The sequence below is a fragment of the Phaseolus vulgaris genome, chromosome 1, assembly GCF_000499845.2.
Source record: "Phaseolus vulgaris cultivar G19833 chromosome 1, P. vulgaris v2.0, whole genome shotgun sequence".
In the NCBI taxonomy this organism is placed as follows: Eukaryota; Viridiplantae; Streptophyta; class Magnoliopsida; order Fabales; family Fabaceae; genus Phaseolus; species Phaseolus vulgaris.
This window is the reverse complement of record NC_023759.2, coordinates 23,122,632-23,193,446: the sequence shown is the minus strand read 5'-3', so window position 1 is coordinate 23,193,446 and position 70,815 is coordinate 23,122,632. Positions and strand designations below refer to the sequence as shown.

The following is a 70,815-nucleotide window of genomic DNA, read 5'->3' as shown; positions in this document are numbered from 1 at the left end:
TGTCAAGATGTCCCTTTCAGCTGGTGCCATGCTATGGTGAGCTTTCTTCTCAAGTGGGCTCAGTTCTTTGCAATGTCGTAACTCAGACTTAAAAATACGCATCTAAGACTTGAAAGATACTATTTTCATCTAATGATTTCAATTTACTTTCTGAATGCCGGACTCTCTTCTACTATTGATGTCAAATTTCACACTGAGAGTGCAATAAAAGGATGTGAAAGAAAGATGTTAACCAAACACTTTTCTTAGAGAATCTAAGTTGTTACTATGTTATTTATCGTGAACTAACATCATTCTGCTGTATATTTTACAGTCTTGAGCTCTGGTACAACACCATACTGGTTCTTTTGACCGGTAACATGAAAAATGCAGAGGTTGCAATTGATGCTCTATCCATATGGTAATGCACTAGAACATTTTTTATGTATCAAAATTCAAATATTGTGTTTCTACCTTATATTGTTGGGGGTATTAGCTTCATGGAAAAAAATTTCTCTTTCCTGCTACTAATGATGAAATTTGATTGTTTACAGTCTCAACATCAATGGATGGGAAATGATGATAGCACTCGGTTTCATGGCTGCAGCAAGGTAATGGCGTTGTTCTCCTTTCTAACGTTGATGTTGCAGTTGTAATCAACCTCGACCTTCCATTTTATTTTATTTTTCATCTGTTGTAGTTTACCCTGAAAACTTGGCTTGTAACTTTGTTTTTGCAGTGTTCGAGTAGCAAATGAACTTGGAAAAGGAAGTGCCAAAGCTGCAAAGTTCTCAATAGTTGTGTCTGTGCTCACATCATTGATCATCGGATTCTTTCTGTTTTTATTCTTCTTATTTTTCAGAGAAAGACTTGCTTACATATTCACCTCAGATAAAGACGTGGCCTTGGCTGTTGGGGATTTGTCACCTTTGTTATCAATCTCTATTTTACTAAACAGTGTTCAACCTGTACTCTCAGGTATATTTTTACACCATTTCCTCTCTCTTACTTGAACTGATTTAAGATTTGAATCCTTGTTGCTTTAAAATTACTAAAGCTAATTAATCTGTCAGTGTCAATGTGTGCGTACATACATACATATATATATATATATATACACTTCTGAAGTGAGATATGTGATTTGAACAGGAGTGGCTATAGGAGCAGGGTGGCAAAGCATTGTAGCTTATGTGAATCTGGGGTGTTATTACATCATAGGTATTCCTGTAGGTATTGTACTTGGTAATGTTCTCGACATGCAAGTCAAGGTACCTGCTCTTTCACCTATTTTTGTTGCTTTCAAACTATTAATCATGTTTATGCTGCTTGATGTATTGAACAAACTTTATCACTTTTGCAGGGAATCTGGATTGGAATGTTGTTTGGAACCTTCATTCAAACAATAGTGCTAACTGTAATCACATACAAAACTAATTGGGAGGAGCAGGTATGCATTTGGCTTAAGGCTAGTGCAGACATCTCTAAAGTACTTGCAGAAAAAGAAAATAAAGAACTTATCAAAATAAGCACTTTTCAACCTATTTAATAAGTTTTATGGTTAAATCTACAGCAGAAGATCTCTTGTGAAGAGATCTTACTGAATAAATTCTTGATTTTGTTTACCCAAATGCTTTAATTGAACATAATCATAACATTCTGTGCAGGTTACCATTGCTCAAAAGCGTATTAGCAGATGGGCGAAGGTGGACAGTGCTGATCAAGAAAATGAGACAGAGAGAAAATATGTTAGCTAATTATTTAAAGAGCCATCATTGGTGTACCATATTGTTATACAACAAGGATGTTGATAGCAATTGTATTGTTGTTAGGTAGATATTTGGAAAATATATTACCTATTTTCCTTCATTAATTGTCTGAAATCAAAACTAGTGATCCTCTTTCTCAGTTTTGCTAATTCTTTTACTAGATTTCATACTTTTGCTCCTACTCCACGTACTCTCACTGGTACTAATTATTAACATTAAATAAATTGATAAAGCAAAAAAATAAGTTTTCAAAGATCTGTTTTGCAAATTAGAAAGCAAGAACTAAAAAATGTTTCCCAAAAGTTCTTTTGCTTTCTAGGGGCCAATTTGATAAATAAATAATTTCTCCCGTGGTAATTTTACAATAATTTTTTTTATGATTAAATGTTTTTTTAGTCTATCATTTTTTGCGTTTTGGTATGTTTGGTTTGAAAAATCCCAGTCTAATATTTATATTTTTTAAAACTTCATTTTAAATTTTTAACTAAAATATTAAATAGACAATAGTATTGACTAATGTTCCATTGCAATAGTTTTAAAAATATAGATATAATATATTTTTTGAAATGTTTATTTTAATATTTTAGGCTTTAAAATATTTATTTCATTATTATTGGAAAGTTAACTTTAATTTAATAAATTTCAAATGACTTGAGACATGTACATAGAAACTTTAACCATTATACCAATCAAGTTTTGTTGTCATGTTTTGTTGTCATGTTATGATTATTATTATATTTATAAGTATAATTATCAATATTATTAAATAGTGTTAATTTTATATATATTTTTATTAATAGTATTTATAAATTAGTTATGATTATCATGATTATTATTATATACTAGCGGGAACACAGGCGCTCACGCGCCTGTGTATCCGTATTTCTTATTTTTTCATTTATATATATTTATGTTTAATATTAAAATTTGAATAAATAATATTATTATTTGCACATTTATCTTAACAATATAAATTTATAGTATATTATAAATAAAAAATAACATTATCATTATTATGTAAAATTATTATACTTTGTGTGAATTGGCTTAACCAATGCGAGTAATTGATCATCATTCTAAGTGTTTTATTCTTTACAAATTTTATTTCCTAAGAATGTCACACACATTAACCACTTTTGCAATTCAAAAATGTTCATCTTCTCCCGTATTTCCACTAATATTTTTCTTTCTCTCAATTTTGAAGAGACATTCTTCTTTCTATGCAACTGTTTGAAAAGTAACCACTTTTTCAATTCAAAACCGTCTCCAACCTCTATTTCAATTTAAAATTGTTCCTCCACATATATTACATATTTTAGAGAAAATAAGAAATGACAACAATGTCCATAATATAATCAAATATTTATATAAGGATAAAATAGGGAAAGAATTAAGAGCTTTTAAATAGGAGAATCCCTTTATATATAGGTATATATATATATATATATATGATCCTATCGCCAACTCTAACGTGGAGGAATTGCTTTGTCGCTTCCTTACCCCGCCTATGCAATTGTGCTATCTGCAAGAATGCTCTTAGAACCTTCTTCGGGAACTTCAAACGCAACCTGCAAAACACACAGACGGCGCCTCTAGCGGCCGTTTGCACTCCGACGCTCAAGTTAGGTCACAGAATCACCAAAAAAAATGTATATCTGAATCTCTCTCTGATTCTCTTTTTATTCTCTCTCTGTGTCTGTGCCTAACAGAATTCTGTTACGCTATTCTCTGCGTGTGTCAGAATTCTGTTATGCTTTTGTGCCTAAGTTATTCCCTTGCGGAGTAACTTAGCGCGTTTCTTCCATCTGGGTGAATCGCACACTCCTAGGAGAACGCCAGGTGTGGCTGGACTAGGCACACTCACCAAGCATTGCTCTCTGCATACACGATTTCCCCTTCACGATGTCATGCACGTAATGGGTTGAGAGAGTCACCAATCACTGACTGGTTTACTAACTCCCTCAGGCCACCCTCGTGCACGATTCTACCGGCGAGGAGCTCCTCTTTCTCTGAGGTATGATCATGCGAGGTCTATGCGTAACGCTCTCGCTGGGAATCTCAGTCCCAGTTTAACTGCGTGTAACACGAAACCCCGATGACCATGCACCCGATGACTGATCGATGCTCTATTGCTTCTCGCGTTCTCCCCCCGAGTGTTTATCTTGGAACTGATCTGTCGGTGGCCACTCGGTTACTGACCACCGATCACCGTTCCGGGTGATCTCCTCCCTGATTTCTCTGCCACCTGATCCACGTGTCACCCTGCGGGTGGTCCATGTGGTTATCTTCTGCTGACGTCATCGACTACCGATGACCGACCGGATCACAAGCCCCCCAGTCTCGAGCTGTGAACTCGTTCTCAGCGAAGAGACTAAGTGGTCGCGCTCTCGGCCCACGTGGCAAGTGGGGCCACATCACGTGCCACCTCACGTGTTGCCTTTTGACGTTATGACTTCCTCCCTTAATCCCACGACACGTGGACGCATCAGCGGCTAGCGTGGAGTGTCGCTAACGCTTCCCTTATTCAAATAGGCGCGCGCTTTCACTGTTTCATCATCTTCTTCAATACTCCAACTCTCAGACACTTCGAATCTCCTCTCTGCGCGCCCAACTTTCTTCGAGCTTTCTACCTCAAGACCTTTCGCGATCATCTAAAGGTATGACTTTTCTTCTTCCTTGATCCATTTAGGTTCTTTTCACCGATTGCATTCATCTCTTTCACTACCATGCATTCATCTTCTTTGTTTTTCTTCTTCTCAACCCGCGCTAGGGTTTTTTGCGTTTCTCACTTCGCTTTCTACTTCTCCCTCTTCCTCTTCTTCGCCTGGACCTTTCTTTCTTCTTCCCTTCCTCTGTTTTTCACCGAACCATTCATCATTCCCTCTTCTTCCGTTCATCTGACCTTTTGCTCTCCTCCATTGCAGTTATCTCGCAATGGCTCGCTTGAAGCAAACTGCTCGCATCGTTGCCTCATCCTATGGTGCACAACCTTCAGCAAGTGCACCAGCGTCACCTCCACCTGATGCAGCTCCCTATCAGGACTACGCCAGGGTCTACGACTGGGCTCCCCTGGCGTTGCTGGCCGAAACTTCCACTCAACTACCTAAAGGCCACCTCAAGACCCTTCTGAGCAACGACCTTGATGAGCCCTCCTGCGCCATCGACAGGGAGAACGATTTCAACGTTCGTATACGCATTCCTCCTCGAGGGATGCCAATCTGCGTAGACGATAGGGCTACCAATGGGGTGCCCTTTACCTTCATATACTCCGCCATCTTCAAAAGGTTGAAGCTGCGCTTGCCCTTCACCTTCTTTGAGAAGGAGCTGATGATGGAGCTGAACGTTGCCCCTTGCCAACTCCACCCGAATGCCTGGGCTTTCATACGGGCATTCGAGATCCTCTGCAACTACTTTGGGCATAACGCCTCAGTAGACGTCTTCCTACATTTCTTCAAGGTGAAGAACCCTGGGGATAGGTCTTGGGTCAGCCTGAATGGAGTTGCTAGACGAGTGATCTTGGGCCTGTACCAGCAATCGTTTAAGGATTGGAAGGGCAGGTTCTACATGATATCTGCTACCCAGCAAAGCCCAACGCTGCTCAAGGGGTTTCCCCTTTACTGGGTTCCTGGAGTCGAGTTTAAGAAACCCCGGGGCCTTGAAGCCATGGCTCCCTATGAGCGCGAGCTGTGTATGTTGCTCCTAGGGGCAAAATATAACTCGGCCCTTCTCATCAAACACGAGTTTGATGTTGTGTCTCTGAAGAAGTACATAGGTAGGCTCTTCTTCTTGCACCTCTTAGAATACTTGCACACTCTCATGCATACTTGCATAACATTTTATCCACTTGCATAATTATGCCATCTAACTCTTCTTTTTACCTTTGATGTAGACATGACTTCAGGGAAAGATAGGAGGAGGGCATTACTGGAGCTTGCCCGGACCAGGGGAGCCAAGGGGACTGGTTCTTCCTCCTCTACCACCGAGCCCATCGCAACTCCCCCTCTCTCGGTCGCGCCAGCTGAAGGCCCCGAGCCAGAGAAGAAAAGAAGAAGGCTAGTAAAGGCCTTTCCCGCAACTGTGGCGGTCGCTGCTGATCCTACCCCCTCAACCGAGGAGGAGAGTTCTGGCTCTCCTCTCATACATCGCAAGAGGAAACACCAAGAGGTTGGGGGGGCTTCGTCTCTTAGGCCTGAGGAAATTGAGGTGGTACAGATCGAGGAGGGTTCACCCCCACCTCCTCCTACTCAACCTGCCTCAGCACCAACTTTCTCTCCCTCCCCTCAGCGCCTACCATCTCCGACGCCTCAACCTCTATCTCCAGCATCACTTCCACCTCCACCCCCAGCGGGCCAAACTATTGGTCAATCTACTCCACCTGCTGGGAGTGATTCTGCCCACTCGGGGGGTTTCTCAAGACTTCCTGCATCACTACCACCGCCAACCTGTGCTGCTACTGCTGAAGGTGGTGAGGCCAGCTCGCAGCCAAGCAGCTCTGGCGCTAGTAATGAAAATTTCAGTCGAGTCATTGCCTTGGTTCGACATTTCATACGCAGTCGGGAGCTTCTCGAGTGGAGTGGGCAGGAGGTGGACATGCACTTGGCCAAGCAGATAGTGCTTTCCCTAGAGTTTTCCACCCAGCACCGCAAGCAACTAGTCCTATCGTAGGTCCAAGAGACCATCAAGACTGAGATCTTGATGGGGCAAGCTGTCAATTCTCTGGACAGCGAAGTGGTGGAGCTGAGGAGCAAGGTAATCAACTTGGAGGCTGAGACTTCCTCCCTACGCCAACTGAACTCACAACTAGCGGGGGATCTCAAGTCTACCAAGGAGGAGGCCTCTGAAGGGGGGAAGAAACTTGAGAAGGTAGTGGACGAGCTTTCTGCGGTGAAGGTCGAGCTTGCCAAAGCAAAGGGCAAACTGGAAGAAGCTGCCTCTTCCATTGCTTCCCTCACCATTGAGAAGAACGCCTTGGAGACTTCAAAGCAAAAGCTCGAAGCTAACAACGCCGAACTTATGAACGTGGGTGCTGACGCCCTTGCTGATGGGTTCGAGTTGGCATTCGAGCAGATTCGTTGCGTTCTTCCTGACGTGGACCACTCGCAGTTCAGCATCTACCACGAAGTGGTAGATGGCAAGCTCATTCCTCCTTCTTAAGTTTTCTTCTTGTAATTTCATATTTCTGCACAATTCCTGTACTTGAAACTTGTATAGACCTTGGTGTGAATATATACTTGCTTAAGCTATATGTTTCTTCTCTCGTATCTTCTTAAGCTTCATCTTTCTTTTTGCACACGACTAACTGTTAACTAGCTTAGGTTTAGCGCGATCTGTACTCTTTGATCTTGGCCTCTACCTTGGTCACGACTAACAACTCCCTTAGCTTTGTCTTTAACAGTTCTTGTGCATAGCTTCGTACTAGATGACTGACTAGGCATAGTCTGACTGCTTCGGCCTGTTGTGTAAGAACTTGTTTGGAAAATCTTCCTCCGACAAGGCACTATGCACTAGCATATCCACCGACAACTCATCAGTCATCGTTCTTCGGTCTTCACCTTGCTTCTCTGTCTCTCTAGCGCTAAGTGCATAGAGGATTTTGACATCGATCGTCAGAGGTGATGCCTTGTTTGGGGGAAGAAGAGTGTTTCTCGATAACCCCTCTTATCTTCCCCAAGGTCATCAACCTTGGGTGGATCGGGTCGTTCTTTCCCTGTCTCACTCCTGGGGTGAGAAGGGTTTAAACTAAGAGCTTTACTGGGCCAATATTGGTATATGCCAAGTGGGCAAGGACGTTTGTCGAAATCCTTCCTTTCCCTCTCTTGGTCTTACTAGCACCCCTGGCTTTTCAAACCCTAATCGCCTGCACTCACGCCTGGGGTGAGGAGGACTTAGATTAGCGCCCATACTCGCGCCTAGGGCGAATAAGGCCTAACCGATCACCTGCACTCGCACCTGGGGCGAGGAGGATTTTAACTTGAAAACTCTCGCACACTTGATATGCTGATAATCTTTTCATTGGGTGGCCTCGTTAAAAACCCTCCTTAGGGAAAGGAGTGCCCCCTTATCTGTTCAACTGTTTGCAGTATATACACTGAGTGTGTCTTTAGCGCGAGAATGCAACTACTTTACAACTTAACTGAAATAAAATTTCAAGTGGGTGGCGTTCCACGTTCTGGGGATTGCTCCTCCCTCCAGAGTTTCCAGCCGATAAGCTCCATTCTCCAATGCCTCAACCACTCTGTATGGACTTGTCCACTTTGGAGACAACTTGTTTTCCATCTCATTCTGATGTGCCTTTCTCATCACCAGATCACCTTCCTGGAAGCGCCTGAGCCTCACCTTGGAGTTGTGCCTCCGTTCTACTCTTCTCTTGACGGCTTCAGCACTAACTCTGGCTTCTTCTCGGACTTCGTTCAGTAGGTCGAGATTCACCTTTCGCTCTTCGTTGGATTCTTCGGCAATGAAATTCAAAAACCTGGGGGAGCTCTCCTGTATCTCCACGGGAATCATGGCATCTGTCCCGTAGACAAGGCTAAAGGGTGTCTCATGGGTGCTGGACTGTGGAGTGGTATGGTAGGACCATATGATTCTGGGGACCTCCTCTGCCCATTTTCCTTTAGCTTTCTCTAGTCTTCGCTTCAGCCCCCTAAGCGGTACTCGGTTGGCTGACTCCACCTGCCCATTGGTTTGTGGGTGTTCCACCGAGGCGAAAACCTGCTGATCCTGCCTGTTGACCGGAACGCTGGAAACTGCCTCGTCAAAGGATCGACGTGCGCACCGCTTCTCACCTCCGTTCCTCTTCGGGATCTACCTCAAGAACCTGCAAAGAAACAGCACGGCGCCGCTGCGGCCGATCGCACTCCAACGCTCAAGTCAGTGACGGTATCACCAAAAACTAAGAGAACTAGAATCGTGCAAATCCTCTCTCACAGTCAGCTCTAACTCGCAAGCGTAAAGTGTATGAACTGAACGTGCGTACCTCAGAAAGTTTGTTAAGAACTCTTATATACCTGGTGGCTTTCTCTCTCCTGGCAGTTACAGACTCGGACACGTGGCTCGCATCCAACTGTACACGTGCCATCATCTGGAGGCTCCCTGACTTGGCGCTGCTTCTACTCTCATTTTGGCTAAGTTACTTATGCATGGTACTGCCCAGTGCATAGCTAACTTAGGAGTGCGATCTCTACTGGAACTGGCGAGTTAGGGGCCTTCATACACCTTCCCTGTGGTCTCGCCGGCCGCCTTCAAAATCTGCTTCTCCTTCATCTTCGGCGATGTGCTTTCTCTGGTGATCTCCAACAACTAGGTCGCCTGAATCTACATCGGGCGACTTCATCTTCAACCTGGCGATCGCCTATTCTGGTAAGCTGGAAGTCGGAACACGCCAGCTTAACAACTGGCGACTACACGTGCCCCCCGACTTCCTTCCCTTCTGCCAACCTGGCGCCTTGTCAACACGCCTACACTGTAGCAGGATGCCACGTCATCACACCCGACCACCAGGGCGGTACACAAGCCCCCCAGTCTTAAGCGAAGACTTGTCTAGCGAAAAGACTGAAAGAGCCTTCGTTAACACCGATCTACGTGGCCTTGACGCGGAATTCCAAACGGTTGTACCTTCTGCTGCTCTGACGCCCCACCAAACCCCTCACTCATCGCTCGACACGTGGCTTCATCAACGGCTCTCTTCATTTGCCGTTTGCGCTTCCTAAACCCATTTCGAAAAACCCTTAAACCCATTTCGCTTCACTGTTCCATCACTTTCTTCGTGCTTGCAAACGCTCTAACTTCCTTCTGCGAAAACTCTCAACGCTCTTCAACGCTCGAGATCACCATCTTCCTCCATCGTCTCCCTGATCATCGAAAGGTAACTACTTTCCTTCATCTGCTGGTTTTCCTTGCATTTTCACCGATTTGCATCATCCTGTAACTGCTTGGTGCATACGCTGTGGGTTGTTTTTCCATTTCTCCTTCTGCGTAACTTAGGGCTTTGTCGATCGTCGCAACGAACCTACATTCGTTCGTTTTTTCACCTTCCTTCTATGATCGAGTCAGCCTCTGTAACCCCCTGATCATTTTTCCTTTCTTCTTCCTTTGCAGTTGCTATCATGACTCGCACAAAGATTACCCCGAACCCCCCTCCTTCAGCATGAAACCTCCCTTCACGAGCACACGACCCAACACAAGTTCGTGGCGCTTCATCCTCGCAGGCTGAGAGGCTTGCGTCTTCCCAACCTGTCCTGGCCCAGGCGACTCCATCTAACGCTGGAGGAGCCCCCGTTCCTCCGCCAGACTTCAAAACTTTATACCCCTGGGCTAACTCAACCCTTCTGAAAGAAACGTCCTCTGTGAACACCGCGGGAGCAGTCTTGCGGCTAACTAAGGGGGACGAGATCTACCAATCGTTTCACAAGGAGCACGACGAAAAGATGATGGTGCTGCCTTGCCCCGCCGACCTGCCCGTGTGTGCTGATGACAAAGTAAGCGCCGACGGGCCCTTTTGCTTTGTCTATACGACTCTGTTCAAGAAGGTTAGGCTCAGGTTCCCTTTCACCCGATTCGAGAGGGAACTTCTTACCGAGCTCAACATTGCTGCCGCCCAGCTCCACCCCAACAGCTGGGCGTTTGTTCGAGGTTTTCAAGTAATGTGCGCCCACCTGGGGTTGCCCGCGTCGGTGGACGTGTTTTTGTTCCTTTTCGAAGCCAAGCACCCAGGAGACCGCCTGTGGATCAGCTTGAACGCGATTGCTGGAAGGTCCATCTTTACCATCTTCCAGCAATCGTACAAAGACTGGAAGGGGAAGTTTGTCCAAGTACGTGCAAACGACAAGGACACCTCCCTTCTCGATGGCTTCCCCTTGTACTGGGTGGACAAGGGGAAGAAGGAATCCAAGAGTTGCTTCAGGAGGCCCAGAAGTCCTGATAGCATGGGAGCATTGGACAGAGACCTCTGTCTCTTCTGGAAGAAGGTGGCGGACGCCAACATATCATTCCTCACCACCACCTTGATATGCTTCGAATTCTACGAAGATCAGCTAGAAATTCGAATAGGTTAGGACATTAAACTCTTGTCTCGATACTGCTTCTGTTTAGCTGTTTCTGGGCGTCTTGTGCGTTATGCGCAAGACTTTGGTTTTACCTTTCCTGCATATATCATCTGCTTTGCTGTTTTATTACCTTATGCACTTATTCGTTTTCCTTGAGTTAACCCACGCATTTTCATTCCATGCAGACGACATGTTGCCCAGAAACATGCTCGCCGAACTGAAGACGCTCGCCCGAAACCACGGGTTGGCGACCGGTTCCCAAACGGTGCCCAACTCGGTGGTAGAGGCCGCCATTGTCCAAGGGCGATCACCACCGAAGGAACCCGCCCAACGCAAAAAATTGGTCCTTAAGAGACCCAAAAGGAAAGCCCCTCAAGTCATCCATGAGGAGGAAGAAGAGGATGACGAGGTCACCGAAGATGGCCTCGTTACGAAGAGGAAGAGGGTGGCACCTTCTTCACCACCTGCTCCACCCCCTCTTCCATCCTCAACACCACCATCGACACCTGCTCCTCCCCCGTCATCGCCAACACCACAGGCTCCTTCCTCACCAGTCCAAGCGGTTCCACTGGCCACTGCGCCACCTGCAGCTGAGGCCCAAGAGCCAAATTTCCTGGAGGACCCCCCAAGCGCCTCTACGCCATACGTGTCAGCCGGAGGGGGCCCCCCTTCAAACACTTCAGCTGCAGAAAATGTTCCAGTCGGGGATGAGGTTGCTCATACCTCTCCGATTCTGATTACCGAATCCCCGATTGCGTCGCCACGCCAAGAAGCCACCACTGAAGAACCTGCTAAGGAAGGTGGCGACGAGAACCCACTACAAGCCCCCCTGGCGCCTCTCCAAGCGGCAAACCTTCCCCTTGAGGTCACAAGGATGTGGGAACCTCTAACTGCCAAACTGAAAACCATAGCAGAGGATATCCCAGCGATTATAACCAGGGCTGTGGAAGGCTCAACCAGGAGGCTCCAAGACGACCTCTTCAACCTCAAAACCGAAAACAGCACTATGAAGGTTGAGGTGGAGAAGTTGTCCTTCAGCCTGACGCTCGCAGAAATCGAACACTCCCGAGTGGAGGATGCAATGAATACCGAGCTCAGGCTGGCGCGCAAGGAGGCTACTGACCTTCGCCGCAAAGTTCACGATCTTGCCCAAGAGAAGGTCGAGCTGGAAAGCAAAATCGTGCCTCTTCGCGCCAAGGCGATCGACCTAGAGGCTCTCATGAAAGCTGACGCCGCTAAGGTGCAAAAACTGGAGCAGAGGTCGATCGACCGAGAGAAACTACTTGGGCAAGTAGAAAAAGCGAGGGACGACGCCATGGCTGATCTCGTCGAGGCCAACAAAGAGAAGGGAAAGATGGCTGCTGAGTTGGCCCAGGCACAATCGGAATCCAAGAAGGTTATTGAAGACCTTCTCCAGGCTCAAGAGACCAACGAACAACTTAAAAAACAGGTTGAAGAGCTGGAACAGCAGAACAAAGAGCTGAAAGAGCAAACCGAAGACCTCAAGAAGCGGATTGAGGAACTTCAGGGGCAAATCGAAGCACTCAAGCTAAATTCTGCTCAGATTCTGGCTGCTGGATTCGAAGCTGCGCGGGAACAATTCGCTTTCCTATTCCCCGATCTCGATCTCAGCCTGGTGTCGCTGAACAACGAAGTAGTAGATGGAAAGGTCGTTCCTGCCGAAGACTAATCAACTCCATTTCATCTGCTACTTTTATGATTTCCCTTGTATATAACTTGTAATAAATTCATGCATATGTGCTTCTAACAGATACTTATCTCAATGACAAAGTTTGGATATTCCCTCTCCTGACTTCTTTGAGCGCTTTAACCCTCTTTGCATGTTTAACCTTGTCGGATTTAACTTAACGATTTTGCAAACACGACCTTTTGACTTAACTGCTTCGAACCACTTCAAACTCAAGTAATAATCACTTTAACCAACCTGTACTCTTAAGGCAACTAACCTTATTGTAAGAATACCTTCCAAGCAACGAACTGTAACTCAGTTATTGGCTCGAACACCGTCCCACTCGACCTGCTTCCTCAAACAAGTCTCTTAACATTCTCGCCGCTGTTTGAACTTTTCCCGATCGCCAAGAACTCTTGGTACCATTAGCTTTTCCTAGCCTCATGCTTTGGCAATCGTTTCTTTGCATGGGGCAGAGACGCCTTTAGGGATCTCTCTTTACCCTCCTGGACTTCAGAACAAAGACCGGCTGACTAGGCGTTCTCTTCGAACCTACCTTAGCCACCTTCCATACTTCTTCCACCCTCTGCGCCATACCTGAACTCGTTCGAGACGAGAAGGATTTTATCTTGCCTAAGCTCGCATGTAAGCGAGAAGGTCTTTTAACTCGCCTGAACTCGCTCAACGGCGAGAAGGACTTTATCTGGTGCCTCAACTTGCCCAGGGTGTACATCTCCTCCCCCCTGGATGCACTGAGGACCTTTTCTTTTTCTCGCCTGCACTCGCTCGACGGCGAGGAGGTCTTTAACTGGCCTTAGCTCGCACAACGGCGAGAAGGACTTTATCTGGTGCCTCAACTTGCCCAGGGTGTACATCTCCTCCCCCCTGGATGCACTGAGGACCTTTTCTTTTTCTCGCCTGCACTCGCTCGACGGCGAGGAGGTCTTTAACTGGCCTTAGCTCGCACAACGGCGAGAAGGACTTTATCTGGTGCCTCAACTTGCCCAGGGTGTACATCTCCTCCCCCCTGGATGCACTGAGGACCTTTCTCTTTCTCGCCTGCACTCGCTCGACGGCGAGGAGGTCTTTAACTTGCCTCTACATTGCCCCAGGGGTTCCATCTTCTCGCCCCCAGAAACATGGAGGACTTTTTACTCTTTCTCGCCTGCACTCGCTCGACGGCGAGGAGGTCTTTTACTTGCCTCAGGACGCGCGAGGGCGTTGAGGTCTTTCATCTGGTGCCTCCGATCGCCGAAAGACGATGAGGACTTTAAAACTTAACTGGTGCCTCCAATCGCCGAAAAACGATGAGGACTTAAAACTTTTTAGAAAGCATGCGATATATCTTTTCTCGCCTTAAATCACGTACAAGCGACAAGGTCTTTCTTCAAAACTCTTGGAAAAAAGAAAACATGCAATCTGAAAACGCCTTATACTTCAAAAACTCTTCTTTATTGGGTGGCCTCATTAAAAACCCTCCTTAGGGAAAAAAGAGTGCCCCCTTGAAACTGTTTTAACAGAGACATTGTAATATAACATTGTGTTTGTCTTTACTTACAAAGCTCTTAACTATAGTACAACTTCAGGTGTGTGGCGTTCCAGGTGCGAGGGGTCGCCCCTCCTTCCAACGTCTCTAAGCGGTAGGCTCCGTTCCCGAGCGCCTCGGTTATTCTGAACGGTCCAGTCCACTTGGGTGACAGTTTATTCTCCATCTCGTACTGGTGGGCCTTCCTCATCACCAAGTCGCCCTCTCTAAACTGCCTTGGCATCACCTTTGAGTTGTATCTTCGTTCAACCCTTCTCTTCACAGCTTCAGCTTTCAACCTCGCCTCTTCCCTGACCTCATCCAGCAGATCCAGGTTCAGCCTTCTTTCTTCATTCGAGTCTTCCTCTACGAAGTTCTGGAATCTCGGCGAGCTCTCCTGGATCTCCACCGGAATCATGGCATCACACCCATAGACCAAGCTGAACGGGGTCTCATGGGTTCCTGACTGCTCGGTGGTGTGGTACGCCCAGACTATACGGGGCACCTCCTCAGCCCAACTTCCCTTGGCTTTCTCAAGCCTTCTCTTCAAACCCCTCAACAACACCCGATTAGCTGACTCCACCTGGCCATTTGTCTGAGGGTGCTCGACGGATGCAAACACTTGTTGAATTCCCACCCCTTCGCAAAGCTTCTTCAACAGGTGGCTTGCAAACTGTGTCCCATTATCTGACACCAGGCGCTTAGGCACTCCAAACCGGCACACGATGTTCTTCCATACAAAACCTTCGATCTTGTGTGCGGTGATCTGGGCCACTGGTTCTGCTTCAATCCACTTGGTGAAATACTCAATCGCCACCACCAAGTACTTCATTTGCCTGATCGCCAGCGGGAAAGGTCCCAGGATGTCGATTCCCCAAGTGTGAAACGGCCAAGGGCTATAGATCGACTTCAACTCCTCAGGAGGCGCCTTATGCCAATCGGCGTGCTGCTGGCATTGTTTACAACATTGGGCATATTTCTTGCAATCTTCTCTCATGGATGGCCAGTAGTAGCCTGCTCGGAGAGTCCTCGCGGCCAGAGCTCGACCCCCGACGTGGCTTCTGCATATACCTTCGTGGAGCTCCGCCATGATTCTCGTGCACTTCTCGCCGTGTATACATTCCAGGAGCGGGTGAGTGAACCCAAACCTGTACAGATCGCCATCAATCAACGTGTACTTGCTGGAATTTTTCTTTACCTTCCTAGCTTCCGTCGGATCCAGCGGGAGGAGGCCATCTGCCAGGCACCGTTTGTATTGCGTTATCCAAGTGTCTGGCTCATGGGCGGCGCAGACCTGCATCACATCCACCTTCTCTCCTCGACATGCTCTAACTCTCGGCGATCTCAGAGTTTCTTGCGTCAAGGATTTATGGCTTCTCGCTGCTCTCTCCGTCGACTTGCTTATCTGAAGGACCAGGTGATCTGCTACAAATGCCCTTGGCGTCTTCAGAGTTTCTTGAATCACCGTCCTCTGCCTACCCCCCTTGCCTGAGCTGGCGAGCTTAGCAAGCAAGTCAGCTCGGGCATTCTGCTCTCGGGGCACATGTACTACTTCAAAAGAGGCAAAGGAACTCTTCAATTCCTGCACATACGCCAAGTAAGCCGCCATTTGTGGATCTTTAGCCTGGAACTCGCCGGTTACTTGCCCTGTGACTAGCAGCGAGTCACTCTTAGCCATCAGCACCCTAGCTCCCATCTCCTTGGCCAGCAAAATCCCGGCGATCAGCGCCTCATACTCTGCTTGATTGTTGCTGGCTTTGAAGGCAAACCTCAAAGATTGTTCAATCAGCACGCCGTTGGGTCCTTCCAATATGACTCCAGCACCGCTGCCCTGCTGGTTCGACGATCCATCCACCGAAAGTACCCAACGGAAATCGTCTCCTTCAACCCGCGTCGCCTCTGATGAGAGCTCAACCACGAAATCTGCAAAGATTTGCCCCTTGATCGGGCCTCGGGGCTCGTACTTAATATCAAACTCTGACAACTCTACCGCCCACTTCACCATCCTTCCCGCAACGTCGGGTTTCTTCAAGACCTTCTGGATGGGCAGGTCAGTCATCACCAGTATTGTGAAACTGTGGAAGTAGTGGCGCAACCTCCTCGCCGAAAACACCACAGCCAGCGCAGCCTTCTCCAGGGCCTGATATCTCGTTTCTGGGCCCTGCAACACCTTGCTCACGAAATAAATAGGCTTTTGAGCCTGATCTTGATCCTGGGCGAGCACCGCACTCACCGCCCTCTCAGTCACAGCAAAATACAACCTGAGAGGGATTCCCGCCAGCGGTTTGCACAGAACCGGCGGGCTCGCCAGATACTCCTTCAGTTTGACGAAAGCTTCCTCGCACTCTTTCGTCCAAACAAACTTATTATTGCGCCGCAGACATTGAAAATAGGGATGCCCCTTTTCTCCGCTAGCTGACACGAAGCGAGATAGGGCTGCCATCCGACCTGTTAGCTGCTGGACCTCTTTCACCGTAGCCGGGCTTCTCATCGCCAAGATGGCGGCACACTTGTCTGGGTTGGCTTCTATTCCTCTTTCAGTCAAGAGAAAACCCAAAAACTTTCCAGCCTCCACGCCGAAAATGCATTTCTCCGGGTTGAGCTTTAACTTGAACTTGGCGATCGTCGTGAACAATTCTTCCAAGTCTGCAACGTGCTTGCTCTTTTCCTGCGAGGTCACAACCATGTCATCGACGTAGGCTTGCACGTTCCTTCCCAGCATTGGTGCAAGTACTCGATCCATCAGCCTCTGGTATGTGGCCCCCGCGTTCTTCAGCCCAAACGGCATCACCTTATAGCAGTAGCACGACCTCTCCGTCATGAAGGTTGTTTTTTCTTCATCCATGGGATGCATCTTGATCTGATTATAGCCCGAGAAGGCATCCAGGAAACTCAGCAGCTTGCACCCTGCAGCACTATCAACCAGGGCATCAATGCTTGGTAAAGGATACGAATCCTTCGGGCAAGCTTTGTTCAGATCGGTGAAATCGACGCACATGCGCCATTTCCCGTTACTCTTCTTCACCAGTACGACATTTGCCAACCATTCAGGGTACTGGACTTCCCTGATGTGGCCTGCAGCGAGGAGTTTCTGTGTTTCGTCCCTGATCGCCTGCCTCCTCTCCTCGTTGAATTTTCTTCTCCTTTGTCGCACCGGTCTCACCATGTTGTCCATCGCCAGATGATGGCACAAGAAGTCGGGATCAATCCCGGGCATGTCCGAAGCGGACCAAGCAAATGCGTCCAGATGCCGCTCAATCACCTTGGCGATCTGGTCCTGGAGATCGACCTCCAGAGATCTTCCCAGCTTGAAGACCTTTCCTCCGATCTCCTTTTCGAGCCACTGCTCGACAGGTTTAGGCCTGGATTCTCTGGCGATCACCGCCCTGGCGATTCCCTGTTCCCTTGCTTCCTCGGGGCGATTCCGCGCCTCTTCCTCCTCCAGGCCAGCATTCCTCTCCCCCAGCTCAGCATCCACCATTTCCACGTCTCTTCCGGCAGCCTCCTCTGTTACCGTCGATCTGGGCTTCACACCGGGAGGCGGGGTGGTTGTTACATAGCTCACTGATCTTTTGTTTTTCAGGCTATTCTCATAGCACCTTTTAGCTTCTTTCTGATCAGACTTAATCGTGATCACCAACCCTTCCATGGACGGCAGCTTTACCTTCATGTGCCGAGTCGACGGAATGGCACCTATCCTGTTAAGAGTGGGCCTTCCCAACAGGATGTTATATGCTGAAGGGGCGTTTACGATGAGGTACTTGATTTTCTCCGTCCTCGACCCAGCCTCATCTGTAAACGTGGTTCTCAGCTCAATGTACCCCCTGACCTCCACCTGGTCACCAGCGAACCCATATAAGCACCCTCCATAGGGCCTTAGCTGGTCAAGGGGCAATTCCAGCTGCGTGAAAGTCGGCCAGAACATCACGTCTGCCGAGCTTCCTTGGTCCACCAGAACTCTGTGGACCTTCCTTCCCGCGGTAACCAACGAAATAACTATGGGATCGTTGTCATGAGGCACAACGTCCCGAAGATCCTGCTTGGTGAACGTAATGTCCACTTCCGGCGAGTGATCTTCAAACATGTCCACTGTCATCACCGATCGCGCATACTTTTTCCTCTGCGATGCGGTGCATCCACCACCCGAGAAACCCCCTGCAATGGTGTGGATCTCCCCGTGGATAGGCATCTCGTGTTGCTGGGCTTCTCCACCTGCTGGCTGAGAACTCGACGCTCCCCCCGTCCTCCTATCCAGCAGATAGTCATTTAGGAACCCGCTCTTAACCAGATCGTCGAGCTGATATCCCAAAGACAAGCACGAGTCCAAGGTGTAGCCAAAACATTGGTGGAACTCGCACCAGGCGTCCGGCTTTGACCCCAGCACCTTGTCGCCCACCTTCTCAGGCGCCTTCAACCTAGCAGATATGTTAGGGATGGCGATCAGGTCCGCTAGTCCCATGACAAATTTGTGCTTAGGTGGGCGATTGTATTCCCGGCGTGCTGGTTGCTGGCGCGCTTGGCTTCTTCCCTTGTTTCTCCTGTCGTAAAGATGGCGAGTCCTCTGGTCTTTTCTGGCCGCCGCTGCCGTTTCCAGCACCCTCTGCGGCTGGATCCTGGTCTGGGCGCGTGGCCTGGCGGGAGCCACGCTGCCTCTCTTCTCGGCGACTTCACTCTCGCCTGACTTCAGCAAACGTCGCTGGATGAGCCCTGATCAAGGCCTCGCAGAATGGCCCTGGCTGCACGCCCTTCTTGAAGGCATAGACCAGCATTTCTTCATCCTTGGCCGGCGATCTGACCATCTGCGCTCCGAAGCGATTGAGGTAGTCTCTGAGGGACTCCCCATGGTACTGCCTTATATCAAACAGATCATAAGACACCCTGGGCGGTGCCTTATTCACAATGTACTGCTCGACAAAGATTTTCGAGAACTGTTGAAAATTGGTTATGTGGCCGTTAGGCAGGCTCACGAACCACTCCATCGCCGTTCCCTGGAGCGTACTCACGAACATCTTGCAGTAGACGGCGTCTGACCCTCCTGACAGCATCATCTGCGTGTGGAGCGTGGTCAGATGAGCTTCTGGATCCTCCACGCCGGTAAAGATAGCCTTAACCGGAACCACGCTCGTGGGAATAGGCGTGTCGGTAATCGCCTGAACAAAAGGCATTGGGAAAACACGAGGTGGCGTCGACGGCGCCACCTCTTCAGCAGAAGAACGTCCTTGCTGCTCCTGAAGAGCTCGGCGCAGCTCCTCAGTCACCTTGCTGAGCTCCTCGTTCCTGGCGCGAGAGGCGACCAGGTCCTCATGTATCCTCGCCTGCTCTACGCGCGAGGCTTCCACAGTTGCCTGCAACGAGCGCATCATCTCTGCCATCTGCGCCATGGTCATGGCGGCGTCGCCTTCAGCAGCGACAGGCGCCACGGGACTGGAACGATTGCTTCTCATTTTTCTCATTAACTTCAGCGAATCACAGGAATGCAGCGAACAACACTTCAGCCTCGATCGAATCAGCGATCAACCGGAGAAAACAGTGCGAAACTGTGCAAGAAAACTCAAGAACACCGTAAGCCTTCAAAGAAAACCACAACTTCGCCAGAAACCACCGCTTCCCCGCGAACAACCAAACAAGCGAAAGAACTCGAACTTCCACCAAACAGATTACGCGTAAGCAGCAGAAAACCTTACTCCACCGATCGAAAAGCCAAACGAACGGTTCAAAATGCAAATTCACCGAACGAAACTCAAAGAGACCGCGAACGACGGTTGCACCAGCACACAACCACGCAGAAAACCTCGAAAACTTCCAAGAACTCACGCTGTGGATGGGAGCAAGTTTTACACGGCCCCACGGTGGGCGCCTGATGATCCTGCCTGTTAACCGGAACGCTGGAAACTGCCTCGTCAAAGGATCGACGTGCGCACCGCTTCTCACCTCCGTTCCTCTTCGGGATCTACCTCAAGAACCTGTAAAGAAACAGCACGGCGCCGCTGCGGCCGATCGCACTCCAACGCTCAAGTCAGTGACGGTATCACCAAAAACTAAGAGAACTAGAACCGTGCAAATCCTCTCTCACAGTCAGCTCTAACTCGCAAGCGTAAAGTGTATGAACTGAACGTGCGTACCTCAGAAAGTTTGTTAAGAACTCTTATATACCTGGTGGCTTTCTCTCTCCTGGCAGTTACAGACTCGGACACGTGGCTCGCATCCAACTGTACACGTGCCATCATCTGGAGGCTCCCTGACTTGGCGCTGCTTCTACTCTCATTTTGGCTAAGTTACTTATGCATGGTACTGCCCAGTGCATAGCTAACTTAGGAGTGCGATCTCTACTGGAACTGGCGAGTTAGGGGCCTTCATACACCTTCCCTGTGGTCTCGCCGGCCGCCTTCATAATCTGCTTCTCCTTCATCTTCGGCGATGTGCTTTCTCTGGCGATCTCCAACAACTAGGTCGCCTGAATCTACATCGGGCGACTTCATCTTCAACCTGGCGATCGCCTATTCTGGTAAGCTGGAAGTCGGAACATGCCAGCTTAACAACTGGCGACTACACGTGCCCCCCGACTTCCTTCCCTTCTGCCAACCTGGCGCCTTGTCAACACGCCTACACTGTAGCAGGATGCCACGTCATCACACCCGACCACCAGGGCGGTACACCTGCTGTATCTTTAACTCCTCGCACATCTTCCTTAGCTGATGACTTGTGAACTGGGTGCCATTGTCGGAGACCAGCCTCTTGGGTACTCCGAAACGACAGACAATGTTCTTCCAGACAAAGTGCTCGACTTTCTGTGCGGTGATGTGCGCGACTGGTTCTACCTCCACCCACTTGGTGAAATACTACATGGCCACGATGAGGAACTTCATCTGCCTTATCGCCAGGGGAAAAGGTCCCAGGATGTCGATTCCCCATGTGTGAAATGGACACGGGCTATGGATGGACTTCAACTCCTCGGGAGGTGCCTTATGCCAATCTGCGTGAAGTTGACACTTGTACCGTCCCGTACTCGGGCGTTGACGAAGTCAAGGTCAAAGTCAACGTAAAGGTCAAAGTCAACGTAAAGCGTCGCCAAGGTAAGGCGTCGCCCAGGTAAGGCGTCGCCTAGCAGGGCATCGCCGAGATAGGGCGCCGCCCGACTGGGTGTCGCCAAGATGGAATGGCACAAGGGCAAGGTGACCACAGCGCTGCTCCCCGATACCTATGGGTAGGAAAGACCATGGAGGGGGCGACGCCGTGGGAAGGCCCCAAACCCTGGATAACCAGGGTTTAGTAATAAAGAGGAGAGAAAGGTGGCTTCAAGGCCATAGTAACAACACCAGTATAGGGCAGCCTGACTCGTGAAGTACCCCTGCCGCCCCAGAGACGCCTTTGGGACAGATACGACTCAGGAGGGAGGTCACGCCCAGGGTAACCGGGTGCAGGGTACAAGAGGAAGGCAGATACGCTCTCAAAGTGAGTGACTAGATGATTGGGGGCATGAGTTGGCACCCAAAAAGTCACCCCTAGCGCAGTAGCACTCCCAAGCAGGAGGACTCACACGTAGAAACGTCCCCAGATGGGCAGAAACGCCCCCTGATGGGGTCACGGCGTCGTGAGGCCCTCCACGTGTGCGACAACCATGTCAGAATAGAAACACCCTTTAGTCAGGTGCCAGGTAATTAAAGTCATTCAATACAGTTTCCGTTTCGAGCATTCAGGTACTATAATGGCTCCCAAGCGTTTCAACGTCTTAAATGTGCTACGTTTAATTAGATACGCTGATTGAGTGCGTTACATTTAGAATTAAAGGCGCTTTAAGGCGCTTTAAATGCTTGGGTAGTTTAAATAGCACTGAGAATGTTGGAAACGGGGTTCGAACTTTTGGCAAATTTACCAGAACTCTCTAGTTGCTTGCTCGTGCCTTGAGGTTACATACAAGGGACTGGGGAAAGATCTTTGCCTTAGGGAGAAAACACACACACTATACACAGTTCTTTTACCACCTTCAGAGTGCCACACGCGGTGCTCAGAGACGGAGGTGCACAGTTTTTGTGTTTCTTGCTGGCTGACTTGAGCGTCGGAGTGCAAACGGCCGCTAGGGCGCCCCTTTGTCCTCTTTTTTGCAGGAATCCACAGGTCACCAGTGGGAAGGAGTCCTTAGCTGACGGTTGAGGTCGCGCAAGAAGACGACCCAGTCAACCGGACGGAACATTTGGCGCCCACCGTGGGGCCGATATAAAACATCAGTCCCATCACAAGTTTGAGAAAATCTACCAAGTTACAGTAACGTTGGAGGAGGTTGGAGTGACAATGGCCCCCACCAGACGAAGTACAGCACGCGCAGCCCCAGCAGAACTATCCATGCAACAGGTCCTGGAGATAATGAGGGGGCTGCAGCAGGATATAGCGGAGTCGAAACTGGAACAGGAACGCATGCAGGCAGATCTCGATGCCTCGCATGAGCGGAATGAAGAGCTCCATCGCGTAAATGAGGAGTTGCGCCAGGGCCTGAGAAATGATTGGAGGCGGCATGGACATGACGAGATGGAGAACCATTCCCCACCCAGGGGGTTTTCCACTCCCTTCTCGCAGGAGATTCTAGATGCAGTGATCCCGAACACGTTCGCGGGGCCCAAGGTGATCTTCACCGGGATGGAGGACCCGGAGACGCACCTTGCTGCATTTCATACACAAATGGTCCTGGTAGGCGGTTCTGACGCTGCCAAGTGCAAGCTCTTTATGAGCACCCTGACTGGAATGGCTATGGACTGGTTCATCAGCCTCCCGGACGGCCATATCACATCTTTCTGCCAATTGTCACTATTGTTCAGGGAACAATACTTAGCAAACAAGGCCCCGCCGCCGGTCTCCTACGATCTGTTTGACGTGAAGCAGTATCAAGGGGAGACCCTGAAGGAATACATCAATCGCTTCGGGGCCCAGGTCGTGAAGGTTGGTACGACAAAGGAGCCTATGATCGTGTACGCATTTGTGAAAGGCGTATGCCCGGGTCTTTTTGGAGAATCCATTATTCGCAACCACCTTAGGACTTTCGCTAAGCTACGGCGTAGGGCGGTAGAACATATTGCTTCTGAAGGGGAGGTGTGCGTGAAGCGCACCAGCGTTGTACCCTCACGCCCGAGGGGACCGGCGCGAGTTCAACCCGTCAGGGTCAATGAGACCACGACGGGAAGAAAGAAGCCAGACGCGAGACGCCCCTACGAGGCCAGAAAGCCCCAGCCCCGGGGTCCAGCGGGAGGCGATCGCCCAGCCAGAGAAAGAGCGAGGCCGGCAAGGTACAACTTTGTGGTGGAGCTGAAGGACCTGATCGCCGTGCCTAATATAGCCGAGAGGCTGAGGCAACCGGCGAAGACCGACAAGGTGTTAGGGCCTCGCAAAGACTCTTGGTGCGAGTTCCACGAGGCTTTCGGGCACCACATTGATAACTGCCTGTCGTTGGGTTACCAGCTAGATGAGCTGGTGAGAACTGGGTTTTTGAAGGATTATGTCACGGAGCCCACAACGACCGCCACCTTGCCGCCGCCGGCGGAAGAACCAGCACATGAGATGCCTGTGCTTGGCGAGGTCCACACCATTGCAGGAGGTTTTTCCGGCGGGGGACCCACCGCCTCCCAGCGGAAGAAATACGCGAGGGGGGTCAATTCAATCGAAGAGAGAATCTTGGGTGAGCCATGGGAGTCGGATCTCGTGTTCACGAAAGGAGATCTCCGAGATGTGGTACCCCACGACAATGACCCCGTCGTCATCTCAGTCGTCACAGCCGGAAGAAAGGTGCACAGGGTGCTTGTCGACCAGGGAAGTTCGGCGGACGTCATGTTCTTGTCGACCTTTAACAAGTTACGGTTGTCCCCCGACCTGTTGCGGCCCTACACGGGGTGCCTGTATGGGTTTGCGGATAACCAGGTGGAAGTCCGGGGTTACCTGGAGTTGAGGACTACATTCACGGATGGAGAGGCCTCCCGTACCGAAAGCATCCGGTACCTGGTCGTGAACGCCAACTCCGCCTACAATATTTTGCTGGGCAGGCCGGCGTTAAACCGTTTGAACGCGGTGTCCTCCACACGCCACATGAAGATGAAGCTGCCGGACCTCAGTGGCAAGGTGATAGTCATCAGGTCAGACCAGGAGGAGGCAAGGAAATGCTATGAGAACAGCCTGAAAACGAAGAGAGGCGTGTTCATGGTATATGAACGTCCGCCGATCGCGGACACGACAATGATTGAGGCGACGCCCGCTGGGTCGACGCCTAAGGAGGCCATACCGGCGAGGGCGACGCCCGAAGCAGATGCACCAATGGAGGAAGGCCCTGACGACGCAGCGCCCGTGGAAGAGGCGGCGCCCGTTGAGGATGATAGCAGGGAACAGCCAGCGGCTAACGCCGTAGAAAGGGAGATTGGCGGCAAGACATTCAAGTTAGGAAGTTTGCTGAGCCCAGAAGAACAGGAACGGGTGGCAGAAGTGATTTCGCGCCACCTGGATGCCTTCGCATGGTCCGCCTCGGATATGCCCGGCATCGACCCCGATTTCCTGTGTCACCACCTCAGCATGGACGCCACGGTCCGCCCCGTGCGCCAGAGAAGGAGAAAGTTCAATGAGGAGCGACAGCAGGTGGTGAAGGACGAAACGCAGAAGCTGTTGAGTGCTGGCCACATCAGAGAGATTCAATACCCTGAGTGGCTTGCCAACGTCGTCTTGGTGAAAAAGGCGAATGGAAAATGGAGGATGTGCGTGGACTTCATGGACCTGAATAAGGCGTGCCCAAAGGACTCGTACCCGCTGCCCAACATCGACGCCTTGGTAGACAGTGCGTCCGGCAGCAAGGTGCTGAGTTTCCTGGACGCCTTCTCAGGGTACAACCAGATCAAGATGCACCCAAGAGATGAGAACAAAACTGCGTTCATGACTGAGACTTGCAGTTACTGCTATAAGGTGATGCCTTTTGGGCTGAAAAACGCGGGCGCCACGTACCAGAGGTTAATGGACAAGGTCCTAGCGCCCATGCTCGGGAGGAATGTGTACGCCTATGTAGACGACATGGTGGTGGCGTCGCAGGATAGGGCGCAGCACATGGCGGATCTGGAGGAGTTATTCGTCACGATATCCAAGTACCGCCTCAAGTTAAACCCTGAGAAGTGTGTTTTCGGAGTAGAGGCCGGTAAGTTCTTGGGTTTTATGCTCACAGAGAGGGGGATAGAGGCGAACCCCGACAAATGCGCAGCGATTATCGCCATGCGAAGCCCGACGTCGGTTAAAGAGGTACAACAGCTGACAGGGCGGATGACGGCGCTTTCAAGGTTTGTTTCCGCCGGGGGAGAGAAGGGGCATCCATATTTCCAGTGCCTCAAGAGAAACATTCGCTTTGCATGGACTGATGAATGCGAAGCAGCTTTCATTAAGCTAAAGGAGTACCTGGCGACGCCACCGGTCCTCTGCAAACCGGTAACGGGCGTGCCCCTCCGGTTATATTTTAATGTAACGGAGCGGGCTATCAGTTCTGTGTTAGTCCAGGAGCGGGACTAGAGTCAGAAGCCCATCTATTTTGTAAGCAAGGCATTGCAAGGAGCTGAGGCGAGATACCAAGCGCTGGAGAAGGCAGCGCTAGCGGTAGTGTTTTCTGCCAGGAGGCTCCGTCATTACTTCCACAGCTTCACGGTGGTGGTGATGACAAACCTCCCTATACAGAAGGTGCTGGAGAAGCCTGACGTGGCGGGAAGAATGGTGCGCTGGGCGGTGGAACTGTCAGAATTCGACATCCAGTATGAGCCTAGAGGATCCATCAAAGGGCAGGTGTACGCGGATTTTATAGCGGAACTTTCGCCCGGAGGTGAGCAAGAGGTGGAAGTGGGCTCGCAGTGGTTGCTCTCGGTTGATGGCTCTTCCAACCAACAAGGGAGCGGAGCGGGAATAGTCTTGGAGGGACCACCCAACGACATACTGATTGAGCAGGCCCTGCGTTTCGCCTTTAAGGCAAGTAACAATCAGGCGGAGTATGAAGCCCTAATAGCAGGAATGCTCCTGGCCAAGGAGATGGGCGCGCAAAACCTCCTGGTGAAAAGCGACTCCCAGCTGATTACGGGGCAGGTGTCGGGTGAGTTCCAGGCGAAGGACCCACAGATGGCGGCATACTTGAAATACGTCCAGCTGTTGAAGGGAGCATTCAACGCTCTTGAGTTGATACATGTCCCAAGGGAGCAGAATGCCAGAGCTGACCTGCTTGCAAAGCTGGCCAGCTCAGGCAAGGGGGGTAGACAAAGGACAGTGATCCAAGAGACTCTCAAAGCTCCGCGTAGATTTGTGGAAGACAACAGGGTGGATGTCCTCCAGATTTATACAACAAAGGGAAGGCCGAGGAGTCATTTCTCTTTGACCCAAGATACGCAGAGGGTGCCCTGCATCAGCACGTACACGGATGTGCCCGAGGGAAAGCAAATGCAGGTATGCGTTTTGACCGAGGGAGACACCTGGATGATGCCCTACAAGCGATACCTGGCGGATGGGGCTCTCCCAGTAGAGCCTGAAGAGGGTAAAAAGGTCAAAAGAAACGCCGCAAGGTATACCTTGGTGGATGGGGTGTTGTTCACGCATGGTTTCACTCACCCTATCCTAACATGCGTAAGTGGCGACGAGTGCACCAGTGATATGATTCCAATAGCAAGATATAGATGATTCTTTGACATTTTATGGAATCAACTTGAGTTGGAGAATGAATAGGCACTTTTAATAGAAATGGATCAATGTTCTATGTTTCAAGAACTCACCAAAACTTGCACCAAACACCAAACTCACATGGAAGACCCATTTCTTGCCAATTGAACCGATTAAATTGAACAAGAAAGTAAATGAACCGATTGAAACTCTAAAGAAAGCAATTGAACCGAACAAAACATGAAAAGGAGCTACTGAACTGAATTAAAACAGTAAGAAATTGAGAAGAACCGAACAAAAGTGCAAGAAAAGGAAGATGAACCGAATAAAAGAAACTACACTTGTTTTAGAGTTCATATGGACATGGAAATGGAAGAACTAAATGGAGAAGAGAGGAAACTTATGTGGATGAAGAACTTGATTGATGAACACGCCACTTGAAGTGTGATTGCTCCAAGATAAGTGTGAATTGCCGCCACTTGAGGGAACCAAGGCTCTGAAGATGAGACTAGGAAGAGGAGAAATCAAATCTCACTCACTCAATCACCAAATTGGGAGAGTTTCTTTACTACAAATTCCAAATCTGAATTGTTAATGACCTAAGCCCTCCTTTTATAGGAGCAAGGGCTGGTCATGAAGCTTACAAAACAAGCTAACTAAAAGTCCCTTGCATGCTACTCACTTCTAGCACCTAAAGTGAAGCATGAAGAGTCACCTTCTAGAAAATTCTAAACTAATGTCTAAAGATGCTTTTACAAAAGAGGTATCTAAGGTTTCCCTCTAAGCACCTTTCCTAAAAACTATGTATTTAAACATTCTATATTATTTACAAATTTATAAAAGAAACTATAAAGAGAGATATTTAAATGAAGCCTATTCTTGAAAACTTGTAGACTTCTTTGGCTTTAGGCTTGATCCTCTCTTTATTTTATGTCTTCTTTTAATTTTGAAAAGACTAGAAGGAAGAACTTCAGATGTGTAGGTGAATGACCTCTCCCTTCATTAATAAAAGCCTCCTTTATTTGATTCTCATCATACTCCTCGAGTTGGAGAGAATTCGTCCACGAATTCTGAATCCCTGCATATAACAAAGTCAGTTTAGTTTTACAATTAAAAGTGGAAGAAAAATGTAAACATGACTTATCATTTGTAAACAATGGGATTTCAGAAAAGGAGGTTCTATAAATCGACCAAGTTGGAAAAAATTGTTTGGGAATGATGATATCTTTTGGAAAAAGGCCTCTTAAATGGTGAAAACCATTAGAAGGTATGAAATCATCCCTAACACTTTTTAACCAAGATGGTGTTGAAATAGAAGCCTTGGGTAATGAAAAAGATAAGGAAGGAAAACACCTTGGAGGTGAAAGGATAAGACTCATGTCAACTTGGCTTTCTTTGTCTTTTTCATTTTTACGTGAGGGAGGTGGGTGAGGTAGGTCTTGTTTTACCTTGTTTGTCATTAAGGTTTTTTGTGGACAATGAAGAGCTATGTGCCCAAAACCTAAACATTTAAAACATTTTATATTGGAAGTTTTGGTAGGTGACTTAGGAGTAGAAGAATTTGTAGTAGAAACTTGTTTTGTAGACGTGGTTTTCAAAAGATATAATTCCATCTTGATGGCTATGCGAAGCACTTGCTTCAAAGAAGAGTACTCATTTAATTCTATAAATTCTCTAATATCTCTTCTTAAACCACGAACAAACCATTTTATCTTTGACTTTTCATTAGCATGCATATTCATTTTAGTCAAAGTGGTTTCAAAATCTTTAAAGTATTCATCTACCATCCTATGTCCTTGAGGAAGCCTTTGGAACTTCAACAAGTGTTCCTTCCTAGAATGAGGAACAAACCTTGCGCGCATATACTCTTTCAAAGTATTCCAAGAAACCACGGGAGGTTTCTTGCGATACATAATGTCCATTACAATTGTACGCCACCATTCTTTGGCATAATCACTAAATTCTAAGGTGGCTAGCTTATATTTGTGCTCATCAAGGATCTTATGGGTCTCAAATATTTGTTCACACTTAGCCTCCCAATCTAAATATACATTAGGATCACTAGAGCCATTGAAACAAGGAAGCTGGACCGAAGGTAGCCTAGCCTTTGCATTTCGGTAGTAGCCATCTTCACGTTTATCTTCATGAGCATGAGATGGTCTAAATCCATGAAAGTTGGGTTGAGGTCTCCTTCTTCTATGATCTTCTTCACGTCCATGATCATTGGAAGAGCCTCTTGATGAAGGTCTATGATGATGATGCTCTCCATTAATAGAATGAGAGCACCTAGCTTGCTTCATTTCAAGTCTTTGTAATCTTTCCTCCAACTTTCTTATAGCTTCATCATTGAGATTAATGGTTCGTTTTGCCTTTTTTAATTCATCAAGAGCAGCAGCTTTGCTAGAAGAATGCTGTTTGGAAGAACCACTGCTGTAATATGAAGCCATGTATAAAAGAAAGCAGCAAACAAAGTTAAGAAAACAAAGTTAGCAAAAAGTAATTTGGTAGCAAACTGCCGAAGTGAATTTGGCTTGACAAGAAGTCACTCTCAAAGAAATAATGTCCCTGCACCAATCTGATCTTGAGGTCTTGGAATCCTCAAATGAAAGATGTCAAAGCAAGGCACACCAATCTCAAAGCCAACCACAACAAAACCAATGAAGCAATAAAGACAAACAAGAAAAGGTATAAGCAATGAAAGGCTATAACAAAAGGAAAACTAGATGTATGACAAACTCAAAGATTAATGAATAAAAGACAAGCAAGAAAATAAGGAACTCAATGAAAAAGTAGGCACACAAAAGAATACCTAAAGAAAAGCACTAGAGTAGATGAAGAAAACAAAAACAAGCTACTGGAAAATATTTTTTATGCAAACTGTGCTTGATGTTCACTGATTTAACTGGAATGATATAGAGCGAACTGGATTATGAAATTTAAACCACAGAAACTTCAAGATGTTAACTCAATAATGGCACTGGAATTACTTAAAAACAGTAAGCCAATTAATTGAGATAAATTTTTCAAAATCGCTGCCAGATTACGTATTTTTTTTCGGCAGAATTGTACACTTTTTGTATTTTATTTATCATTTTTTGTGTACTTTGAATTTTTGAGTACTTCTTTTTTCTATGCTTTTATAGCACTTTGAAGAACACAAATCCAGAATTTCAGAATTTTCCAGTGAGTAAATAAATTTCAATAAGGAAAAACAGTAAGCACGTTTTCAGAAAACAGAGGAATCCTAACAGGAATGAAAAACATAATTAAGAACTAGCAAAGACATAATGGAAAATGATGTATGGGAACTTGTATAGGTCTAAAATACAAGTATGAACTCAATTCTAAAACAGAAAATGCACAAAGGATCAAGATACAAATGCAGAAAACTGTATTACACAAAAGCAAGAAACAAAAAATGCAATAAAAGTACTACAAGAAGTGAAGACATTCTTGGAAAAATATGACTATGACAAAACTTGTATGGATTCAAAAAGGAAAAAACACAAACACTTGGTAGGCACAATTAAGAAAACAGCAAGAATACTCAATTATAATCCTAAAAACAGAAAAGAAACAACAAGAAGATAGAGCTCTTGAATTAAAAGTGCAACACAACTCAAAATTAAACAAGAACAAACCTAAGACTCATGATACCACATGATATGATTCCAATAGCAAGATATAGATGATTCTTTGACATTTTATGGAATCAACTTGAGTTGGAGAATGAATAGGCACTTTTAATAGAAATGGATCAATGTTCTATGTTTCAAGAACTCACCAAAACTTGCACCAAACACCAAACTCACATGGAAGACCCATTTCTTGCCAATTGAACCGATTAAATTGAACAAGAAAGTAAATGAACCGATTGAAACTCTAAAGAAAGCAATTGAACCGAACAAAACATGAAAAGGAGCTACTGAACTGAATTAAAACAGTAAGAAATTGAGAAGAACCGAACAAAAGTGCAAGAAAAGGAAGATGAACCGAATAAAAGAAACTACACTTGTTTTAGAGTTCATATGGACATGGAAATGGAAGAACTAAATGGAGAAGAGAGGAAACTTATGTGGATGAAGAACTTGATTGATGAACACGCCACTTGAAGTGTGGTTGCTCCAAGATAAGTGTGAATTGCCGCCACTTGAGGGAACCAAGGCTCTGAAGATGAGACTAGGAAGAGGAGAAATCAAATCTCACTCACTCAATCACCAAATTGGGAGAGTTTCTTTACTACAAATTCCAAATCTGAATTGTGAATGACCTAAGCCCTCCTTTTATAGGAGCAAGGGCTGGTCATGAAGCTTACAAAACAAGCTAACTAAAAGTCCCTTGCATGCTACTCACTTCTAGCACCTAAAGTGAAGCATGAAGAGTCACCTTCTAGAAAATTCTAAACTAATGTCTAAAGATGCTTTTACAAAAGAGGTATCTAAGGTTTCCCTCTAAGCACCTTTCCTAAAAACTATGTATTTAAACATTCTATATTATTTACAAATTTATAAAAGAAACTATAAAGAGAGATATTTAAATGAAGCCTATTCTTGAAAACTTGTAGACTTCTTTGGCTTTAGGCTTGATCCTCTCTTTATTTTATGTCTTCTTTTAATTTTGAAAAGACTAGAAGGAAGAACTTCAGATGTGTAGGTGAATGACCTCTCCCTTCATTAATAAAAGCCTCCTTTATTTGATTCTCATCAACCAGGATAATGGCGGAGCTACACGAAGGCATCTGCGGGAGCCACGTAGGGGGAAGGTGCCTAGCCTCCAAGGTAATACGCGCAGGTTTCTTCTGGCCAACAGTAAAAGAGGATTGCGCACGACACGCCCAGCGGTGCAGGCAATGCCAAAAGCACGCCGACTGGCTCAAGGCGCCGCCAGAAGAATTGCGATCCATATACAGCCCGTGGCCTTTCCATACATGGGGAATCGACATCCTGGGCCCGTTCCCACTGGCAATTAGGCAGATGAAGTATTTGATCATCGCCATCGAATACTTCACCAAGTGGATAGAGGCAGAGCCCGTAGCACAGATCACTGCGCACAAGGTACAACATTTTGTGTGGAAGAACATTGTGTGCCGCTTTGGCGTACCTAGGCGCTTGATATCCGATAACGGGACCCAGTTTGCCAGTCAGCAGTTGAGAAATCTGTGCGCTGAGGTAGGAATCAAACAAGTGTTCGCATCGGTTGAACACCCCCAGACCAACGGACAAGTGGAGTCAGCAAACAGAGTTCTGCTGAGGGGGTTAAAGAGAAGGTTAGAGAAAGCCAAAGGGGCGTGGGCGGAAGAGGTACCAAGGATCGTATGGGCATACCACACCACGCCCCAATCCTCTACTATGGAGACGCCTTTCAGTTTGGTGTACGGGTCGGACGCGATGATTCCGGTAGAAATACATGGAAGCTCACCACGTTTTCAAAACTTTGTGGTGGAGGAATCCAATGAAGAAAGGCGGGTAAACCTGGATCTACTAGACGAGGCCAAAGAAGAAGCCAGAATCAAAGCTGAAGCAGTGAAGAAAAGAGTAGAGCGACAATACAGCTCTAACGTAAAGCCGCAGCAGTTTCAGATTGGCGACCTGGTTATGAGGAAGGCTCACCCATACGAGTTGGAGAATAAGCTGTCTCCCAAGTGGACCGGACCCTTCAGAGTTACTGAGGCTAAGGGCAACGGTTCATACAACCTAGAGACCTTGGAGGGGGGTCCCATCCCACGCAGCTGGAATGCAGCCAACTTAAAATTTTATTTCAGTTGACTTATGTAAGCAGTTATGTAACAATTTAGTTGAAGGGGACGCTCTTTTTCCCTCTCGGGGGTTTTTTAATGAGGTCACCCAAATAAAAGGTAAAACCAGTTTGAGAAAAAGAAGTGCCTTGGCTTTCAGCCCTTATCTTTCTCCGTTTGAAGTAATGTGAGGCGTCGCCAAGAGAGAAGGCGTCGCCTAGGTGAAGGCGTCGCCAAGAACGAAGGCGTCGCCTAGGTGAAGGCGTCGCCAAGAAAGAAGGCGTCGCCAAGAAAGAAGGCGTTGAGGAACATGACGAAGGAAAAGCGCACAATATGCGAAACGTATGCAGAGTAAAGCGACGTTGCAAAAAATCAAGTATGATATAGAAAAGTCGATGTTACAAGCAATGTTCGATACAATGGGAGTAGCGCAAATAGGGCAAATATTACAACTCATGCAAATCACTCTCTTGGTTTATTTTCGAGCCTGCACCAAGGGAGATAAATGTGTCAGAGACACCACGAAGCAAGACATGCACAGTTAGAAAGCAATAAAAGCCGAAGTTTCTAGGGCAATGACTCTTACATATGTACTTTTCGAGAGTTCCAGCGTTGAACTCCAAGCTGATCATAGTGGCAGATTCAAAACCTCCCGCCTCAGCAAGAATCCGGCAAGCTATTTGATCACTTGGAGCCAGCTTCTTGAAGGGTTTGGTTTTGAGGGCCCTCGCCTCTCTCACCCAATACAGTGGAAACCCATCCAGGGCGTCGGGAACAAGGTCAGTGTAGCAGATCTTGAAGAACCGGCCTTTCCACCCGGTGAATGAGTTTTGGAAGGGGGTTAGGAGAACTCTCCCAGGAACGTTGCTGAGAGTTACCCAGAGGTTGTGCCTTTGCCACTTCACCTCAAAGAAGTGAAGAAAGAGGTCAACCGAGGGTGCACAACCCAGAAACCCGAAGAGGATGTCAAAGGCTTTGACAAAGGCCTAGCTGTTGGGGTATAACTGGGTCGGAGCGACATTGATCTCCGTCAGCAGTTCCTTCTCGAACCGGGAGAAGGGCAGGCGCACACCGATGGTCTTGAACACCACCTGGTAAAAGTAGAAGAAGGGACCCCTTCGTTGGCCCGTTCGTCTCCACATACTGGCTCCCCTAGAGTGCAAGGGAGCACAACAATGTCGTCATCATGCCTCCTCGCGAAGGCGCGGTGATCATAGGAACATGAATCCCCTTTGTGTTCCCTTATGGCCCTGGTGGCGAGTAAGCATGAGCATTCGTCGAGAAGCTCACTCGAAGCCCAAGGGTACAGGTTCTTGCGATTGACCCTGGGGGAAGTAGCATGAGAAGACATTCTTTAACAAGATCGAGGATGGTCAAAGGCGTATGGCCCGCCGGTAACGCAAGAGTCGAGCGATGAGAGCGAACGCTGGAAGAACCCTTCGTGAGAAGAGAAAGGGTGCAAGAAGAAAGGGTGCAAGAAGAGATAGTGTAAGTAGGGTACGAAGAGTGCAGAAATGATGAGAACAGCTTCAGAGTTTGAAGAGTTAAATAAAGCGGTTGGAGCGCCAAACGACGCAAATAGAAGTATGGCAGTTAGAGCATTGAACGACGCGAATGGATGCACCGCACGATCGAGCCACGTGGCAGCAGATGGAAGGATGACCCTGGCATCCCTGGTTAGACTCAGAACACGTCGTATCGACGGAATGCCCAGTGGTACGATGCGCCGTCGAAAGTGGATCAGGGGCACAGTAGGAGTCAGGGATCAAATCGAATGACTGAACGTCCCATCAACCATACAAGAAGCGCCACGTGGATCAAGTCGAATGACTGGACGTCCCATCAGCCATACAAGAAGCGCCACGTGGATGGCACGAGGAGGACCTTGAGCTCTTCGCTGTCCCCAGGCGTCGACCAAGGCCAAGGTCAAAGTCAATGTCGAGGTGAAGACGACGCCCGAGGCGACGCCAGCATGAGTCGTCGCGGGTGTCGCCTGGAAGGACGCGAAGGGCGTCGCCAACCAAAGTATTAGCAGGGTCGCCTCCCCGGTACCCACAGGTAGGAAAGACTGTGGAGGGAGACGAAGTCGAAGAGGGCAAAGTTAGTTACTGGCGTCGCCTCCCCGATACCCACAGGTAGGAAAGACTGTGGAGGGAGACGAAGTCGAAGAGGGCAAAGTTAGTTACTGGCGTCGCCTCCCCGATACCCGCTGGTAGGGAAGACTGTGGAGGGAGACGAAGCCGAAGAGGGCAAAGTTAGTTACTGGCGTCACCTCCCCGATACCCACAGGTAGGAAAAACTGTGGAGGGAGATGAGACCGCCAAAACGCCAGCGAATCACTGACAGGGTGTCCCCCGATACCTATGGGAAGGAAAGACCATGGAGGGAACGACCCCCCCCCCTTCCAAAACACTCGGCGTTTCAGACACCCGAGGACGACACGGCGCTGCTGTAGCAGGCCTCTCCTTAGGCATGGGCGTCGGGCGTTAAGGGTCAAGGAAAGGACCATTTTGGTGTTAGAGGCACCCCGTGGACGATACGGCTCCACTAGGTGAGCCACTCCGTGGGCGTGGGCACTGACGCGGGACCTTTCCCGAGAATACAAGGCCGCCCCATGAAGTAAAAGAAGCGGGTATAATACGAGCAAAACAACTGAAGCACGCGAAGGCAAAGAATGAGAATAAACTCACACAGGCAGGATTCTATATCGCGAAGGCACGAAAGTAATCATAACAAAATCCCAGAGTTGTAGCGAGCGCGCAGATAGTTCAAAGAATTACAAATTTAACAGAGAGAGTCAAAAACGAAGGTAAAGTGTAAAAGGAGTAAAAGCTTGAGAGGTAAAGGTGGCGGGTGAGAGACAGCGACTCAGTCATCCAAGTCCATAGGCACGACCTTCCCGTCGACGACATGGTGTGTGGGGTCGCAGTTTGAAATATTGATGCCAGGGTTCTCGCAGGACGCCTGAGTCAGAGCCTCTTGGAAGCCTTCTTCAAACGCGCCCGCCATCTCCCCAGTCAATTCTTGGACCTCCCCCTCTAGCTCCGCGACCCTAGAGTCCTTGGATATCAACTGCTTCTCCAGAAATTCCTTCTCCACGCGAAGCCTGTTAGCCTCGGCTTGGAGAAGGTTTAGGGCTTCGATCTTCGCAGCTAAGGCATCCTCTCTCTCACCTAGTTTCTGCCTCCACGCAGCATCCAGTTCTTCAAGTTTTCTTCATTGCACTTCGGAGGCAAGAGCCGCCTCTTGGAGGCCAATGTTTTGGATTTGGTAGGAGGTGAGCTGGGATAGTTGATCGGCATGCGCCTGTTCGAGTTCTCGCGCGTACGCCTCAGCCCCCTCCCTACCCTGATGGGCCAGTTTTAGCAAAGATTGAGAAGCTTCCTCCTTGAGCCCCCAGTTTTGTTTCTCCTCCTTCAACGCCCCCATCTCTTGACTCAGCTTGCAGAGAGCCTCCCTTCCTTTGATAGCGTTTCGAGCCTGGGTGCGCCACTTGAGGGCCACCGCCAGAAAAGCCCCCATATAATAAGGCATGCCTCCCCCCTTTTGAGGATCAGTTGGCGACATACCTTCGGTGAAACCCTGCGTCAACTCCCTATAGACGGGGCGGGGAATTCGAGGTTTGCGGGAAGTCGAAGCAGGGACTGGTACAGGAGGGGCGGAACCCGAGGCCTCAGCTGCGTCCTGATGCGGCAACGGCGAGAGCGGAGGAACCGAGTCAATCCTTTCTTCTCGTTCCTCGTGGGCTGGTGGAGGTGGAGGTGATGTAGCACTAGGAGGGTCGTCCCTGAGAGAGCTCCCACCACCAGGAGACGCGGCTGATGGGGCAGGAAGGCCCGTAGCCCTTCTCTTATGGGAAACCAGGGCAGTACCCGAGTCTTCGCTGTCAGAATCTACTATCAACACCCTTTTTCCTTTGTTGGGGCGTGCTGGGGCAGGGGTCGACGCCATGGCTAATGGAACCGCGGCAATGGGAGGAGGAGAAGCAGACGGTGGAGGAATCGGCAGGGAAGCGACGGGGGGCACGTCAGCGGCGACGGCGTCCCCACCCTCTTTGGCAGATTTTGCCTTCTTAAAAAATTTGGCAAGAGCAAGCCGCCTCGAGGAAGTCATCACTGAACCTTCAGCAGCGAAGAATAGTAGAGTAAATATTAATTCAGACAAAGTAGAAGGGGAGTTCTATGGCCAGACACACGCAGATAACCACAATAGCTAATGCAGTATAAACAATCAAGGGCAGATACCAAAGTAGGTAGAGAGCCCATGGGCGTTGAATTCGTTTGCGATGAGTTTGGCGGTATCGAAGACTACCCCCAGCCCCGCCAAGGCTTTGCACAGGTCCCGATCGGCTGGGGTAAGCTCATCCAAAGCCAGGGCCTTCATGGTTATGGGCTTATCCGTCCAGTATAGGGGAAAGCCCTCTAGGACGGTAGGATCGCGCTTGGTCGCACGTACTTTGAAGAACTTCCCTTTCCATCCTTTGAACGAATTTTGGAAGAGCGTAAGGATGATGCGCCCGGCGATGCCAGAAAAGCTCATCCATAGGCTCTTCCCCTGTTTCTTTACCTCGAAAAAGTGAAGAAAAACGTCTACGGAAGAGGGGACACCTAGATATCCGCAGAGAATCTGAAACCCCCTCACGAAAGCCCAGCTGTTGGGGTGGAGCTGGGCTGGGGCGGTGTTTATCTCTGTAAGCAGTTCCTTCTTGAAGGAAGTAAGAGGCAGACGCAAACCCACTCTCTTGAGTACCATTTGATAAAGGAAGAAGAAGGGACTTCCCCCAGTGTCTCTTGAGTCCACACAAACGGGTATCCCAGGTCTCACCCGGCATACCAGGACGTGGGAGTCGTGATTTTTATGGAAGGCGTTGAAATTATAAAGCGCAGGGTCCCCCCTGTGGGCCTCCACGTCCTCAACAGAGTTTAGGGTGGAGCATTCGTCGAGGAGATCGTCGGGGGCCCAGTCGTATTCACCTTTATAGTACGACTTAGGGAGCGGGGGAGGCGCGGCGGTCTTAGTTTTCGCCATTGATGCCAGAGCTGAAGATCAAAAGAGAAAGAAAGGGTTCAGAGAAAAAGGGTTGGGAGAAGAAAAGGGGAAAAATGGAAGAATCCTAGGAGAACCCTACCCACACGAGAGAAAAGAGGAACGAGAGGAACGAAGAAGCATACAAACGATATCCAAAGAAATGCAGTAACATGGACAGTCCCAGGCAGTTCATGCAGTAAAGGGAATCATCAAGGAGAGGAAAAACCGTACCTTTGGGGGTTGAAGGGCGTGGAGAGCGGAAGCACGAAAGAGCAGGGGTCACGAGAGAAGGGATTCAAAGAAGATGAACAGTGGGGAAAGGCAGAGAAAGTGGATGTAACAGTGGTTCCAAGCGCGGGGTTTTGGGTAACTTAAACGTTACGAGAAGCGCGAGGGACAACAAATGGTGACCGTGCGATGATGCCACGTGTTGCAGGATTAAGCGCTCAAGGGGAGCGCAAGAGGTTCTTAAGGATGACCGCGTGATGAACCACGTGGCACGCGATTAAGCGTGGCCCCAAAAAGCGTTGCTTTCCCCGTTTCAGAGGATGTCCAATCAGCCATTAAGAGCACCCCAGGGTTCGGAGAACGTCACGTCAATGGTTTCAAGGTTGCTACGTCAGCAAGAATGACACGTCACTGGGTGCCACGTGGATGGCGTGGGCGCAGCCTTAGTCTTTTCGCTGAAGACAAGTCATCAGCTTAAGACTGGGGGGCTTGTGTACCGTCCCGTACCCGGGCGTTGACGAAGTCAAGGTCAAAGTCAACGTAAAGGTCAAAGTCAACGTAAAGGTCAAAGTCAACGTAAAGCGTCGCCAAGGTAAGGCGTCACCCAGGTAAGGCGTCGCCTAGCAGGGCATCGCCGAGATAGGGCGCCGCCCGACTGGGTGTCGCCAAGATGGAATGGCACAAGGGCAAGGTGACCACAGCGCTGCTCCCCGATACCTATGGGTAGGAAAGACCATGGAGGGGGCGACGCCGTGGGAAGGCCCCAAACCCTGGATAACCAGGGTTTAGTAATAAAGAGGAGAGAAAGGTGGCTTCAAGGCCATAGTAACAACACCAGTATAGGGCAGTCTGACTCGTGAAGTGCCCCTGCCGCCCCAGAGACGCCCTTGGGATAGATACGACTCAAGAGGAGGGTCACGCCCAGGGTAGCCAGGTGCAGGGTACGAGAGGAAGGCAGATACGCTCTCAAAGTGAGTGACTAGATGTTTGGGGGCATGAGTTAGCACCCAAAAAGTCACCTCTAGCGCAGATGCACTCCCAGGTAGGAGGACTCACACGAAGAGATGCCCCCAGATGGGGTCACGGCGCTGTGAGGCCCTCCACGTGTACAACAGCCAGGTCAGATCAGAAATGCCATTTTGTCAGGTACAAGGTAATTAAGGTTATTAAATACAGTTTCCGTTTCGAGCGTTTAAGGTACTATAAATGCTCCCAATCGGTTTAAACGTCTTAAATGCGCTACGTTTTATAATTAAATGCGCTTTAAGGCGCTTTGAATGCGGGAGTAGCTTAAATAGCGCCTCGAATGTTGGAAACGGGATTCGAACTTTTGGCAAATTTTCCAGAAACTCTCTAGTTGCTTGCTCGAGCCTGGAGGTTACGCACAAGGGACTAGGGAAAGATATTTGCCAGAACGAGAAAATACACACTAGGCACAGCCCTTTTTACCACCTTCAGAGTGCCACACACGGTGCTCCGATACGGAGGTGCATAGTTTTTGGTGTTTCTTGCTGGCTGACTTGAGCGTCGGAGTGCAAACGGCCGCTAGGGCGCCCTTTTGTCCTTCTTTGCAGGAATCCACAGGTAACCAGTGGGAAGGAGTCCTTAGCTGACGGTTGAGGTCGCGCACGAAGACGTCCCAGGTCAACCGGACGGAACATTTGGCGCTCACCGTGGGGCCGATATAAAACATCAGTCCCATCGCAAGTTTGAGAAGACCTATCAAGTCACAGTAATGTTGGAGGAGGTTTGAGGAGACAGTGAAGAATGGCCACCATAAGACGAGGTACTGCACGCGCAGCGCCAGAAGAACTGTCCATGCAGCAGGTCCTGGAGATAATGCCGGGGCTGCAAGATGATATGGCGGAGTCGAAGTTGGAACAGGAACGCATGCAAGCGGATCTCGAAGCCTCGCATGTGAGGAACGAAGAGCTCCATCGTATAAATGAGGAGTTGCGCCGGGGTTTGCGGAATAATCGGGGGCAACGCGAACATGACGAGATGGAGAACCTCACCCCGCCAAGGGAGTTTTCCACTCCCTTCTCGCAGGAGATTCTGGATGCAGTGATCCCCAACACGTTCGCAGGACCCAAGGTGATCTTCACCGGGATGGAGGATCCTGAGGCGCATCTCTCTGCATTTCACACAGATGGTCCTGGTAGGCGGCTTCGATGCTGCCAAGTGCAAGCTCTTCATGAGCACCCTGACGGGAATGGCTATGGATGTGTTTATTAGCCTCCCGGACGGCCATATCACCTCCTTCCGACAACTGTCGCGGTTGTTCGGGGAACAATACCTAGCAAACAAGGCCCCGCCGCCGGTTTCCTACGATCTGTTTGATGTGAAACAGTATCAAGGGGAGACCCTAAAGGAATACATCAACCGTTTCGGGGCCCAGGTAGTAAAGGTTGGTACTTCAGAGGAGCCCATGATTGTGTACGCATTCGTGAAAGGTGTATGCCGCGGCCCTTTTGGCGAATCCATCATTCGCAACCGCCCTAGGACTTTCGCTGAAATACGACGTCGGGCGGTGGAACATATCGCTTCTGAGGGAGAGGTGTGTGAAAAGCGCACCAGCGTCGTGCCCTCACGCCCGAGAGGACAGACGCGAACTCAACCCGTTAGGGTCAATGAGACCATGACGGGAAGGAAGAAACCAGAGGGGAGACGCCCCTACGAGGCCAGAAAACCCCAGCCCCGGGGTCCAGCAGGAGGCGATCGCCCAGCCAGAGAGAGGGCGAGGCCGGCGAGATACAATTTTGTGGTGGAATTGAAGGACCTGATCGCCATGCCTAATATAGCTGAGAGGTTGAGGCGACTGGCGAAGTCTGATAAGGTGTTAGGGCCTCGGAAAGACTCTTGGTGTGAGTTCCACGAGGCTTTCGGTCACCACATTGATAACTGCCGGTCGTTGGGTTACCAGCTAGATGAGCTAGTGAGAACCGGGTTTTTGAAGGATTATGTCACAGAACCCGCCACGATCGCCGCCCTGCCGTCGCCAGCAGAAGAACAAGCACACGAGACGCCGGTTCTCGGCGAGGTCCACACCATAGCTGGAGGTTTTTCCGGCGGAGGACCCACCGCCTCCCAGCGAAAGAAATACGCGAGGGGGGTCAACTCGATTGAGGAGAGAATCTCAAATGATCCGTGGGAGTCAGACCTCGTGTTCACGAGGGCGGATCTGCGAGATGTCGTGTCGCACGACAATGACCCCGTGGTCATTTCGGTTGACACGGCTGGAAGAAAAGTGCACAGGGTCCTAGTTGACCAGGGAAGTTCGGCGGACGTCATGTTCTGGTCGACGTTCAACAAGTTGCGGTTGTCTCCCGACCTCCTGAGGCCCTATACAGGGTGCCTATATGGGTTTGCAGATAACCAAGTGGAAGTCTGAGGCTACTTGGAGCTGAGGACAACGTTCACAGATGGAGAGGCCTCGCGTACCGAAAGCATCCGGTACTTGGTCGTAAACGCCAACTCCGCCTACAACGTCTTGTTGGGCAGGCCGGCGTTGAATAGGCTGAATGCAGTGGCCTCCACGCGCCATATGAAGATGAAGCTGCCGGACCTCAGTGGCAAGGTGATAGTCATCAAGTCGGACCAGGAGGAGGCGAGAAAATATGAGAACAGCCTAAAACGAAGAGAGGCGTGTTCATGGTGTATGAGCGTCCGCCAAGTGCAGACACGACGATGATTGAGGCGACGCCCGCTGGGTTAACGCCTAACGAGGCCATGCCCGTGAGGGCGATGCCCGAAGAAGATACACCCATGGAGGAAGGCCCTGACGACGTAGCGCCCGTGGAAGAGGCGGCGCCCGTCGAGGATGATAACAGGGATCAACAGGCGGCTAATGCCGTGGAGAGGGAGATTGGCGGCAAAACGTTTAAGCTAGGGCGTTTGCTGAGCCAGGAAGAGCAGGAGGGGGTGGCAGGGGTGATTTCACGCCACTTGGATGCTTTCGCATGGTCTGCCTCGGATATGCCCGGCATCGACCCTGATTTCCTATGTCATCACCTCAGCATGGACGCCACGGTCCGCCCCGTCCGCCAAAGAAGGAGGAAGTTCAACGAAGAGAGGCAGATGGTGGTAAGGGAGGAAACGCAGAAGCTGCTGAGTGCTAGCCACATCAGGGAGACCCAATACCCTGAGTGGCTAGCTAACGTCGTCCTAGTAAAGAAGGCGAATGGAAAGTGGAGGATGTGCGTGGACTTCACGGACTTAAATAAGGCGTGCCCGAAGGACTCGTACCCACTGCCCAGTATCGACGCGTTGGTGGATAGTGCATCCGGCTGCAAGGTGCTAAGCTTCCTGGATGCATTCTCGGGGTACAACCAGATCAAAATGCACCCGAGAGTCGAGAGCAAAACCGCATTCATGACAGAGACTTGCAGTTACTGTTATAAGGTAATGCCTTTCGGGCTGAAAAACGCGGGCGCCACCTACCAAAGGCTGATGGACAAGGTCCTAGCGCCCATGTTAGGAAGGAATGTGTACACCTACGTGGATGATATGGTAGTGGCGTCGAAGGACAGGACACAACACGTGGCGGACCTAGAGGAGTTGTTCGTCACTATGTCCAAGTACCGCCTCAAACTAAACCCCGAGAAGTGCGTCTTCGGGGTAGAGGCCGGTAAATTCCTAGGTTTCATGCTCACGGAGAGGGGGATAGAGGCGAACCCCGACAAATGCGCAGCAATTATCGCCATGCGAAGCCTGACGTCAGTGAAGGAAGTGCAGCAGTTGACGGGGCGGATGGCGGCGCTCTCAAGGTTTGTTTCTGCCGGAGGAGAGAAGGGGCACCCATATTTCCAGTGCCTCAAGAGAAATAGTCGTTTCGCATGGACTGACGAATGCGAAGCGGCTTTTATCAAGTTGTAGGAATACCTGGCGACGCCACCAGTCCTCTGCAAACCGGTGGCGGATGTACCCCTCCGGCTGTACTTCACAGTGACAGAGCGAGCTATCAGCTCAGTGTTGGTCCAGGAGCAGGACCAGATTCAAAAGCCCATCTATTTCGTAAGCAAGGCTTTACAAGGCGCGGAGACGAGATACCAGGCGTTGGAGAAGGCAGCATTGGCGGTGGTGTTTTCAGCCAGGAGGCTTCGTCATTACTTCCACAGCTTTACGGTGGTAGTGATGACAAACCTCCCTATACAGAAGGTGCTGCAGAAGCCTGACGTAACTGGAAGGATGGTGCGCTGGGCGGTGGAGTTATCAGAATTCGACATCCAGTATGAGCCCAGAGGATCCATCAAGGGGCAAGTATACGCGGATTTCGTGGCAGAACTCTCGCCCGGAGGTGAACAAGAGGTGGAGGCGAGCTCGCGGTGGACGGCTCCTCCAATCAGCAGGGAAGTGGTGCGGGAATAGTCTTGGAGGGACCCAATGGCGTGTTGATCGAGCAAGCTCTGCGCTTCGCCTTCAGGGCAAGTAATAATCAGGCTGAATACGAAGCCCTGATTGCAGGAATGCTCCTAGCTAAAGAAATGGGCGCGCAGAACCTCTTGGTAAAAAGTGATTCCCAACTGATTACAGGGCAAGTGTCGGGTGAGTTTCAGGTGAAAGACCCACAAATGGCGGCATATCTGCAATACGTTCAACTGTTTAGAGGAGCATTCAATGCTCTTGAGCTAGTACATGTCCCAAGGGAACAGAATGCCAGAGCTAACCTGCTTGCCAAGCTGGGCAACTCAGGCAAGGGGGGTAGACAGAGGATGGTGATCCAAGAGACGCTTAAAGCTCCGCGTAATTTTGTGGAAGATAACAGGGTGGATGTCCTCCAGATTTGCACAGCAAGAGGGAGGCCAAGGAGTCATCGTTCTTTGACCCAAGATACGCTGAAGACGCCACGTATCAGCGCATACGCGGACACGCCCGAAGAAGGAAGGCAGTTGCAGATATGTGCCTTAGCCGAAGGAGACACCTGGATGACGCCATACAGACGATACCTAGCGGATGGGGCTCTCCCAGTGGAGCCTGAAGAGGGTAAGAAGGTTTAGAGAAATGCCGCAAGGTACACTTTGGTGGACGGAGTGTTGTTCAGGCACGGGTTCACTCACCCTATCTTAACGTGCGTGAGCGGCGACGAGTGTACCCGAATAATGGCGGAGCTCCACGAAGGCATTTGTTGGAGCCACGTAGGGGGAAGATCCTTAGCCTCTAAGGTGGTACGCGCAGGTTTTTATTGGCCAACAATGAAGGAAGATTGCGTACGACACGTCCAGCGTTGTAAACAATGTCAAAAACACGCCGATTGGCATAAGGCGCCGCCAGAAGAGCTGCGATCCATATACAGCCCGTGGCCTTTTCATACCTGGAGGATTGACATCCTAGGTCCGTTCCGATTGGCGATAAGGCAGATGAAGTACTTGATCGTCGCAATCGAGTACTTCACCAAGTGGATAGAGGCGGAGCCCGTGGCCCAGATCACGGCGCACAAGGTGCAACACTTTGTGTGGAAGAACATTGTGTGTCGCTTTGGCATACCTAGGCGGCTGATATCCGATAATGGAACCCAGTTTGCCAGTCAGCAGTTGAGAAACCTGTGCGCTGAGGTAGGCATCAAGCAAGTGTTCGCATCAGTCGAACACCCCCAGACCAACGGGCAAGTAGAGTCAGCAAACAGAGTTTTGCTGAGGGGGCTAAAGAGAAGGCTAGAGAAGGCCAAAGGGCGTGGGCGGAGGAAGTACCAAGGATCGTATGGGCATACCACACCACGCCCCAATCCTCTACCACGGAGACGCCTTTCAGCTTAGTGTATGGGTCAGATGCGATGATCCCGTTAGAGATACACGAAAGCTCGCCACGTTTCCAAAACTTTGTGGTGGAACAATCCAACGAAGAAAGGCGGGTGAACCTGGACCTACTAGAAGAAGTCAGGGACGAGGCCAGAATAAAGGCTGAAGCAGTAAAGAGAAGAGTGGAGCGACAATACAGCTCTAAGGTGAAGCCACGACAGTTTCAGATTGGCGACCTAGTCATGAGGAAAGCTCATCCATACGAGCTGGAGAATAAGCTGTCTCCCAAGTGGACCGGGCCTTTCAGAATTACCGAGGCTAAAGGCAACGGTTCGTACAACCTAGAGACCTTGGAGGGGGGTCCCATCCCGCGTAGCTGGAATGCAGCCAACTTGAAGTTTTATTTTAGTTGACTTTTGTAAGCAGCCATGTAACGATCTTGTTGAAGGGGACACTCTTTTTCCCTTTCGGGGGTTTTTTAATGAGGTTACCCGAATAAAAGAGAAAAGAAGTTCGAGAAAAACCTTGCCTTGGTTTTTAGTCTTTATCTTTTTTCTGTTCGAAGCAGCGATAGGCGTCGCCAAGAAAGAAGGCGTTGCCTAGAGAAAGCGTCGCCGAGAGAAAGCGTCGCCAAGGAGAAAGCGTCGCTAAGGTAAAAGGCGTCGCCCAAGCGCAGGCGCCGCCAAGAAACATGACGGAGGAAAAACGCACAGTATATGAGGCGTGTGCAAAAGTAAAGCGGCGTTACGGAAACCAAGCATGGTATAGTAGAGTTAAATTTACAAGTAATGTTCGAGATAAATGGGAGTAATGCGAATAGGGCAAACATTACAAGCCCTGTGCTCATACAAAAAACACAAACGAACCACTCTTCAGTGGCCGCCGGAGTCGGCAAGGGAGGAAGACGAAGCCCCGCTCTCAGGCCACAGAGCCAGGGCAAGTTGTGACCTCCGCTCTTGGTTTATCTTCGAACCTGCACCAAGGGAGATGAACGTGTCAGAGACACCATGAAGCAAAACACACACAGTTAGAAAGCACCAAAGGCGGAAGTTTCTAGGGCAGTAACTCATACATATATACTTCTCCAGGGTTCCGGCGTTGAACTCCAAACTAATCAAGGTGGCGGAGTCGAAACCTCCCGCCTCAGCAAGGATCCGGCAAACCACCTGGTCATTCGGGGCTAGCTTCTTGAAGGGTTTGGATTTGAGGGCCCTCGTCTCCCTCACCCAGTACAATGGAAAACCATCTAGGGCGGAGGGAACGAGATCAGAGCAACAGATTTTGAAGAACCTGCCCTTCCACCCAGTGAAGGAGTTTTGGAAAGGGGTCAGGAGAACCCAGCCAGGAACGTTACTAAGGATCACCCAGAGGTTATTCTTTTGCCTCTTCACCTCAAAGAAGTGAAGAAAGATATCAACCGAGGGTGCACAACCCAGAAAACCAAAAAGGATGTCGAAAGCCTTGACGAAAGCCCAGCTGTTGGGATATAACTGGGCCGGAGCAGCATCGATCTCCGTTAACAGTTCCCTCTCAAACCTGGAGAAGGGCAGGCGCACGTCGATGGTCTTGAAAACCACCTGATAGAAATAAAAGAAGGGGACCCCGTCGTTGGCCCGTTCGTCTCCGCATACAGGCTCCCCTAAAGTGCAAGGGAGCACAACAATATCGTCGTCGCGCCTCTTCGCGAAGGCACGGTGATCATAGGAGCATGAATCCCCTTTGTGTTCCCTTATGGCCCGGGTAGAAAGCAAGCACGAGCACTCGTCAAGGAGCTCGCTCGAGGCCCAAGTATACAGGTCCTTGGGGTTAACCCTGGGGGGAGGAACACGAGAAGACATGCCTGAACAGAATCTGGGAGTTTTGGAGGAGAGTGGTCCGCTGGTAACGCAAGGGTAAAACGCTGGTTGGAACGAACACTAGAAGAACTCTTCGCGAGAAGAGAAAAGGTGCAAGTAGGTTACGAAAAGCGCAGAAATGATGAGGGCAGGTTCAAGATTTTGAAGAACTAAATATTGCGGTTAAAGCGCCAAACGACGCAAATGGAAGCGTTGCAGTTATAGCGCCAAGCGACGCAAATGGATGCACCGTACGATCGAGCCACGTGGCAGAGGATAGGAGGATGACCCTGACACCACTGGTTAACACTCACAAAACGTCGTATCGACAGAATGCCCGAGGGTACGATACGCCGTCGAAAGTGGGTCAGAGGCACAGAAAATGTCAGGACCAAGTCAAGTGGCTGAACGTCCCATCAGCCATACGAGAGACGCCATGTCGATAGCACGGGCGAAGCCTTGAGCTCTTCGCTATCCCCAGGCGTCGACCAGGGCCAAGGTTAAAGCCCATGCCAAGGTAAAGTTGACGCCCAAGGTGTCACCAGGGAAGGCGCAGAAGGCGATGCCAGGGAAGGCGCAGAAGGCGACGCCAGCATAAGACGTTGCGGGCGTCGGCAATCCAAGTATCAGCAGCGTCACCTCCCCGATACCCACAGGTAGGAAAGACTGTGGAGGGAGATGAAATCGAAGAAGTCGAGACTAGTTACTAGCGGCGTCGCCTCCTCGATACCCACAGGTAGGAGAGACTGTGGAGGGAGACGAGATCGCCAAACGCTAGTGAACCCCTAGCAGGGTTGTTCCCCGACACCCATGGGGAGGAAAGACCATGGAGGGAATGACCTCCTGGAGGGCTCCGAGCTTTCCCAGCACTCGGCGTTTTTAGACACCCTGCGGACGATACGGCGCTGCTATAGCAGGCCTCTCCTTCGGCGTGGGCGCCGGGCACCAGGAATCAAGGGACGGATCGCTTTGGTGTCTGAGACACCCCATGGACGATACGGCTCCGTTAGGCAAGCCTCTCCATGGGGGTGGGCACCGACGCGTGACCTCATCCCAAGTGTTTAGGACCCAGAGTAGGTCTCAACTTTTGGGTCGCGGCAATGGTAAAGCCACTGACGCCTTCACGAGGCAGAGACCTCATAGATACGAAGGCGGGACAGTTTCCAAGGAACACGATAGGAACAAGGCACCGGGCATACAGGGTCGCCCAACGCAGCGAAAGAAACGGGTAGAGTACAGGCAAAGCAATCAAAGCACGTGAAGGCGAAAAATGAAGGTAAAATCATACAGGCAGAATTCGATAACTTAAAGGTGCAAAAATTGTCATCCATGGTTGTGACGAAAAGATCGATAGTTCAAAGAAGTTACAAGTTCATCAAAGGGGGACAAAAACAAGTATAAAGCGCAAAGAGTAAGGTGGCGGTTGAGGGCGGCGGTTCAGTCATCCAGCTCCATGGGTACGACCTTCCCGTCAACGATGTGATGGGTGGAGTCGCATTTGGAAACGTCAATTCCTGGGTTGATGGAGATCAAGATCAAGAGAACATAGAGGCCAATCAACAAGATCAAGAGGAGGTGGAGACACAAATAGAAGACACCCATGGAGGTCAAAGTCCACCTCAAAGGCTTACAAGAAGCATGTTTAAAGCTTTAGGAACTAGAGGACATTTATTTTCTCTTTTTGTAATTTCTTTAGTTGAAGGTGCTTAGAGGGAAACTTTAGAAACCTCTATTGTTATAGCATCTTTTAGGCTTTAGTTAGGAGCTTTAGGGGGGGTGTGTTAGTAGATAGGTGTAAAAGTAGAATAGGAGGTGCCAAAGTGAACGAAGGAGTCACACCTTCCTCATGCATGGATTAGGCGCCGGTTTTGAATAGTTTTAGGAGGGAATTTTGAATTCTCTTAGCTTTGTTTTTCAGCACCTTAGGCTATAAATAGAGGTGCTCTCCTTGTATTTTTCAGATTGGAATTAATCTAAGAAAACTCTACTCAAATTTTGAGTGAACTTTGGAGAGCTTTTGAGCCTTCTTCTCTAGTCTTATCTTGATGGATCAATGGAGTCCTCAAGTGGCGGCATCACTCTCATCTAGGAGCATTCCACACTTCTAGTGGCGAGATCATCCATCATTCTTCCATCTTCATGAGCAATTCTCCTCTCCTTCCTTTCTCCTCTTTCATTTGTTTTTGTTAGCTTGTGTTCTTGAGTTTGATTTGGTGTTCTTGCTGTTTTTATGAGTATTTTGGTTCGGCAGTTTTATATTTCTGTCCATTCATCTTGTTCCTTTGCTTTTCTAGCTCATTTGTTCGGTTCAATTCTTTCTTTAAGTAATATGTTCGGTGCAATTGCATTTTTTTTCACTTTAATCGGTTCAATTTGACTATAATTGGAGCATCCTAATGAGTTTGGGATTTGGTACTAGTTTTTGGTGAGTTCTTGTCTTAGAACAATGATCCAACTCTAAGAAAAGTGCCTCTACAATGTCCAACTCAAGGTGATTCCTAAGAAGGTCAAGAACCTTTCTCTATATGGCTATTGGAATCACATCATGTGGTATCATGAGTCTTAGGTTCTTCTTGTTTAATTGTTGAGTTGTGTGCACTTTAATTTCAAGAGCTCTTTAATTTTTTCTTGCAATTTAAGTTTCTGTTTTAGATTTTTACTTGAGTATTCTTGCTGTTTTTATTCTTTTATTCCAAATGTTTGTGAAAAGGTTTATGGCACTCATTCTTCTTATGAGTATGGTTGCTCTTTTGGAATGGCATTATCCTTCCTAGAGTTTACCTTAAGCTTCCTTTCATTTTTTGTTAAAATTTGTGATGTGTCTTTTAATTTTGTAATCATGTCAAGTTTTGTCTTAGTCATGTTATTCCATAATTGTCATTACTTCTAGTAGTACTTTTATTGCTTTGATTGTTTCTTGCTTTGGTGTCATATATTTTTTCTGAATTGATATTGATCCTTTGTGCCTTTTTCTTTTTAGAATTGAGTTCATACTTGTATTCTAGACCTATACAAGTTCCAATACATCATTTTCCATTATGTCTTTGCTAGTTCATAATTCTGTTTTTTATTCCTATTAGGATTCCTCTGTTTCTAAAAAAAAAAGTGCTTACTGTTTTTCCTTATTGCAATTGATTTACTCACTGGAAAATTATGAAATTCTGGATTTGTGATATTCAAAGTGTTAGAAAAGAGTAGAAAAAAGAATCATTCAAAAATTCAAAGTACACAAAAAATGATAAATAAAATAAAAAAAGTGTACAATTCTGCCGAAAAAAATACGGTAATCAGGCAGCGATTTTGAAAAATTTATCTCAATTAATTGGCTTACTGTTTTTAATTGATTCCAGTGCCATTATTGAGTTAACATCTTGAAGTTTTTGTGGTTTAAATTTCATAATCCAGTTCGCTCTACATCATTCCATTTACATCAGTGAATATCAAGCACAGTTTGCATTAAAATTTTTTTTCCAGTAGCTAATTTTGTGTTTTTTTTCATCTACTCTAGTGCTTTTCCTTAAGTATTCTTGTACCGTCCTGGTAGTCGGAAGTGATGATGTGGCATCGAGCTATTATGTAGGCGTGTTGAGCAGGGCCCATGGCTGGCAGAAGGGAAGGAAGTCGGGGGGCTCGTGTGGTCGCCCGTTATTAAGTTGGCGTGCCCCGGTCTCTAGCATACCTAAACCGGCGGTCACCGGTTTAGGATGAAGTCGCCAGATGCGAACCCGCGACCACGTGGTGGTTAGAGATCGCCGAAACAAGGACATCGCCGAAGATGAAGTCAGATAGTCATTTCCTAGCTAGCCAGAGGATGAGGTCGGGAGACAGCTTACCTGAACATACACGGTGAAGCAAGTAGAGTAGATCATGAAGGCGGCCGGCGAGACCACAAGAAGGTGTGTACGAAGGCACCCGAACTCGCCACTCAGAAGAGATCACGCTCCAAGGCAGCTATGCACTGAGTTGTGTCATGCATAAGTAACTTAGCCAAAAGCCTGAAGAGTAAGAAGTGGCGCCCAAGTCAAGGATGCTCCAGATGGTGACATGTGTACAACTGGATGCGAGCCACGTCTCCAGATGTGTAACTGTCTGGAGAGAGAAAGTGCGCAGGTATATAAGAGACTCTAACGAACTTCTGAGGTAGGCACGTTTAGATTACTTCTTTACGCTTGCGAGTCTTGAGTACGCTGAGAGAGAATTTTGCACGGTTCCTTAGAGTTCTTGAGTTTTCTCTTAGTATTTGGTGGTTCAGTCGCTGACTTGGGCGTCGGAGCGTGATCGGCCGCAGCGGCGCCGTTCTGTCTTTTGCAGGTTCTTGAGGTGAATCACGGCGAAGGATGGAGGCTAACACGGCGCAGAAGTCGATCCAGGTTTGACGAGGCAAGGTTCTTGCGTCCCGGTCAACAGGCAGGATCATCAGGCGCCCACCGTGGGACCGTGTAAAACCTGTTCCCATCCACAACGTGAGTTCTTGGAAGTTTCTGCAGTTTCTGTGCGGTTGTGTGCTGGTGCAACCGTTTTCCGCCGTTCATCTAAGCATTGTTCGGTAGTTTCGTGTTTTCCACCGTTCGTTTGAATTCTTGTTCGGTGAGGTGAGGTTTTTCGCTGCTTACGCAAGTTTTAATCGGTGAAACCTAAGTTTCGCCGCTCGTTCGGATTTTCGTGGAAGAAACGGTGGTTTGTGGCGGAGTCGTGAGTTTCTGCGAAGGTTTGCTGTTGAGGTTGTGTTCTTGAAGTTCTTCGGAGTTTTGCGAAGCTCTGACCGATTGATCGCTGAATCGATCGTCGCTGAAGAAGGTGTTGTTCATCACTCTTTGTGATCTGTCAAGTTTTCATGAGAAAGATGAGAAGCAACCGTTCAAGTCCAGTTGCGCCCGTTGCTGCTGAAGGCGCCATGACTATGGCGCAAATGGTGGAGATCATGCGTTCGCTGCAGGCGAATGTGGAAGCCTCGCGCATAGAGCAGGCAAAAATGCACGAGGACCTGGTCGCCTCTCAGGGCAGGAACGAAGAGCTCAGCAGGGTGACTGAGGAATTGCGCCAAGCTCTTCAGGAGCAGCGAGGGCGCCCAGTCGCTGAAGAGGTCGCGCCGTCAACGCCGCCTCGCGTTTTCCCCATGCCTTTCGCTCAGGCTATTACAGACACGCCTATCCCTGCGAGTGTGGTACCCGTGAAGGCTGTTTTTACCGGCGTGGAGGATCCTGAGGCACATCTCACCACGTTTCACACGCAGATGATGCTGTCAGGAGGATCGGATGCTGTGTATTGCAAGATGTTTGTGAGCACACTCCAAGGGACGACGCTGGAATGGTTTGTGAGCCTGCCTACAGGCCACATAACCAATTTCCAGCAGTTTTCGAAGATCTTCGTCGAGCAGTACATAGTGAACAAGGCGCCGCCTAGGGTGTCTTATGATCTGTTCGACATAAGGCAGTACCAGGGAGAGTCCCTCAGGGACTACTTGAATCGTTTTAGGGCGCAGATGGTCCGCTCGCCGGCCAAGGACGAAGAGATGTTGGTCTACGCATTCAAGAAGGGCGTGCTGCCGGGACCCTTCTGCGAGGCGTTGATCAGGGCTCACCCCGCCACGTTTGCTGAGGTTAGGCGACTTGCGGTGGCCCACATCGCCGATGAAAGTGAGGTCGCCGAGAAGAGGGGAAGCGTGGCCCCCGCTAGGCCACGTGCCCAGACCAGGATCCAGCCACAGAGGGTGCTGGAGACAGCGGCGGCCAAGAGGGATCAGAGGACTCGTCATCCTTATGATCCAAGGAAGAACAAGGGCAGGGGCCCGGGGCGCCCTCAACTAGCACGTCGGGAGTACAATCGCCCGCCGAAGCATAAGTTTGTCATGGGGTTGGCAGACCTGATCGCCATTCCTAATATAGCAGCCAGGTTGAAGGCGCCCGAGAAGGTGGGCGACAAGGTGTTGGGACCAAAGCCAGACGCCTGGTGCGACTTCCACCAGGGCTTTGGCCACACTGTGGACTCATGTTTGGCTTTAGGATACCAGCTCGACGACCTGGTCAAGAGCGGGTTCCTAAACGATTACTTGCTGGATAGAAGGACGGGGGGCGCGTCGAGCTCCCAGCCCGCAGGTGGTGAGGCTCAGCAGCACGAGATGCCTACTCACGGAGAGATCCACACCATTGGAGGAGGTTTCTCAGGTGGTGGATGCACCGCGTCACAGAGGAAGAAGTATGCGAGGTCTGTGATGACGGTGGACATGTTCGAGGACCACTCACCAGACGTGGACATCACGTTCACAACGGAAGATCTCAGGGACGTTGTGCCTCATGACAACGATCCAATAGTCATCTCGCTTGTTACGGCGGGAAGGAAGGTCCACAGAGTACTGGTGGACCAAGGAAGCTCGGCAGATGTGATGTTCTGGTCGACTTTCACACAGTTGCAGTTGCCCCTTGACCAGCTGAGGCCCTATGGAGGGTGTTTGTATGGTTTCGCTGGCGATCAGGTGGAGGTTAGGGGGTATATAGAGTTGAGAACTACCTTCACGGATGAGGCGGGCTCAAGAACGGAGAAAATCAAGTACCTCGTCGTGAACGCTCCCTCAGCATATAACATTCTGTTGGGAAGACCAACACTCAACAGAATAGGAGTTGTGCCTTCGACCAGGCACATGAAGCTGAAGTTGCCATCGATGGAAGGGGTGGTGATCACCATCAAATCTGACCAGAAAGAAGCGAAGAAGTGCTATGAGAATAGCCTGAAGAACAAGAGGTCAGTGAGTTACATCACAACGACGCCGCCTCCCGGTGTGAAGCCCAAGCCAACAGAGTGGCGGGTTGTTGGTGCAGCGATGGAGGTGGCCGCCGGGGGAGACTTCGCCATGATGGATGCTGAGGCTGAGGGAGAGAACGCCGATCGAGAAGAAGGGGCGAGGAACCGCCCTGAGGAAGCGAGGGAGCTGGGAATTGCCAGGGCGGTGATCGCCAGGGAAGCTAGACCCAAACCCGTCGAGGAATGGCTCGAAAGGGAGATCGGGGGAAAGGTCTTCAAGTTGGGAAGATCCTTGGAGGCTGAGCTCCAAGACCAGATTGCCAAGGTGATAGAGCGGCATCTGGATGCTTTCGCATGGTCTGCCTCAGACATGCCGGGAATTGACCTCGACTTCTTGTGCCATCATCTAGCAATGGACAACCAGTTCAGACCAGTGCGACAGAGAAGAAGGAAATTCAACAAGGAGAGAAGACAGGCGATCAGGGATGAAACCCAGAAGCTCCTCGCTGCAGGCCATATCAGGGAGGTCCAGTACCCTGAGTGGCTAGCCAATGTCGTGCTGGTGAAGAAGAGCAATGGCAAATGGCGCATGTGCGTCGATTTCACTGACCTGAACAAGGCTTGCCCAAAGGAATCGTATCCTTTACCAAGCATAGACGCCCTGGTTGACAGTGCTGCAGGGTGTAAGTTGCTGAGTTTCCTGGATGCCTTCTCGGGGTACAACCAGATAAAGATGCATCCCATGGATGAAGAAAAGACCGTCTTCATGACCAAGAGATTGTGCTACTGCTACAAGGTGATGCCTTTTGGGCTGAAGAACGCAGGGGCCACGTACCAGAGGTTGATGGATCGGGTACTTGCACCAATGCTGGGAAGGAATGTGCAAGCATACGTGGATGACATGGTCGTGACCTCGCCGGAGAAGAGCAAGCACGTTGCGGACTTGGAGGAGTTGTTCACTACGATCGCCAAGTTCAGGTTAAAGCTGAATCCCGAGAAGTGCATCTTTGGCGTGGAAGCGGGGAAGTTCTTGGGATTTCTCTTAACTGAAAGAGGAATAGAAGCCAATCCTGATAAGTGTGCTGCCATCTTGGCAACGAGGAGCCCGGCTACCGTGAAGGAAGTGCAGCAACTTACAGGTCGGATGGCCGCCCTGTCTCGTTTCATGTCAGCCAGCGGGGAGAAGGGCCATCCGTATTTTCAGTGTTTAAGGCGAAACAACAAGTTTGCCTAGACGAAGGAGTGTGAAGAGGCCTTCGTCAAGCTTAAAGAGTACCTGGCGAGCCTGCCGGTTTTGTGCAAACCGCTGGTGGGGACCCCTCTCAGGTTGTATTTTGCTGTGACTGAGAGGGCGGTGAGTGCAGTGCTCGCCCAAGACCAAGATCAGGCCCTAAAGCCTATTTATTTTATCAGCAAGGTGTTGCAGGGCCCCGAAGTGAGATATCAGGCCTTGGAGAAAGCTGCACTAGCAGTGGTTTTTTCGGCGAGAAGGCTACGCCACTATTTCCACAGCTTCACAATACTGGTGATGACCGACTTGCCCATCCAGAAGGTTCTGAAGAAGCCCGATGTAGCTGAGAGGATGGTGAAGTGGGCGGTGGAGCTGTCGGAGTTCGATATCAAGTTTGAGCCCCGAGGTCCGATTAAGGGGCAGATTTTCGCAGATTTCGTGGTCGAGCTCTCGTCAGAAGCAACACGAGTTGAGGGGGATGACTTTCGTTGGGTGCTTTCGGTGGACGGATCGTCGAACCAGCAGGGTAGCGGTGCTGGAGTCATCTTGGAAGGGCCCAACGGTGTGCTGATTGAGCAGTCCCTGAGGTTTGCCTTCAAGGCCAGCAACAACCAAGCAGAGTATGAGGCGCTGATCGCCGAAATCTTGCTGGCCAAGGAGATGGGAGCTAGGGTGCTAATGGCTAAGAGTGACTCGCTGTTAGTCACGGGACAAGTAACAGGCGAGTTCCAGGCTAAAGATCCACAAATGGCGGCTTACCTGGAGTATGTGCAGGAGTTGAAGAGTTCCTTTGTCTCCTTTGAAGTGGTGCATGTGCCCAGAGAGCAGAATGCCCGAGCTGACTTGCTAGCCAAGCTCGCTAGTTCAGGCAAGGGGGTAGGCAGAGGACGGTGATCCAAGAAACTCTGAAGACGCCCAGAGCATTTGTGGCAGATCACCTGGTTCTTCAGATAAGCAAGTCGACAGAGAAAGCGGCGAGGAGTCACAGGTCTTTGACTCAGGAGACCTTGAGATCGCCGAGAATAAGAGCATGTCGGGGAGAGAAGGTGAACATGACGCAGGTCTGCGCTACGCATGAGCCAGACACGTGGATAACGCAGTACCAGCGATGCCTGGCAGATGGCCTTCTCCCGTTAGATCCGACGGAGGCTAGGAAGATAAAGAAGAATTCTAGCAAGTTCACAATGATTGACGGCGAGTTGTATAGGTTTGGGTTCACACACCCACTCCTTGAATGTGTGCACGGAGAGAAATGTACAAGAATCATGGCCGAGCTCCATGAAGGGATATGTGGAAGCCACGTCGGGGGTCGAGCTCTGGCTGCAAAAACCCTCCGTGCAGGTTACTATTGGCCTACAATGAGAGAAGACTGCAAGAAGTATGCACAGTGTTGCAAGCAATGTCAGCAGCACGCCGATTGGCACAAGGCGCCTCCCGAGGAGTTGAAGTCGATTTACAGCCCTTGGCCGTTTCATACATGGGGGATCGACATTCTGGGACCTTTTCCATTGGCGATCAGGCAGATGAAGTACTTGGTGGTGGCAATTGAATATTTCACCAAGTGGATCGAAGCAGAACCAGTGGCCCAGATCACCGCGCACAAGATCGAGAGCTTTGTGTGGAAGAACATCGTGTGCCGGTTTGGTGTGCCCAAGCGCCTGGTGTCAGATAACGGAACTCAGTTTGCAAGTCACCTGCTGAAGAAGCTGTGCGAAGGGGTGGGAATTCAACAAGTATTTGCATCCGTCGAGCACCCTCAGACGAATGGCCAAGTAGAGTCAGCCAATCGGGTATTGCTGAGAGGTTTGAAGAGAAGGCTAGAGAAAGCCAAAGGAAATTGGGCTGAGGAGGTACACCGTATAGTTTGGGCGTACCACACCACCGAGCAGTCAGGAACCCATGAGACCCCGTTTAGCCTGGTCTATGGATGCGACGCAATGATTCCAGTGGAAATCCAAGAGAGCTCGCCGAGATTCCAGAACTTTGTAGCGGAAGACTCGAATGAGGAAAGAAGGCTGAATCTGGATTTGCTGGATGAGGTCAGGGAGGAGGCGAGAGTGAAGGCTGAGGCAGTGAAAAGAAGGATTGAACGAAGGTATAACTCGAAGGTGATGCCAAGGCAGTTTAAAGAAGGCGACCTGGTGATGAGGAAGGCCCACCAGTACAAGATGGAGAACAAGTTGTCACCTAAGTGGACGAGACCGTTCAGGATAACCGAGGCGCTCGGAAACGGCGCCTACCGCTTAGAAACGTTGGAAGGAGGGGCGATTCCTCGCACCTGGAACGCCATGCACCTCAAGTTATATTACAGTTAAAAGCTTTGTAAGTAAAAACAAACACGAAGAGTTTGCAAGCTTTCTGTTAAAACAGTTTGAAGGGGGCACTCTTTTTTCCCTAAGGAAGGTTTTTATTGAGGCCACCCAATAAATAAGAGTTTTCGAAGTTTAAAGTGTTTTTAGATTGCATGCTTGTTGTTATTGCGAAAGTTTTGGAAAGAAGTGATTTAAGGCGAGTTTTGAAGTTACGTCACATGCTTTCTAAAAAGTTTCTAAGTCCCCATCGTTTTTCGGCGATTGGCGGCATCAGTTAAAGTTAAAAGTCCTCATCGTCTTTCGGCGATCGGAGGCACCGACAATGTTTAAAAGACCTCAACGCCCTCGCGCGTCCTGAGGCAAGAAAGAGACAAAGACCTCCTCGCCGTCGAGCGAGTGCAGGCGAGAAAGAGTAAAAAGTCCTCAGTGCTTCCAGGGGAGAGAAGATGTAGCCTCTGGGGCAATGTAGAGGCACCAGTAAAAAGTCCTCAGTGCTTCCAGGGGAGAGAAGATGTAACCTCTGGGGCAATGTAGAGGCACCAGTAAAAAGTCCTCAGTGTTTCCAGGGGAGAGAAGATGTAGCCCCTGGGGCAATGTAGAGGCACGAGTTAAAGACCTTCTCGCCGATGAGCGAGTTCAGGCGAGTTAAAGACCTTCTCGCCGATGAGCGAGTTCAGGGGAGTTAAAGACCTTCTCACCGTCGAGCGAGTTCAGGCAAGATAAAATCCTTCTCGTCTCGAACGAGTTCAGGTACGGTGTGGAGGGTGGAAGAAGTTTAAAGGATAGCTAAGGTAGGTTCGAAGAGAACACCTAGCTATCCGGCTTACTGTTCTAAAGGTCAGGGAAGCTAGAGAAGGATCCGGAAGGCGCCTCTGCCCCTAGGTGAGGGAACAATGGCCAAGTTATGAAGGCAAGAGGAAGCTGGTATCGCCAAGACTCTTTGGCGATCAGAAGAAATTCAAGCGATGGCAAGAGTTAAGGCCCGTTTCGATGGAGCAGATCAGGTGAACTATGCCTTAAACTATCAGTGGTGTTAAAACGCGCTGTTTAGCAAATAGTTTTACGCTGAAGCTCGACTGCCTTAAAAAGTTCACAAGTTATTAAAATGATATCGTCCGAAAGTTGATATTTTGAAGCAGTTAGTAAACAGTTGCGCTCGCAGAGTTGCTAAGTCAATTTCGTTTAAGCGATTTGTACAAGAAGAAATAAAGCTAACAGGAAGATTATGTAAAGAAGCAGAAAACTCCATAACAAAGTGGTATCAGTTCAAAATACATATACAAAAAAGGAAAGTTATTACAGGTAAGTTTGTGCAAGAGAAAGATAGATGAATGAGTGATGGAAAGAAGCAGCTAATCTTCAGAAGGAACGATCTTCCCATCCACCACTTCGTTGTTTAGTGACACCATGGAGAGGTCCAGATCAGGGTACTGGCAGGTAAATTGCTCCAGGGCGGCGTCAAACCCAGCAGCGAGGATTTGGGCGGAGCTCAGCTCGAGCTCTTCAGTTTGCTTTTTGAGCCCCTCGGTCTGCTGTTCTAACTCATCAGCTCGTTTCTTTAGTTCTTCAGTTGTCTCACGAGCTTGAAGGAGGTCTTCAGCAACCTTCCTGTTTTCCGCCTGCGCCTGGGCCAGCTCTGCGGCGATCTTTTCATTCTCCTTTCTGGCCTCGGCGAACTTAGCCACAGTGTCATCCCTCTCTTTCTTGACTTTTCCAAGGAGAACCTCCCGATTGACTGACCTCTTCTCAAGGCTCTCTACCTTGGCTGCATCTGCTTTGATCGACGCCTCCAGGTTAGCCACCTTGAGACGGTAGGGGACCAGTTTGCTCTCCAGCTCAATTTTCTCTTGAGCTAGGAGGTGCACCTTATGGCGCAGATCGGTGGCCTCCTTACGCGCCACCCTCAGCTCAGTGCTCATGGCGTCCTCCACTCTCGAATGGTCGATCTCTGCCAGCATAAGGTTGCAAGACAACTTCTCCGCCTCGATCCTTATTAGGCGATTCTCCTCTTGGAGCACGGAGATGTCGTCCTGAAGTTTCTTGCTGGAGCTCTCCACAACTTTTGATATGATGGAGGGGAGGTCCTCTGCCATCATTCTGAGTTTGGACGTGAAGGGTTCCCAGATCCCTTTAACCGCAAGGGGAAGGTTTGCAACTGCTGTTGGTGGAGGCACTGAAGGAGCCTGGTGCTGGCTCTCACCACCGCCCTCTTGGATTGGTTGTTGAATTGGAGCTTCTTGGCGTGGTGGTGACGTGGGGGACTCGGTGATGATGATTGGCGAGTTGTGAGCACCTTCATCCCCACCTGGCGCGGTTTCGGCGATTGAGGCAGTTGAAGGAGGACCCTCTCCAGCGGATATGAATGGCGTGGAGGCGCTCGGAGGGTTCTCCATGAAGTTGGGCTCGATGGCCTCAACCGCAGGAAATGCAGCCGCCAAAGGTACTGTTTGAACTGGCGGTGTTGGAGCTGGGGGAGAAGGCGGTGTCGGTGTTGGAAGAGGAGGTGGAGCAGGTGGTGAAGAAGGTGCCACCCTTCTCCTTTTGGTGATGAGGCCATCCTCAGTTGCCTCGTCGTCCTCTTCTTCATCTTCATGGACCACCTGAGGAGCTTTCCTCTTTGGCTTCCTTAAGATGAGTTTCTTGCGTTGTTGAGCGGGCAATGCTTCTGAAGGAGTTGGGCCTGGAAGGGGCGATCTACCCTGAGCAGCAGCGATCTCCACTACTGAGTTGGGCACAGTTTGGGAGCCCGACGCCAACCCGTGGGCTCGGGCGAGCGCCCTCAATTCAGCTAACTTGCCTTTACCCAGCATGAGATCTGCATAGTGCAAAAGCATACAAGTAAGCTCAAAGACAAAGGGAAAACATATGAGTAAGTGTGCAAATGAGGCAAACAAATGGTGCAGGAAATAAAGACCAAGTCTAGTGCGCAGCAGACAGGACGCCCAGTAATAGATAACAGAGGTGCAACACATGGCAAAAACTTAAACGTTGGGGTAAGCACTAACCTATGCGAGCCTCGAGTTGGTCCTCGAAGAACTCGAAAGAGATGATCGAAGAGGTGAGAAAGGTGATGTTAGTGGCTGCCACGCTCTTCCAGAAGAGGCATAGATCCTTGTCCAGCTCGCCCATGTTGTCAGGACTTCTTGGCTTTCTGAAGCTTCCTTTGGAGTCTTTATTTCCCTTGTTTACCCAGTACAAGGGAAAGCCGTCGAGCAGCGAAGCGTCCTGGTCATTTTGGCGCACTTGGACGAATTTTCCTTTCCAATCCTTGTAAGATTGCTGGAAGATAGAAAGGATCGACCTCCCAGCAATTCCGTTCAGGCTCACCCAAAGGCGATCTCCAGGATTTTTGGCCTCGAACAGGAAAAGGAATACGTCTACCGAGGCCGGTAGTCCCAAATGCGCGCACAAAATTTGAAACGCCCGCACGAATGCCCAGCTGTTAGGATGGAGCTGGGCGGCGGCGATGTCGAGCTCGGTTAAGAGTTCCCGTTCGAAACGGGTAAGGGGAAACCTAAGTTTCACCTTCTTGAAGAGGGTGGTATACACAAAGCAGAACAACTCGTCGTTGTTCCCTTTGTCATCTGCGCAGACTGGCACGTCGGGGGGGCAAGGCAGCACCGTCAGTTTGTCATCGTGCTCCTTGTGGAACGAAAGGTTGGGCTCGTCCCCTTTCTTCAATCGAAGCACCGCCAAAGCAGAGTTTACTGAGGAAGTCTCCTTCAGCAAAGTTGAGGTGGCCCATGGGTATAGCTTCTTGTAGTCTGGAGAGGGAATGGAGGCTCCTCCAGCAACTGGTGGAGTTGCCTGAGCAAGGTTGGGGCGAGAGGTTGTAGGCCTCTCAGCCTGGGGAGAGGGAGCACCAAGTGCTCGCGGTGGGTTATGCGCTTGGGGTGGAGGGTTTCGCGACGAAGGAGGAGGATTCGCGGTGGTCTTTGTACGAGCCATCGCAGGAACTGCAAAGAAAAAAGGAAAAAGAAGGATGAGCGAAGGTCGTAGAGGTCGACTTGATGGTGAATGAAGGATGAAAAACGAACGAACGAAGGTTCGTTGTGATGAAAGAAATGGAAGGTGAAGCCCTAAGTTACGAAAGGGGAGAAGAAGAAACAACCCACAGCGTATGCACCAGACAGTTAATGGATGATGCGAATCGGTTAAAATGCAGCAAAGATCATCAGAAGAAGTAAAAGGGGTACCTTTCGATGATCAGATAAACGTTGAAGGAGGTTGGAGATCGAGAGAGTCGAAGAGCGTCGTGGGTTTGCAGAAGAAGACTCAGAGTGTTTCGAAGGCAGGAAGATGATGAAACAGTAAAAATAAAATGGGTTTAAGGGTTTTTCAAACGATTTTTGGAAGCGTAAACGACAACTAAAGATGACCGTTGATGAAGTCACGTGTCGAGCGATTGGAAAAGTGTTTGGTGGAGCTTCAGGAAAGCAGAAGGTACGAACGTTTGGAATTCTGCGCCAGCGCCACGTAGATCGGTAGTGACGTGACTTCTTTAGTCTTTTCGCTGGACAAGTCTTCGCTTAAGACTGGGGGGCTTGTGTACCGTCCTGGTAGTCGGAAGTGATGACGTGGCATCGAGCTATTATGTAGGCGTGTTGAGCAGGGCCCATGGCTGGCAGAAGGGAAGGAAGTCGGGGGGCTCGTGTGGTCGCCCGTTATTAAGTTGGCGTGCCCCGGTCTCTAGCATACCTAAACCGGCGGTCACCGGTTTAAGATGAAGTCGCCAGATGCGAACCCGCGACCACGTGGTGGTTAGAGATCGCCGAAACAAGGACATCGCCGAAGATGAAGTCAGATAGTCATTTCCTAGCTAGCCAGAGGATGAGGTCGGGAGACAGCTTACCTGAACATACACAGTGAAGCAAATAGAGTAGATCATGAAGGCGGCCGGCGAGACCACAAGGAAGGTGTGTACGAAGGCACCCGAACTCGCCACTCAGAAGAGATCACGCTCCAAGGCAGCAATGCACTGAGTTGTGTCATGCATAAGTAACTTAGCCAAAAGCCTGAAGAGTAAGAAGTGGCGCCCAAGTCAAGGATGCTCCAGATGGTGACACGTGTACAGCTGGATGCGAGCCACGTGTCCAGATGTGTAACTGTCTGGAGAGAGAAAGTGTGCAGGTATATAAGAGACTCTAACGAACTTCTGAGGTAGGCACGTTTAGATTACTTCTTTACGCTTGCGAGTCTTGAGTACGCTGAGAGAGAATTTTGCACGGTTCCTTAGAGTTCTTGAGTTTTCTCTTAGTATTTGGTGGTTCAGTCGCTGACTTGGGCGTCGGAGCGTGATCGGCCGCAGCGGCGCCGTTCTGTCTTTTGCAGGTTCTTGAGGTGAATCACGGCGAAAGACGGAGGCTAACACGGCGCAGAAGTCGATCCAGGTTTGACGAGGCAAGGTTCTTGCGTCCCGGTCAACAGGCAGGATCAATTCTTTTGGTGTGCCTTCTTTCCTCATTGAGTTCTTTATTTTCTTGATTGTCTTGCATTCATTAATCTTTGAGTTTGTCGAACATAGTTTTCCTTTTGCAATTACCTTTCCTTGCTTATACCTTTTCTTGTTTGTCTTTATTGTTTCATTGGTTTTGTGGTGGTTGCTTTTGAGATTGGTGTGCTTGCTTTGACATCTTTCATTTGAGGATTCCAAGGCCTCAAGATCAGATTGGTGCAAGAACATTATTTCTTTGAGAGTGACCTCTTTTTCTACCTCTTTTCACTTCCGCATTCTTGCTGGCCAAGCTCACTGTTTTTGCTAATTTTTAACTTGTTTGCTGTTTTTGTGTGTTTGCTGTTTTTAATTACACATGGCTGGATTTTCAAGTGATGCATCCTACAAGCAGAATTCTCCTTCCAAAGCTTCAATCCTTGGTGAATTACATGAAGCTCAAAGAACAATTAGACGGTTGGAGGAGAAATTGCAAAAGTTGGAGGTGCAACACACTAGACCATCTCCTTCCATCCATGATGAGCATCTTGCACATAGACCTTCAACAAGAGTATCTTCAAATGATTTTGGCCGTGAAGATGAGCATAGGAGAAGGAGAACTCCACCCCAAGTCCATGGACAAAGACATCATCATCAAGGGGAAAGAAATCACTACGGCAATGGCTTCTATCATGATGCAAAGTCCAAGCTTCCTTCGGTCAAGCTACCTTGTTTTAATGGTTCTAGTGATCCATATGTATATTTAGATTGGGAGGCTAAGTGTGAACAAATTTTTGAGATCCATGAGATCCAAGATGAGCATAAGCTCAAGCTAGCCACCGTAGAGTTTAGTGATTATGCCATGAAATGGTGGCATGGAATTGTAAAGGACATTATCTATCACAAGGGTCCTCCCGTGGACTCTTGGAACTCTTTGAAGGATCATATGCGCGCTAGGTTTGTGCCCCCACATTTTAGGAAAGACCTCATGTTGAGACTCCAACGGTTTCAACAAGGCACGCTAAATGTGGATGAATATTATAAGGAGCTTGAGACGCTTGTACTTAAAATTGAATTAGAAGAAAGTGAAGAAGCCATGGTTGCTAGGTTTGTGAGTGGTCTTAGGAAGGATATTCAAGACATTGTTGAGTTACAAGAGTATTCATCATTGGGCTCTTTAGTTCATCTTGCAATGAAGGTGGAAGCCCAACTTGCTAAGAAAAACTCTTTTAAAAATGCTTCCAATGATGGATACTACTCCAAGTCTTGGAGAAACAAAACTTCTTTTTCTAAACATCCTTCCAAAGATTCTTCTTTCAAACCCAAGGAATCTAAGCCATCTACTTCTAGGCCTAAATCTCCCACTAGAACGTCTAATACTAAATGCTTTAAATGTATGGGTTATGGTCATATTGCTGCAAATTGTCCTTCCAAACGAAGTATGTACATGCATGAGGGCATTGTAGTTAGTGAGCATGATTCGGATTCTCCTAAGCATTCATTGCATTCTCATGCGTCTAGTGAGGAAGAGAGCGAATGTCCACTTGAAGGGGACTTGTTAGTTGTGAGAAGACTTCTTGGACAAGTTTCACAACCTTTTGATGAAAGTCAAAGGGAAAATATTTTCCATACAAGATGTCTTCTTCAAAACAACATTTGTTCCTTGATAGTGGATGGGGGTAGTTGTGCAAATGTGGCTAGTACAAGAGTAGTAGATAAGCTTGGATTGCCTACTATCTCTCATACAAAGCCCTACAAATTGCAATGGCTTAGTGAAGTAGGAGAAATAATTGTTAATAAACAAGTCCTCATCCATTTCTCCATTGGAAAATACAAAGATGAGGTATTATGTGATGTTGTGCCCATGGAAGCCACTCATGTTCTTTTGGGAAGGCCTTGGCAATTTGATAGAAAAGTTTTACATGATGGCTTTACCAACAAACTATCTTTTGAATTCCATGGTCACAAGGTTACTTTAAAATCTCTCTCTCCAAGAGAAGCCCATGAGGACCAAGTTATCATGAAGAAAAAGAGGGAGAGTGAAAAAGATAAAAAAGATAAGAGTTCTAAGCCTACACTCCTTGTGTCTAGGCGTGACATTGAAAGGGAAATAGTGGCTCATCATCCTATTTTCTTAGCCATCCCTAGAACTCTTAGAGTAGAAACACTTGTTGATAGTCCTCATTGCTTGGAAAATTTGGTAGAAGAGTTCCAAGATGTGTTTCAAGATCCTCCAAATGGACTTCCACCTTTGAGAGGGATTGAGCACCAAATTGATTTGATATCGGGCTCTTCTTTACCAAACCGTCCAGCATATAGGACCAATCCAAGTGAAACCAAGGAAATTCGCCAACAAGTTGAGGCTTTAATTGAGAAAGGGTGGGTGCAAGATAGCATGAGTCCTTGTGCTATGCCTATCATCTTAGTACCAAAAAAGGATGGCACATGGCGAATGTGTTCGGATTGTAGGGCCATCAATAACATAACAATCAAGTATAGGCATCCCATACCTAGACTAGATGATTTGTTGGATGAATTACATGGTTCAAAAATATTTTCAAAGATTGATCTTAAAAGCGGCTACAATCAAATTCGTATCAAACCGGGTGATGAATGGAAGACGGCTTTTAAGACCAACTTTGGTTTATATGAGTGGTTAGTTATGCCTTTTGGTTTAACTAATGCACCAAGTACCTTCATGCGCCTCATGCATCATGTTCTTAGACCTTTCATTGGTAAGTTTGTTGTGGTTTACTTTGATGACATTCTCATTTATAGCTTATCTTTGAATGACCATAGGTTGCATGTTAGGCAAGTTTTAGAAACCCTTAGGAAGGAACATTTGTATGCTAACCTTGCTAAATGTATGTTTGCTCTTGATCATATAGAATTCCTAGGGTTTGTTGTGAGTTGTAAAGGGGTCCATGTGGACAAAACAAAGGTGGTGGCCATTCAAAATTGGCCTACACCGAAATCTTTGAATGAGGTCCGAAGTTTTCATGGACTTGCTTCTTTCTATAGAAGATTTGTCCCAAACTTTGGTACCATTGCCGCACCACTCAATGACATAGTGAAAAAGGATGTGGTCTTTCATTGGGGAGAAGCACAACAAAATGCTTTTCACACTTTGAAAGAAAAATTGACTAATGCTCCCATCTTGGCCCTTCCTAATTTCACTAAGACATTTGAGATTGAGTGTGATGCTTCAAGCATAGGTATTGGGGTTGTTCTCCTTCAAGAGGGCCACCCCATAGCCTATTTTAGTGAGAAATTGAAGGGAAGTCATCTCAATTATTCCACCTATGATAAGGAATTATATGCACTTGTTAGGGCTTTGTTTACTTGGCAACACTATCTTTTTCCCAAAGAGTTTGTGATACATAGTGATCATGAATCTCTTAAATATTTGAAAAGCCAAAACAAACTTAACAAGAGGTATGCTAAGTGGGTGGAATTCATTGAGCAATTTCCTTATGTGATCAAACACAAGCAAGGCAAAATAAATGTTGTGGCGGATGCTCTTTCTAGAAGATAAACCTTGCTAAATCTTTTAACCTCTCAATATCTTGGTTTTGATCACATTAAGGAACTTTATCATGATGACCTTGATTTTTCTTCCATCTATCAAGAGTGTCTTAAGGGAGGACACAAAGATTTTTTTATACAAGATGGCTTTCTTTTTAAAGGAAAACGTCTTTGTGTTCCTCAATGCTCTATTAGATTACCTCTTGTTAGAGAAGCTCATGAGGGGGGTTTAATGGGACATTTTGGGATTGCTAAAACTTTGGATGTGTTGCATGAACATTTCTTTTGGCCTCATATGCATAAACATGTTCATAGTTTGTGTGATAAATGCATAGCTTTCCGCAAAGCTAAGTCTAAAATGCATCCCCATGGTCTTTATACTCCTCTTCCTATCCCTTCAATGCCTTGGGTAGATATATCTATGGATTTCATCTTAGGCTTACCCAAGACATCAAAGGGAAAGGATTCCATTTTTGTGGTAGTGGATCGTTTTTCAAAGATGGCTCACTTTATTCCTTGCCACAAAGTGGATGATGCATGCCACATTGCCCTCTTCTTCCAAGAAGTGGTTCGCTTGCATGGGATTCCTAGGTCTATAGTGTCCGATAGAGATCCTAAGTTCTTGAGTCACTTTTGGAAGACCTTGTGGGGCAAGCTTGGAACTAAGCTTTTATTTTCTACCACTTGCCACCCACAAACTGATGGTCAAACCGAGGTGGTGAATAGAACTTTGGGACAACTATTGAGATGCTTTATTTCGGGGAATCCTAGAGTGTGGGAGAATTTACTACCCCATGTTGAGTTTGCATATAACCGAGTAGTAAATTCTACCACCTCACATTCTCCTTTTGAGGTGGTCTATGGGTTTAATCCCCTAACACCTCTTGATCTTCTTCCTATTCCCCTTCTTGGAGATGTCTTGTGCAAAGATGAGGATGAAAAGGCTTCTTTTGTGAAAACTTTGCATAAAGACATCAAGAAGAGAATTGAGAAGAAGGTTGGCAAGTATGCTGAACTTGCCAATAAAAGGAGAAAAGCATTGTTGTTTGATGAGGGCAATTGGGTTTGGCTTCACTTGAGGAAGGATCGTTTTCCTACTCAAAGGAAGTCCAAACTAATGCCTCGAGGGGATGGACCTTTCCAAATCCTCAAGAAGATTAATGACAATGCTCATGAGTTAGATATGCCTGATACATTCTTAGGTAGTCATACTTTTAATGTCAGCGATCTAACTCCTTTTTCTGTAGGTCTCCAGAATTCGTGGTCGAATTCTCTCCAACTCGGGGAGTATGATGGAGATCAAGATCAAGAGAACATAGAGGCCAATCAACAAGATCAAGAGGAGGTGGAGACACAAATAGAAGACGCCCATGGAGGTCAAAGTCCACCTCAAAGGCTTACAAGAAGCATGTTTAAAGCTTTAGGAACTAGAGGACATTTATTTTCTCTTTTTGTAATTTCTTTAGTTGAAGGTGCTTAGAGGGAAACTTTAGAAACCTCTATTGTTATAGCATCTTTTAGGCTTTAGTTAGGAGCTTTAGGGGGGGGTGTTAGTAGATAGGTGTAGAAGTAGAATAGGAGGTGCCAAAGTGAAGGAAGGAGTCACACCTTCCTCATGCATGGATTAGGCGCCGGTTTTGAATAGTTTTAGGAGGGAATTTTGAATTCTCTTAGCTTTGTTTTTCAGCACCTTAGGCTATAAATAGAGGTGTTCTCCTTGTATTTTTCAGATTGGAATTAATCTAAGAAAACTCTACTGAAATTTTGAGTGAACTTTGGAGAGCTTTTGAGCCTTCTTCTCTAGTCTTATCTTGATGGATCAATGGAGTCCTCAAGTGGCGGCATCACTCTCATCTAGGAGCATTCCACACTTCTAGTGGCGAGATCATCCATCATTCTTCCATCTTCATGAGCAATTCTCCTCTCCTTCCTTTCTCCTCTTTCATTTGTTTTTGTTAGCTTGTGTTCTTGAGTTTGGTTTGGTGTTCTTGCTGTTTTTATGAGTATTTTGGTTCGGCAGTTTTATATTTCTGTCCATTCATCTTGTTCCTTTGCTTTTCTAGCTCATTTGTCCGGTTCAATTCTTTCTTTAAGTAATATGTTCAGTGCAATTGCATTTTGTTTCACTTTAATCGGTTCAATTTGACTATAATTGGAGCATCCTAATGAGTTTGGGATTTAGTACTAGTTTTTGGTGAGTTATTGTCTTAGAACAATGATCCAACTCTAAGAAAAGTGCCTTTACAATGTCCAACTCAAGGTGATTCCTAAGAAGGTCAAGAACCTTTCTCTATATGGCTATTGGAATCACATCACGGGTTCTCACAGACGGCCTGGGCCAGAGCCTCTTTGAACCCCTCCTCGAAGGTACCCGCCATGTCGTTGATAAGGGTCTTCTTGTCCTTCTCTAACTCCTCGATGATGGCGTCCCCAGAAGCTACCTGTTTCTCCAAAGCCTCCTTCTCCACACGAAGCCGGCTGACCTCGATCTGCAGTTTGTCGTGGTCAACCTGGAGAAGGCCCATAGCTTTGGCCTGAGTAGCCATCTCCCCCTCCATCCGCTCCAGTTTGTCAGCTTGCTCACAACATCTTCTCTTCAAGTCCTCTTGAACTTCCTCGTAAGCTTCGACCATGCCCTGGAGGCCTGTTACTTGGACTTGAAGAGTGACTTCCCGAATGTAGAACTCAGCCTGAAACTCCACCGCCTCTGCCAGTTGTTTTTCAGCCTCTTCCTTGGCCTCTTGCGCCAGCTTCAGAGTGGTTTGGTAGGCCTCGTTTTGGCATCCCAAAGTTTTCTTTTCCTCCTCCAGGGCGGCTACCCTTGCTTCAAGGGCCTGGAGGGTTTGTGTCTACAAAACAGCATTTCTAGCTTGGGCACGCCAGTCGAGGGCCACGGCCAAGAAGGCTCCCAAGTAGAAGGGCATTCCCTCCCTCCTGTCGGAGCCTTCTGGCATTGATCCCCCGCTGAAGCCCCTCATCAGATGCATAATCGGAGGAGGGATGGCAATAAGATCGGGGACGGCGGCGACGGAAGTGGGAGAAGTAGAGACCTCTGCCGGTGGCGGGGGTGGAGCAGATTCGGCCCCTTCGCCTGTTTCCTCTTGGACCATTGTGGGAGGAAGAGAGGTAGCACTTGGAGGGTTGTCCCTGAAGGAATTCCCTCCCTGGGGCGACGCCGCTGGCAGAATGGGAACCCTAGCAGCCTTTCTCCTCTTGAAGACTAGCCCACCGTCAGAGTGTTTAGGGTTTAGGGTTTGGGTAGTGGTTGGTGGTGGTAAAGGGAGGGTTAATGAGGGGTTTGGGTCAGCAGCAGGGGCGGAGGAGGCGCCAGCCTTGGCGGCACGAGCGACCTTCATCGCTTTCGCCAAAACCATCCTCTTGGAGGCATCCATCACCATCCTACGATCAAGTAAACCAAATAGCAGAAGTTAAGACCAAAGCAGTTATACAAACCCACAAAACGCGTAGATGAATGAGACATAAGGCACTTAGCACGAAGGAAAACAGGGGGAAGAGGCCAATAGAGCAAGCATGAAGCAGTAAAATACAGATAACAGAAGACAATAAGGGAGGAGTCTCCCTACCAAAGTAGGTGGTTAGGGAGTGGGCATTGTACTCGCTTGCGATGAGCTTCAGCGTGTCGAAGACAATCCCCAGGCCAGCTAAGGCCTTGCATACCTCCCTATCAGCAGGGGATAGCTCGTCCAGGGCCTTGGCCTTGAGCAGCTTGGGGTGCTCTGTCCAGTACAGGGGAAAGCCATCCAAGGCTGTAGGGTCATGCTTGGCGCAGCATACCCTGAAGAATTTTCCCTTCCAGCCCTTGTACGAGTTCTGGAAGAGAGAAAGGAGGATCCTACCCGCGATCCCGGAGAAGCTCACCCAAAAGATTTTCCCCTGTTTCTTCACCTCGAAGAAATGTAAGAAGACATCCACAGAGGGAAGGATGCTTAGATATCCACAAAGAATTTGGAAGGCCCGAACGAATGCCCAGCTGTTGCGTTGTAGCTGGGCCGGGGCTGTGTTGATCTCTGTAAGAAGTTCCCTTTCGAAGGGCGTGAACGGGAGGCGCACCCCAATGCGTTTAAATACCGTTTGATACATGAAAAAGAAAGGGTTCCCCTTCCTGGGTCTGTCATCCACGCAAACAGGTTCCCCAGGCCTGCCGGGACGGACGGAAATATGTGCATCATGGGTGCGGCAGAAGGCGTTAAAGTTGTATAGGTGGGGATCACCGCGATGGCTCTCCAAGTCCTTCATGGTCGTCAAAGTGGTGCATTCGTTTAAAAGCTCGTCAGGAGCCCATGTGTAGAAGGCTTTATAGTTGGTTCTTAGGGGAGAACTGGACTTTGATTCCGGGCGCACCATGATGCGGATAAATAGCTGAAGAAAGAAGAAAAGAAAAGGGTTTTAACCAGCGATGCCAAGGCAGAAAAGGGAACAAAACCCTAGAAACATGCCACCCACGCGAGGAAACCCAGAAAGGAGGGGAAGAGAACGGAGAAGGACGGAGGAGCGGAAGAACACAGAAACGCAGAAACATAAACAGTCCCAGGCAGTTCAATATGTAGCGATGCAATGCAACGAAGAAGAAGAGCAATAGAGGTGGAAAAATCATACCTTTGATGTCGAAGTATGGGAGGAAGGAAAGCGCGAAGGAAAGAGCAGAAGTTGCAGAGAAAGGGCTCGAAGGCGATGAACAGTGCAGAAATGCAGAGAGAATGGATGAAACAGTGGTGTGAGCGCGGGGTTTTGGGTAACTTGAACGTTACATTTGCAACCCAAGAGGCGCTAATTGGGAGCTGTGTGATCGTGTCGCGTGTCAAAGGATTAAACGCTCAAGGGAAGCGCAAGGGACTCTAGAGGCTGGCCGTGTGATGAGCCACGTGGCACGCGATTAAGCGTGGCCCCAAAAGGTGTTACTTTCCCCGCTTCAGAGAATGTCCAATCAGCCATTAAGGGCACCCCTATGGTTCAGAGAGTGTCACGTCAATAATTCGAGAAGTGTTGAGTCAGCAGGGAATGACACGTCACCAGGGTGACACGTGGACGGCATGGGCGAGGCCTTAGTCTTTGCGCTGAAGACAAGTCTTCAGCTTAAGACTGGGGGGCTTGTGTACCGTCCCGTACCCGGGCGTTGACAAAGTCAACGTCGGGGGTCAAAGTCAACATAAGGCGTCGCCTTGGTGAAGAGACGCCAAGTGCCAGCGTCGCCAAGAGGAAGCGTCGCCAAGGTCAAGGCGTCGCCTAGTTAGGGCATCGCCCAGTTATGGCGTCGCTAGGGTCAAATGTCACAAAGGCAAGGCAATCACAGTGTGGCTCCCCGATACCCATGGGTAGGAAAGACCATGGAGGGAGCGACGCCGTGGGGAG

The 70,815-nt window shown here is 48.8% G+C and overlaps 3 protein-coding genes across 4 annotated transcripts in view; 2 read left to right on the top strand and 1 right to left on the bottom strand.

Annotated features, from left to right (window-relative positions):
* LOC137813796 (protein DETOXIFICATION 21-like) overlaps positions 1-1,894 on the top strand; it is a 3,601-nt gene extending 1,707 nt beyond the window's left edge. For both annotated transcript variants that reach the window (XM_068616229.1, XM_068616228.1), the window contains 7 exons: positions 1-36; positions 314-400; positions 534-590; positions 719-957; positions 1,129-1,247; positions 1,340-1,426; positions 1,644-1,894. The exon at positions 1-36 is cut by the window's left edge and continues 506 nt beyond it. In XM_068616229.1, coding sequence (XP_068472330.1) covers positions 1-36; positions 314-400; positions 534-590; positions 719-957; positions 1,129-1,247; positions 1,340-1,426; positions 1,644-1,733 — 715 coding nt within the window. In that variant the 3' untranslated portion in view covers positions 1,734-1,894. The remainder of the gene's footprint in view (positions 37-313; positions 401-533; positions 591-718; positions 958-1,128; positions 1,248-1,339; positions 1,427-1,643) is intronic.
* A 26,165-nt stretch (positions 1,895-28,059) lies between these two features.
* LOC137815705 (uncharacterized) lies at positions 28,060-29,096 on the bottom strand. The gene is made up of 2 exons (XM_068618818.1): positions 28,501-29,096; positions 28,060-28,150 (listed from the first exon to the last, which is right to left on the bottom strand). Exons 1-2 carry the CDS (start codon positions 29,094-29,096, stop codon positions 28,060-28,062), a joined length of 687 nt encoding a protein of 228 aa, XP_068474919.1.
* Positions 29,097-40,277: 11,181 nt separating this feature from the next.
* On the top strand, positions 40,278-41,030 carry LOC137815704 (uncharacterized). Its single transcript, XM_068618817.1, has one exon. It carries the CDS (start codon positions 40,278-40,280, stop codon positions 41,028-41,030), a length of 753 nt encoding a protein of 250 aa, XP_068474918.1.
* Positions 41,031-70,815: the final 29,785 nt, after the last annotated feature.

What these genes read in the sequence shown, in the direction of transcription:
- LOC137815705 (XM_068618818.1), bottom strand. Translation starts at nt 29,096, where the DNA reads ATGGCTTCATATTACAGCAGTGGTTCTTCCAAACAGCATTCTTCTAGC. An exon ending in AAAGAGTATATGCGCGCAAG is followed by an intron (nt 28,151 to 28,500) that starts GTTTGTTCCTCA and finishes TTAAATGTTTAG; the next exon opens with GTTTTGGGCACATAGCTCTT.
- LOC137815704 (XM_068618817.1), top strand. Translation starts at nt 40,278, where the DNA reads ATGACGGGAAGGAAGAAACCAGAGGGGAGACGCCCCTACGAGGCCAGA.